Below are 70,269 nucleotides of genomic sequence, written 5' to 3'. Positions count from 1 at the left end.
GTGGTTTGTAACCAAAAATACAACAAACACTTGGAAAATTTGAAATAAGAAATAAGAAATAAGAAGGCACTCTGAAAAGTCTGCCCAGGACTGTCTCCTTGGTCCCCAGGCAAGCAGGGAGGCTGGGTGGACTATGGGATCCTCAAGAGTACATGCAAGTAGGGCCATAATTTTATAATCCATGTTTTGAAACTGGGTCCTTTAAAGCAGTGCCTCTGTTGCTATTTTTTTTCTACCATGTACTAAAATTTAAATACTTCAACACTCTTTAACAAAAAAATTTAATATAAAAATAAATATCAATAATATTAATAGAAATCTTTGAATGTTGCAGTGTAGGTCAGAAGAACAAATTGATTCCAGTTCAGAAATAATCTTTGATTTCTTTCCCTCCTTTCAGAAAAAGAGAAATATTTATGTTTCCACTGAATGTGTTCAGTAAACAGTTAGATGATAACCATGTAAATCCATTGTGTACTTTAAGAAGGGGGGAATTAATTATTTTGTTGCCTTTTCAACCAGAAGCAGCATTTTTCTGCAATATCTGCCTAAGAGAGCAGTGAATTTGAGTCTGAATTGACACATGTACGTCTTGAAAAAGTTATGGTGGTCTTTAAGTTAAATGATTGCAATGCTTTTGTCCTCAGAAGAAATTCCGTGCCATTGGACTACTGCAAATTTTGTAGTGGCTCCAGAGTTTTTGGTGACTATTTCCTGCTGACAATTTCTGTCTGATTTTACCCTAAGAATGGCTCTTAGTGACACATACCTGGTCAGCTGCTCTTTCTGTCTGTGTGTAATGCTGGCGCTTGGAAATTCAGGTGCTGCTTTGGAAACACAGCACTTTCAGCATCTGCTCCTCAGGGACTCAGAAAGAGCACTGACAACAGCTGGCCTTGGAGATTTTGCCTTTTTGCTTCAAAGAAAACTGCTGCAGTAGATGCAGCACAAGGAGAAGGAAGAGTTCAGTCTGCCCCTGAGCTTTGCAGCTTTATTTAATCAGGGTATGCCACGCTCTTCAGTTCCTTCCATTGAGAGGGTTGGATGGGGAGACACAGATTAACATGGCTGCTTATTTTAATGTCTATTTACTTGTAGATTTTCCTACAGAGAGGGTAGGGATAGTAGCCTACAGCAAACTCTGTTCTCATGAAACAGATATTATTCAACCTGAGCAGCAGGGGGGCAAATTCCAGCTATCAGTAGCAAGGGATTTTTATTTTAGTTTTGTCAGGGAGAATGGGAAATTAAAAACACTTTTTCTTCCTTAGATGCTAATGTATCTTTTACTAGTTTTTCTAGGCTGTAGGATAATGAGAAATGCAGAACAATGTTCTTTTATGGAGCCTTATCTCCTTGTAACATTTCAGTTAAATGCAAGTTGATGTTTGGCTTCTCCTTCTTCAACTTTTTGGCTAAATGTTTCCTAAACCTCCAGTGGCTTTCTCAGCACCACACTGCCTGTATATCTGTAAAACCAGCTCATAAAGAGGAGGAGCATCCCAAAAGAGATTGTTTGGCTCATTTTAGTCTGTTTCTGTTTGGAATACGGAAAGTTCAGTTGTGTAATTCACAGTGATTCAAAAATGAATGAGGGAAATATCATTTGCATTTTCCCCATGTGTATGTCCAGTAGAAAGCAGCCTCTGCAAAAAACACAATACTGCTTTTATTCCTCCACAATGTATCAAAACAAAATTGGTTAAAAGGGGAGATGTGAAAAAGTTAATATTGGCAATGTGCTATTGGTACCTAGTTTGGGTTTTACTTTTTGGTAATTTAAAACCTGATCCTTCACATTCCTACTGGAGACCTTTAAGTTCTAGGCATGGATTAAGTGCTTCTGAAAACCAAAATTTTGATGAAATGTTTACAGCCAGTGAATTGGGTTTTGTAATTGTATTTTCAAAACATGAATATAGAAATAAGCCTGCAAACACCAGCAAAATTAAAAACTACTTGGTTTGGCCAATGAAGCACAAGCAACCAAATGTGTTCAAACTTGTAGAGAATTCTTTGTTTTCATTTTCACAAGTTTCACTTGATTTCATGGAGGATCAAAGTGAACTAACAAAAAATAACTGCTCCCACAATAAACAGGAACAAAAGAAGAACAAATCCTTCCTCAACATAAAACACAGCTCCCCCTCCTCTGTCTATTGACTCTGACACACCTCAATATTTTGTTTCAACCAGTGCATAAAACGCCTTCTGAGTATGTTTGTTGTACTTATATAGAGTGTCTGTGTGTGCAATTATATTTATACAAACACATGTTATTAGTTGTACATGTAGGCATGAGAATGTAGATAAATCTAACAATTTAGCATTACTAACAACCTGACTGGGTGTTAGTTTCAGTAGTAGGCAGCTTAATAGCTGAGAGTGTTGAGAGGTAACGTTTTTCACTTTTTTTCCCTGTCATTATTTTGCCCTGATTTACTGGGCAGGTTGCAAGAGTGGTGAAGTAGGTCATGGGGATTTATTGTTTGAAAATAAAAGTTCAATGGGTCAGAGATTGGATTCAGGCATGGATTGAACCCAAAACATCCTGAAAGGTGATGATTCATAATTCTGTCCCTGTCTTGATTCCTTCTGTCTGAAACTCAGGAGACAAGTCTGCCTGACCTCTAGCAGCTTCAGCCTCACACATATTTCTCATAACTGTGTTTGTAATGGACCGAAAACTCCTGTGTGGCAAGGGAAAGTTTCCAAAATCCCAGAATAGACAAAACTGTTACTGCAGTGTATCCCATATTTTTATTTCTTTTCCCTTCTGACCTTGCCCACAGCCATGCCTGGCTCCATGCTGTGTGTACCAGTGTTCTTTTCCAGCCAGGCCACCTCTCATCTCCCTCTGCCCTCACGCCTCACCTAGGTCAGCCTAAGCCCAAGTTTTAGGTCAGATCTAAGCCCCGGCTTATCTCTTGCTCCACTGCAAAAACAAGACAAGAACTGTGTGGGAAATGGACTCGTAAAGAATTCTCAAAACCTGGCAGAAAGCTCACACAGTCTTGTACATCTGTGTGCAAACACTGAGTTAAGGTGTGATGACTTAGGAAGCCGTATTTCATCAATTAAAATGCTTATAAACACTTTTCAGCCTATTAGCTTTTACCACACAATGCCACTATTACTTCTAACACCAATCACCTATATTTTTACCCCAGGTGATCCTACTACAATCCATCTTTCACAGTTCTAATTCTCCAGAGTATCTAGTCTTTTCACACGGGCATATTTTGAAACTTATTAAACATGAAGAAACTGATTTTTAACAAGTACTTCAGGGATTCCAGATGTCACTTGACAAGTTGAGCAAAAGTGCTAGCTCTTCCATCAGTCTGTAACAAGTAATCATCTAACAGTTGCAAGATTACTCAAATGGCTCTAAGATTATTTTTGCAGCAAATTTCAGTCCATGGAATTGTAGAAATAGTCCCCCAGGCATGTGAGAACTTTTGTGGTTGTTATCTATCTAGAGGAATATGTAAAGAAATTACAGCAAATCTATAAGTAGTATTGATTAGAAATATCTCTGTGGGGAAAAAAATAACCGCCACAAAAAAAAAAAAAACCACCTCCAAACCAAAACTATTGCATCTAAAAACCTGGCTGGTTTTGGTTTGGTTTGGTTTTTGGGTTTTTTTCCCCACTGTACTTATTTAAATTATGTCAACTTTACTTAGAAGTAAACCTTTGCTCTGTGCAGCCTGCCTTAACACAGCATCAGGCCCTGTCTTCTCATGAATGGATGATAAACGAAAGAAATTGGTGAGAAAGTGTCAAATAGAATCAAAAATATTTCTCACCTACTCCATTTCACTTAGGGGCATAAACTCTTTGGGATAGATTTCTGTGCTCCTCTGCTTCTCTTTTCTATTTCTGAATGCAGAGATTTCAAAATATTTTTTTTTCTCAGAGGAAAAGACTACTAAAATGCTAAGCTGTGTGACCTAAGTGACAGCCTAAACTGTGTGCCATAAAGTATGAAAATGGTGCCTTCCCTGGCATCTCAGGATGTCAAACAACAAATCCCCAGAGCTCCTCTTTTCACACAAAAACAGCGTAGAAAAGACAAAAAACTCCACCTTTTTGTGTCTTCTGATGGTGTCAACTAACAGAGCTACAAAGCCTCCTGCTAGCTGAGGGCCAAGCCCTCTGTGGGCAGGGTGAGAGCAGGAGCTAAGAACAAATATTTGCAGGCAGGAAAAGCCACCAAGGCCTTAAGAAGGGTTGTCTTTTGTTTAAATGGTGGATTTTTTAAGCTGTCCAAAAGTGAAAAAATACACATTTATTGTAAATGCAGGGCCACCGACAAGGGAAGGAATGATGAGGAGGACTCCTTATCAGAAGGCTAATTTATTACTTTGATACTATTTTATATTAAAGAATACCATACCATACTAAAGAGTACAGAAAGGATACTTACTGAATGCTAAAAAGATAATAATGAAAACTCATGGCTCTTTCCAGAGTCCCGACACAGCTTGGCACTGATGGGCCAAAGAGTCAAAACAACTCACACCAGAATCCAGCCAGGCAATCACCTGTGGTAAACAATCTCCAAACACATTCCACACGTGAGTACAGCACAGGAGAAGCCAATGAGATAAGAATTGTTTTTCTTTTTTTCTGAGGCCTCTCGCTGCCTTTCAGCTCCCCAGGAGAAAATCCTGGGCGAAGGAATCCCGTTCAGAGCATGAGAATGGCACAGGCATTCATTCAGGGCACAAGAATATGGACAGAGATGACACAAGTGCCCTTGGAGGGCTGCAGCTGGCTCCTGGGTTTGGGGACACCTGGGTGTGAAGCTCCAGTATGTCCCAGTCTGAAATAAACACAGAGTTTATCAAAAGTCCCACCATTCCACAATGATCGTTTGCAACCTGAAGCCCAAAGACTGCTTCCTAGTTTTTTTCTGACTATTTTAAAACATCTTGGAGGGATGGAGGGATGTCAGCCATTAAAATTATTTTCATTTTAGCTTGACTGTCAAATGAACATAGGTCCACTCATGACAGAAAGTGTTTAAGGGTAGAAAAATGAGAATGGAAGGATTGCGTGGTTGCTGAACAAGCTGCTTGGTTTTATTTTTTACGACAGAAACTCTAAAAGTGCTTGAAAACCAAATTTTTCCAAAGTTAGAAGTGTTCACATGTGTAAGAATTGTCATTAATGGAGGGGTCCTTTTAGAAAAAGTTATTGTAGTTCTGAAACTACAACCCTCAGAGCTCAAAATTTCATTAGGTGTCTGAAATCTTATTTCAGTTCTAGAACACACTTAAGCTTGAAAATCAAATTTCTCCTATAATCTAGTTCTCTGTCTTTCCACAGCAATTAAAATAATTACACTCTGTCAAGCTACATCTTTTCATCCTGATTAAAGACAGAGCTGTATTGAGCAAACACATCAACTTGTCTGCTGACAGGTGAAAGAAGAATGCAGAGCTTGTCTGAAACCATACTGATAACTTCACATTGAGTAGCACACAGGCTAAGAATTCATCCTGTATGCTTCTTCTAGAAAATAAACACTTTATTAAGAAAATGATTTATTCTGTATATCCTTAAACCCAGATAGTTTTACTTATAAATCAAAGCTAATGATTTGGATCCTGTCTCAAAATTAATTACTGGTGCATTCTCTTAAACCTGGTTGTATTTGCAAGTAAGTACCTAAAATCAAAGGGAATTAAATTAGATGAAAGAACATCTTTGATCATTAAAAGCATATACAGTTATGTTTAAGTTATTAGTGCAGATGATTTGACTGTTTACAACATAATTACTGATTCGACTATAAAAAAAAAGAATTGCAGATTGTTTCACGTCAATTAACAGTAAATAAATTATTCCAGTGTGCATAAATTTTTTACTGTTGAAAACTAGCACATAACTTTTTATGGTGCTCTTAAAACAGGTCTAATGCAGTGCCAATAACACCCAGAAACCCCCCTGCCTGCTGGAGAGGGGGAGGAAGTTATCTTCCACAAGGAGAACAAGAAATGGAATTGCACCAGAACCTGCTCAGAGACTAACAATTGCAAATAATATGAGCAGTGAAACATTGCAAAACTGCACAGTATTACAATGCAGCAACAGAGATAAAAGAGAATGAGAACTATTATACAGTGAAAAAAAACCCCAGAAAATGGTGGCATTTTAAAATTTCTATTAAATTTTAAAATTTTATTTAAATTAAAAACAAAAAAAAAGTAAGAATAATAGTCAAGGAACAAAGGAACACTCACTAGCAATAATTAATTTTTATTATTAAAATATAAGAAATACTATTTTAGAAAGATCAGGAAATATTTAATTGAAGTGTGAAATCAGTGCCATCCAAACAACTCAACTGAGTTTGACCAAGAGCTACCTTTGATTTGCAGGCAATTGGAAAATACATGGGTTTATTTCTCAGTCTCTCTTCAATGACAAGCTGAGACTCACAAGCTGTCATCCCAAACAAGCAACTACTTCTGAAAGAATACTTCCACATATTTTAACCATTTTCATCAGTGACATTAAGTATAAAGGTTGTTCTTTGTTTGCCACATTGATCTTGGAACAGAAAGATCAGGACACTTCCTTAACCTTGATTAAATAATTTTTGCATTCCTGTCATAAATTCAGACCTGGAATTTCAAAATTCAGAACAGCTGTTTAGGAAAAAAAGAAAGAAAAAAAATAAAGCAACACCCTGAATATTGCTCTAAGTGTCAGTGAAAGGGAAGACAAAAATATTAGGATGTAGCAAAAAAGGAACCAGATGTATGTATGATGCCAGTGATGAAGATGGCTGAACTTTTCTTAGGATGACACACAGATTTCTGAGCTACCAGTTTCAAGGACAGGACAGAGGCAGTGAGATTAAAAAAATGATGTTAACAAATACTCAATTCGTGGTGAGTTTGGGGCTATTTTAAGCATAGCAGAAGGGAAATGCTGAGATATATGTAAGAATTGCATATTGTAGAGCATCTATACTTCTATATAAATTTTACTACAACAGAAGAAGAAGAGGGTATTCACAAATATTTAAATACAACAGATTTAAAATGTATGAAGACATTCTTACAAAACTTTTCATTAACCTTTGGAACTTGTTGCCATGTGGTATCGCTGGGTCAAGAGTGCAGCAGGATTTAGAAAGAGAGGACATTTTTATGTACAATCAGAAGTTCCCTCGTTACATTAGAGAGAATAAAGTGCTTTTACAGAGGACACAAAGTGCAATGCTTGGGGCCATGAGGCAGACAGTAACTCAGGGGTGAGGAGGGGTGTTTTCAGCTGGCAGCTTGCTCTGTCCTGGCCCCTGCAGGCTCCTTGGAGCTGCTGCCGTGCTGTGGCTGCAGTCAGGGGCAGGTGAGGCTGCTGCCAGCCCATCGTGGCATCACAGCTCTGCCTGCTTCATCTCTGCTCCTACTGCTGCCCTCGGTTTTGTTCATTTATTCCTTTGCAGCGCTGCTTTGCTAGCTGTTTGTGTTACAGGCAAAGCCAGCCTGGCAATCCTGTGTACGCTTTGCTCAGTAAAGAGAAATGGCTGTGATTTCCTATGCAACACATCTGCTGAATGCTCCTCTTTTTGAGGCAGACAAGCTGCTAATCCAAGGCAGATGTTGCAGCATTTGTTTCACTCTTCGCCAAAGAAGCCAGCAGATCTCCTTTCAGGGAAATGCTTTCAATTCAAGTCACTCTTCTATTAATTCATGGTAACCGATTGTAAGAACTGTGTTAGTAAAATTGATATTTCAGAGCTGCCCTGCAAGGGATATTTTTAACACGCAGCAGCACAGCCCCTGTCTCTCGTCACTCATGTCATGCTGTCACCGTGTGTGCCTTCAGACACAGGCAGGCTGCTGCTAATGAGCTCACCACTCCATGTTCCTCTAACATGGAGTTCACTACTAATGAGAAAAATCCCCAGACTGTACTCACACTCTAAATCAACTTGGCAAGATTGATCAAAATATTCATTAAAACAGTTTGTTCTTCAGCTCAGCCTGAGCCCTGCAGGCATAACTCTCCTGCTTCTGGGAGGGTTGGTGTGTGTGCCTGCGTGCACACATGTGAGTGTGTGAAATTAAAACAAGGGGCTTGCTTTTCCTCCTCACAGTGTTCAAGCAGCACTTTCAGAAGGGAAAAAAAGAAATGAAAAAGAATAGCTGAATTGTCATTACTCTTTCCTTCTTGAAAAGTGCCCAGGAGTCCAGAGAGGCTAACAAAAATATTCTGCACTCCTCTTCTCATGTGCCTGTCATCAGGAGGCCTGAGAATGACCAAAATGAAGAAGCAAATTGTCGTCAAAAGGGCATCAAGCAAAATAAGAAATGGAGATCTGTCAGAGAAAGAGAGACATCACTGGCCACACAACCCTGGGAATTTAATGTATCTTCTGCCTGTCATCTGCATGCTAAATTTCCATGTCCTCCTTCAACAGAATTTCCTCTTGCTTTGTCAGCCTTGAGAAGTATAGGTTAGCTCACACTGTCTCCTTTTTCACATGCATTTCAAGATAAAATACAGCCCAGAGAGCCAGGAATGACAGTAACTGACTAATGCTCAGTGAGCTGGACTCTGCTCAGAAGGCTCTAGACAGAAAACCAGAGCAGCACAAATTGCAGGGAGAGATGAGCAGGGGATAGATTTAAAAATCTCAGCTATGATGTTATCTATCCCCCCAAAGGGACAAGAATAATTCTTGTTGGTACCAGTTTGAAAGCCAGACACCTTGACTAGTCATATATTATATACTTCTGGTTCATTTCAGCAATAGAGACGGTTGCTCTTGGTCATCTGACTTCACTATTCATTGCCTAGACATCAGGAGCTTTTTCCAAAGGACTGAGAGAAAACTTAAACCAGACATGGTTTTAAAATCCATCATGTGGTACTGTTCACAACATTGCAAACCCCTTTAGTTTAAAATGTTAATGAATTCCCAACAGCCCATTTCTTAGATCTATTATGTGCTATAAAATGAGCTCCTCTGTTCCAAGAAGACTGCACTGGGGTTCTGAATCCAGTCACTCAGAAACTCCAGAGCCAGCTGCACAGGCAGTGTCCTGCTGAGCTGGAGCAGCAGCTGCTGGTGGGGCTCCTGCAGTGGGGCATCAGGAGGCACTCTGCCTTGGCTCAGAGCACAGAGCCTCAGCAGCTCAAACTGCAGCAGGCAGAAGGATTCCTCCAAAAACTGCCAGTGGCACACAAAGGCTGTGATCCAGATGTCGTTGTTATGTCATTTCCACAGCTTTGTATTCCAAAGGTGCCAAATTGAAAGTGGCTGCACAACTGACTGGGACATGGACAGCTCTTTCACCATGTGCACTGTGGTATGAGATTTTCTTCCCATTTAAACACTGCTGGCTGTTCAGAAACCTTTGCTGTGGCCTGCCTGCATGCTGAGCACCCCGAGTTCCCAGAGCAGTGTACCAGCAGCCAGCGAGGCTCCAGGCAGCAGGTGCCCATCCAGGCTGGTTGAGTCTGCCTGGAGGAGCAAGAGCTCCTGCAGTGCAAACGCTCACAAATGAAACCACTGCTTCAATGCAATGATGCCAGCCTTCTTCACAAGAGCAGTCCAGGCTCTGCCAATGCAGAAAGCTGTTTCTTTTTCGTTTAACACAGAAAATAATGCTACTACAAAGAAAAAAAAAAAAGAAAAAAAAAAAATAAAAAATAAAAAAACTAAACCTGCAATCATATTGTCCAGACAGGTTCTCTGGAGATCAGGTGCTATTAATAAATGCTCATTTACAAGAATATTATCTGCCATAGAAAGTGAGGACCAGCTCTTATCACTTTCCTTTCACAGTGCAAGATGCTGCTTCTAATGTGCTTCCTGCTTGCCCACTTTTATCTGGCTGGTGAGGTTTATTTCTCTTGACAGAAGCTGTCCCCAGGCATCTATTTCCACAAATGGAGGGAAAAGCAGATACTGGAACTGCTTGACTCTGTTCTGTGGATAGACTCTACTGAAGACCATTGAAATTTTCATTAAAAGAGAAGTTTTAGGGAGCCCAAATACTAACATACTTTTAAAATATTTTTTGTCTATTTATGCAAGACAATAGCTTTTAGGAATGAGTTAGAATTTTGTTTATTCAGTTATTGAAACTATTTCTGCTATAATTTTAAGTCAAAAGTTTAAAAAAATTTAAAAATTCAAAACACGGTGTTGTCTAATAATAGAATATTGTCTACTAATTCAAAACATAGTGTTTCTAAAGGTGTGTGTCTCAAGTAGGTTTTGTGAAGATTTTGTTTTCTGCACTGGATTAAAAACTGAGTAGATAGCAGAGAAAATTAAGCACACAGTTCCTCCTTTCCCTTCTTTGACCTTAATAGGCTGATTCATTCATTTTAAAATAATGCAGGGAAAATATTAATGAAAGTCATCTATTCAGAAGAGTGAGATCTTTGATTTACAAGAGACTTCTGAATCACTCCATATTCCTTGTATATCTTGTTTTAAATTGTCATGTTTCTTTTTCTGTAGCTTTGAAGCATCTCAGACATTTTCATCATCAGCTGGAGATCACTTTGCTTAGCACAGTTTTTTATTCATACATTTTTTCCCTCAGAATCTTAGGCAGTAGGTAGAGAAGGAGGCAGAGAAGTTTGGTTCAGTGGCAGAAAATGCCTTGGCTTACTCTCTTGTGATATTCTCTCTGATTTTGCCCCTCACTTCCCACCAGTGCCAGAGTGTTCAAGGAGAGCTGCCACAGCCCATGGCTGAAGGGAAATGTCTCACCTCCTCCCGAAAGGAAGGAAGGGCGCCCAAGGGCGCTGGGGCGGCATCGCCGGCTTTTGGCTCCGCCTGGCCCGGCCCCGGCCCCGGCCCCGGCTCCTCCCGGGGCCCGCGGAGGACACAGGCGGTGCGGCCGCTCCCGCCGCCTCCGCTGAGGCTTCCCCGGCCCGAGCTCCGCCGCTCGGCAGCGCGGCCCCCGGCCCCGAGCCTCCCGTGTCGCGTTCCAAAGAGCGAACGCCGCGGGATGGCCGGGCCGGGGCGGGTGAGGGGCGCTCGGGGGCCGTTGCTGGCCCCGGGCCGAGCGCTGACAGCCGCGTCCCGCCCGCAGGGAAGGAGCAGGAGGCCCTGCAGGAGCGGTACCGCCTGGGTTCCCTGCTGGGGCGCGGCGGCTTCGGCAGCGTCTGCTCGGGGACACGGCTCTCGGACGGCGCCCCGGTGAGCGGCGGGGCCGGCGGCGGGCGGAGGAGGAGGGGGCGGAGGAGGAGGAGGAGGAGGAGGAGGATGGGGCTGGGCAGGGCAGGCGGCGAGCTCAGCCCGCTGCTCCGCTTGGCTTGCAGGTGGCCATCAAAAGGGTGCCACGGAACCGCATCCCGCACTGGAGCGAGCTGGTGAGTGAGCAGGGACAGCGGGAGAAGCTGGGCCGTGCCGAGCAGGGATGAGCCGAGCCCCGGCTGGGTGGGAGCCGCCAGGACGTCCCGAGGGCGAGCAGGCGTGGGGCCAGCGCAGGGCGCAGAGCATCCCGGGCTGGCTGAGGGGTTGCCCAGCCCTGGCCCGGCATTGGCCCCACTGGCGGCATCGTGCTCCTCCCACAGCCCGACGGCACCAGCGCTCCCCTGGAGGTTGTGCTGCAGGACAAGGTGTCCACTGGCTTCCCCGGTGTCATCCAGCTGCTGGAGTGGCTTGAGCTCCCCAGTGACATTGTGATGGTGCTGGAGCGGCCAGAGCAGTCTCAGGACCTCCTGCATTTCATTCAAGCACGGGGGTTCCTGCACGAGGAGGTGGCGCGGCAGCTGTTCCGCCAGGTGCTGGAGGCCGTGCGGCACTGCACCAGCTGCGGGGTCCTGCACCACGATATCAAACCAGAGAACATCCTGGTTGACCTGGCCACCGGGCAGGCCAAATTGATTGACTTTGGCTGTGGCACCTACCTGCAAGACACAGCCTACACTCACTTTGCAGGTGAGCCTACACAGGGCTGTGCTCCCGCTCCTGGCATCTCATGGCCCAACATGTCACAGCCCAAGCTGGGTGTGGCAGGGGGATTCTCCCTTTTGCTGCCACTCAGGGGACTGAATCTGCAGCTGAGTTGCTTTACAGCAGGGCTGGGTGGGGAGCCATCTTCCAGCCCCGCTGGCAGGCTTTGCCCACCACTCTGCCCAGGACTGGGGCTGGGCTAGGGCAGCCAGCCTGACAAAAACAGCCATTGGTGGGGGTAGCAGAGAGGGAGGCCAGAACCTGTGCCCCAGCCAGTTTGGTGTGCAGGCAAGAGGAAGGTTTTGGACTGTTCCACTGGCCCTGTTTGTCTTGGCTTTATAATATGTTTGGGGCAATGCAGGCAGGGAGAATGAGGGCATGGTTTTTCCCCATCACGCAGTGGGTTTTTCCTTTGCGTGTCATGGTCAGGCCTAGCCAGGGCTTCCACTGCCCTCTTCCAACACCAGTGGCTTCTTTTCCAACCCAGAGTTTGTACACCAGTCCCAGGTGCTGGTGAGAGGACAGTGGTCACCCTGTGTGCCACTGATGCAGCCCCTGCATGCCCAGGGATGCTGGGGCCAGGCTCTGGGAGCAGCAGCATCCCCCTCATGAACTCCATCTGTATTCCACAGGAACACCATCATACAGCCCCCCAGAATGGATCCGCTTTGGCTGGTACCATGGCGAGCCAGCTACCATCTGGTCCCTGGGCATCCTGCTGCACCAGATGGTCTGTGGGAAGATGCCTTTCAGGAGGGGCTGGAACTTCAGCTGGGGCCAGCTCTCGCTGCCACAACGGCTCTCTCCAGGTGGATCCTCTTCTCTGGGCGTGGGTGCAATACCAGTGCTGGGAGACAGCAGCGGGTTCGGGAGCATCCCGCTCTGGCAGCTGCTGAGGAGGTGGCACATGTCCTGCTCTCCCCCAAAACCAAGAATTGATGGGAAAGTTCAGGCCCAGCTCTGAGCACATCCAGCATGGCCTGGGCAGGGAATAGTGGAGCAAAGCAGACAGGAGCCTTCTCCAGCTGACGGGCAGTTTCTGGTTTCTCTCCCCAGAGTGCCAAAATCTGATCGGGTGGTGTTTATCTATGCACTCCTTGGACAGACCCTCATTAGAAGAGGTGTTCTGTCATCCTTGGATGCAGGATATTCATCTGCCCTAGAAGAAGAGAGAGAGCCAGAGGCACACTTTGATCCAGGGCCCTGGTAAGTTACAGCTGCACACATGCCTTGGCAATGAGAAGCAAAGGAACCCAGCCCGTGTCACTGCACCAGGGTCATGGGATGGGAACATGCAGCCCTTGTGCTGGAGCTGAGCTGCTCTGCCCAGCCCTGGTGGCTGTCATCCAAGCAGGTTTTGCTTGTCCTGGTTCCCTGACAGCTGGGGCCCTGGGCAGAGCCCTGACAGCCTGGTCTGATCCTAGGGAAGGAGAAGGAGCTCCCAGAGAAGCTGTACCAGGTGGGGCTGCTGCTGCTGGAGACAGCGAGGATGACATCAAGGATGACAACCTCTTCCTCAACCTGGCCACCAGCAGTTGAAGGTGATGCACTTTGATTGTGGCACCTTCTTCAAAGCCAAACTCCACAGGGAATTTGCAGATGAGTCCACACGTGGGGAAATGCTCCCAGATTTGGGCATTGCCCAGCCTGGCTGGGAAGCAAAGGTTCCCCCTTGGCTGGGGCAGATGCAACTAATTCTTATGTCAGCTTTTTGGCAGGGCTGGTGGAATGGGCTGGGGTGGGTACAAAATGGGAGTGGGCTCCTGGCCCTGCCAACAGCCCCCAGCACCCACCGTGCCCTGGGCTGGGGCTGGGGCTGGGGCAGCCAGCCCGACACAAACAAACCCCTGTGGTGGGAGCAGGGGTGGGACTCCAGAACCTGTGCTGGGGCTGCTTTGCTGTGCAGGCAAGGAAGGCCTTGGGCTGCTCCACTGCCCTTGTTTTGCTTTGGGATCACCGTTATTTTGGGGGGACAATGCAGGGGGAAGGGAGAAAGTGTGGACTTCCCTCACCCATGGGTGTGTTTTTCCCTGGCATGCAGGGGTTGGGCCTTCCTCAAGGCCCTGACAGAGCTAAGAGTTTTGACCTTTCTTCTTCTTTTCCCTTTTTGTCTCTAACCTCTTTTCAATAATTTGTTGTTTGTTTTCCTAGAGGAAGCATTCTGGTTAGTCCAGTCTGGATTGGGAAGTGCTTGGAGCAGCTGTGGCATGGATGGGCCGTGCCCTTGGAGCAGGCTGAGGACATCGTTTGGGACCAGCTTTTCTTCCAGCTGTGGATGGCATGAGGTGGGTGCCTGTCTGCTTGGCAGGGTGGGATCAGAGATTTTGGGAGATGGCAGCGAGCACAGGAGCATCCTGCTATGGGCAGGTGCTGAGGGCTGCATGTGCCATGGCTGGCTGCAGGCTGGGCACATGTCCTGCCCTCCTGCCCTGCTCCCAAAGGCAGCACTGATGGGCAGCTCTGGGCACAGCTCTGGGCACAGCCAGCATGGCCTGGGCACCGTGGGCAGCTGGGACAAGGGGACAGGAGCCTTCAGCTGACGAGCAGTTTCTGCTTTCTCTCCTTGCAGCCAGGCTCTGCAGGTGCTGAGGCTGCTCTGGGCTCTGCCAGGGCTCTGTTGCGCTCAGCCCTGGGCACAGCTGGGCTGGCTCTGCCCTCACGTTGCTCTGACAGCTTTGCATCAGATGAGCCTGTTCTGAGCACAGCACCTGAGCTTTCTGATTTGGCAGGTGAGTGAGACTCTCCTGTAAGCCAAGAGATTGCAGTTGGGGACACACATCCAATTGGCAAGGACCCAAACTCTCCACAGTCCCAGCTGAACGCCTGGATGTCCACAGGATGTTTCATCTGTCCCACTCTTCATTCCTTTTTGACTTTTTCCTCATCCTCTAGAAGTGCCACAAGTGGGCCAAACGTGGCAAGTGGGCCGTGTTCCTGAGGCAGTGCAGTCTGGAGCTGCTGGATGGAGAATTGCCCTGCTGCACTTCCAAACCAGAGCAAAGAGCTGTAAGTGGGACTTTGTGTCTTTAAGAAATCCCTGACAGTTTCAAAGGGAATGTGCAGCTCATTAACAGAGGGAGAAGGAAGGTCATCTTCTAAAGGATTTGGGGTGTGACACAGTTTTTATTCCCAGTCCTCCTTGGAGCTGGAAAGGCACACAGCAAATTTCCTCTTGCTTTGACCACAATTTAAAATAACGATATCGGGAACAAAGCCCAAAATCTTTTAAAAGGCTGCTGAGGTCAGTAAGATGGATCCATGCCATCAGCACATTCACAAAGCAAATAACAGATCTCTTTTTAAATAGATCCTTTACGTCTTAATGCAAAGTTACAGAAGTTTTTTCACTAACACTTGGATTTTATTTTTATCTTTTAGAATTTTACCAATCTTTTTTTTTTCTTTCTCTTTTTTTTCTTTTAAATAGAAAACATGTCCTGTAAAAGAAGTGTCCTTTTCTCCTGGTTCCCATGTGGAGCACCTCCGTTCCTGCTGGCTGAGCTGCTCAGGCAGAGCCCAGCAGCTCCTGGCCCTGCAGGGCTGAGGCTTTTCCCCGTTGCTGGGCACAGACTGATGGAGCAGCACTGCTGAACATTGGGGCACACCCAGAGGGACCAGGAGCAGCTGCCTTTGGCCACCTGAGGCTCCAAGGCCCAAACTCTGAGCAGCCAGGGCTGGAAGAGACTCGCAGGTTCCCTGGTGGCTGTGCTGCCCCACTTGTGTCCAGCCCAGCTTTGCCTGGGGCAGAGGGAGAACAAGGGGCAGCTCCCTCCCAGCCCAGCCCAGGGACCCCTCCAGCCCCAGGGCTTGGGGCACTGTCAGCACCTGCTGCTCCAGCCACCGCTCCTGCTGGCCCTGACAGCAACACCCAAACTGGGGCTGATCCCGAGGGAGCAGCAGCAGGGCCTGGATCTGATCCCTGACTCTGGGGCCGGGCTGGAAAATGGCCCCACAGCAGCAGCAGCAGCAGCACATGGAGCTGACTTTCATCACAGCCCCTGCCCCTCTTCCCTGGCGTGTGCAGCGGTGTCACAGCAGCCTGAGGCACCTGGGAGCCCCCAGTGCCAGCAGGGACTTGAGATGGCAGCCCTGGGCTCCTGGAGGTCATGCAAGGAACGGAGCTGGAGACTCCCTGTCCATGGGGAGCTTCCAGATGGAAAAGGCTGCTGTGTCCAGGCAGCTCCAAGGCCACAGCAAGGAGGGTCTCAACCACTGGATCAGTGCCAGTCCTACAGTCCTGGGCAGCAGCCACTGAGCCTGGGAGAACAGAGGGCACAGCAAGAGGGACAAAGCCAAGCAAGGTCAGAGACTGGAGAGAGCCAGAGCCGGGAGCAGGAACAGCTGCTCCATTGCACTCTTGGAAAAAGCTCTTGGCTGGTTCAAAGCACTGAAAGGCATGAAGGACAGAGAGGAGGCCACACCAAACAATGCTCCTGTTTCCATACCCTCTCCTCTCTGTCCCAGAAAAAATTGCATGGACTGTACTCATCTCTCCGAGTCATCTCGTTCAGCATGAGCAGCTTAGCACCAGGAGCTGAAGGAGCTGCCACCATAGGCCACAGGAGCTGGGCAAGGGGGAACTTTTGGAGCAAAGTAATGCTGCTCAAATAGACCTAGCTGAATGCAGCAGATATAATAATGGAATCACAGCATCCTTTCTGTTGGAAAAGACCTCTGAGCTCATCCAGTCCAGCCGGTCACCCAGCAGTGCCAAGCCCAGCACTAAACCCTGTCCCTGAAGTGCCAAGGCCTGAACAGCAGGCCCTGAGACAAAGGTGACTTCTGGATGAGCCTTCCAACCAAAGGTTATCTCTGTATGTGCTCACTGATGAAATATGCATGGTCATTAGCACTGTGATAGATGTAGCCACTCCTTAGTGACACATGTATTGATCTTTTTATATTTGCAAGCCAGACAAGGCCATGAAATCTGACATCTGGCCTTGTTTGGGGCTGAAGGATCAAAGTCACCTCCCTTGGTTCCTCCTTGAGCCCTGGCCAGGCTTTGGGAGGGATCCAAGAGGAGGATGAAACCAGATGTTCCCGCACTAGAAGTGCTGTCAGTTTGTTCATTCAGCACTGTCAGAGCTGGGCCCTCTCACAGCGAGGTTGGAGCCTCACCTGTGGCTGGAGGCACCTGCAGGAATTCCCAGTGTCCAGGAGTGGCTCTGCAGCCCTTGGCTGGGACAGCTTCCCCTGCTGCTGTGTGGATCTGGGGGATGGTGAAGTCTGAGGGTAAATGATGCTGGATCTTTCTTATTCACTGCTGCAATCTTTGGTGGTGATGATTGGGTGCATTGCTGAGCTGCACCTTTTGTGATCCTTTGCTGCTTTGAGCTGCAGTAAATGACACTGATTCCTTCAGTTGGAGTCTGTGCCTTTGGTGCTGACCCTGCCCACTGGTAAAACAAAACTGGCAGAGTCTGGCCAGATCACAGCAAAATGTCACTTGTTAAATGTAAATGTGAGGAATCAGTGGCATCAGAAATTCCCAGATGGGAAGCCCTTTCCTGGAGTTGGCTGGCTCTGGAGTGGGCTGAGGTCGCAGCACTGTGTGAGCAGTGGGGCAGTTGGTTAAAAGAAGCTGAACCCCTGGATGTCTTAAAAGTTATCAAAAAATTGCATATGGGAAAGGAAAAGAACTTGTGGGTTTGGGCAGACAAAGATGAATTTGTTAACAGTACATTGGAAATAGCACCTTCAGAAGGAACGATTATTGTTGGAATGCTCCCACATGGAGCAACAGAAGAAGGTTTTAATCTTGAGCTCCCATGCATTTGTGCAAGTGAAATATTAATATCATAAATAACTATGTACATACTTATAGTATAATAAGGCCTTAATATATATATTTATATATATATATTTATATGTATGTCTATACCTATCTAGCTATATCTATATTTCTATATCAATATCTATATCTACGTATAAAATAGTAATAATGTGAAATAGTGCTGACAATACTAATTTGGTAGCTTTGGCTGCTCAGGGATGTAACATCAAACACTCTACAGAAAAGGATTGGCCTGGACCCTAATGTCAGAGGTAAACTTTGTGAGATTGTATACAATGAAAAAAGGAGGAGGGGATAAAATTGTCTATTTTACAGGGTTTGCTGATACTGTGATGCAGAATGCTTTGTCTGTTACTGTGAAAAATACTGTGATGAAGACTGCAGGGTTTTTCATGAACCAGACTATCCACAAGCTGCAGGATTTGTTGAACGGGTGAAGGGGTTGTTAAAAGAGCAGTGGAAAAATTAGGAGATGGGAACCTGTCCCCATGGAGAACCCATCTCCCAGATGTGCTCCATGTCCTTAACAATGGCCCACTAGGGAAATGGAAACCCCTGGCTGTGCATAACTGCACCCAATTTGCAACTACAACCATGGGCAGTGAGACTTGGACTGCCTGGGAAATTGTTGTGGGTGTGATGGCCCCTGGCAGGGCCAGCCCAGAGGCTGCAGGGCTGGACCTTCATGCATTGGAATTAATGAGGATAAATCCAAAGCAAACGAAAGCTGTCAGTACTGAGACAGGAATTCAGATTCCTCCAGGACACTTTGGTTTGGTAACTGCTCGGTGGGGGTTGGCCTTGCAAAATGTTCATGTCATGGCAGGAGGAAAGGAGGAATTGATGCTGAATATAAAGGAGAAATTACAGTAATTCTGTTAAATAATTGTCAGTAAGATTGGGTTATTCAACCCCATGACAGGGTAGCACAATTATTGATATTGCAATTTTAAGCACGATTATGAATAATGGAGATGCACCTCCAGTCATTACCATTTGTGGAGATAAAGGGTTTGGATCCAGCAGTCCTAACAATGGAGCCAGAGTGAGGGCCCGGAGACCAAAAGGGCCTCCTGAGGCAGCTGAAGGAGCAGCTCCTAGGAAAGACAGCATTGAATCCTGAAACCTGGGCAGGAACAATGGGAATATGTCCCTGCAGCCAAGTGTTCTGTTTGAGAACAAGTAGATAATACAGGATGCTGTTTTACACATCCTGCCAGACCAAATCTTGTTTGCCCCAGTGGCCCCTTTGGAAAATGCTCTGATCCACAGGGCTCCCTGTGAAGGCTGCTGTGACACTGAGGGACTTGCACACAAATTCCATCCAGGAGCCTGGGTGCCCCTCAGGGACTGGGCCCCAGCCCCCTTCCAGCCAAAGGGGAAAGGGCCCCACCAAGCCTTGTTAGCCACAGACAACATGGTAAAGCTGAACAGCAAAGGACCTTGGAGGCATTCTTCTGGAATTAAAAAGGCTCCAGCTCCATGGACAACAGAATTATTGTTCCTTACTCAAATGAGATTGAGCGAAAAGAACGAAGAACAGTGTCACTAAAGTACTGTTGGTGTCTGTATGTTGTACCTTGATAAGTCAGCCAGAATCTTTGTTTGCCACAAACACCTCCGGTGTTTCACCAAGGGATTAGTCATCAAAATTTAATGATTGGTTCTGAAAATTTCAAGATCAGGGTAGCCGAAGTACTCCATGTCACTAATTTCTGTGTTTGTTCTCAGCTGAAGTTGGGAGGAATGGGGTTCCCTTGGAGGGCCCACCCTGTGGGCTGGCCAGAACTCAGTCCATGGGCTCTGTCTCGTAACTGTCAATGAAGGGACAGTTCAAGAAAACACAGGAATACAATGATCCATTTGACAGGATTCACTAAGATTTCCCTTCAGGAGAAACCGAAGCCTGTTCTAATTACAGAGGCCACAGTGTGAGAGGATTTCTGTGCCTTACCATCACTCCCAATGCCAGTAGAACTTGGGCTGCTGGAGCTTGGTCAGTGTCAGTGTCAGTGTTACCCCACTCCTGGCTGCAGGGCCACCATTTAGGGTCCTTCAGCAACAACCACAAGGAAGACCTGGAGCCCAGAGAACATTTTCCCCCCAAGGAGTGCCTTGGGTTTCAGAAAGCAAAAGATTCTGGTTCATCCTGTGCCCCATGTGTGCTGCCCCGTACCGTGGAGTTGACTGGATGGATTATTAGAAGAAGTAGCAAATGATGCTGTTAAAATGTCCGGTAGCACATCCTATGGGCTCCAACAAACGCAAATGGGGACTCTACAGAACCACATGGCCTTGGATTATCTGCTTGCTGGCCAAGGAGGAGCCTGGGCTGTCATGGGACAGGAATGTTGCACTGCTGTCAGTGATGGGTTTGAAGGCCAACAGTCAGCAATCACCTTGACAGAAAGAGCAGGAGAAGAGTGGCAGAAAGAAGAAAATTATTCTTGGTGGGATTGGCTTCATGGCTGCCAAATTGGAGGCTGCATTTGTGGCAGTGTCTGTCATCATTGCAGTGTGTGCACTTGGTGTGCACGCTAACATTCCATGTTCCAGTTGTTGTGACGCTTTGTGCTGGGAAGTGGAATATTGAGACTTGTCTTAAAAGAGACAGTCTCAAGAAGAGAGAGGCATTTGATAAATAAGAGAGAATAGTAGCAACTCTTTAGGCATGTTTGAAAAGGAATGTGAATAGCTCTGAGTAATGAAATGTAACAGCACTTATTTGAAGCACAAGGGGAGATGCGTTTATGCCTAATATCTAAATCTAAACTGTGTTATTGAAAGAATGGTTATGAAGGTTGTACTTCATTGTAGCTCTCAGGGCCCATCCAAGTAGCAAGGCCTGAACAGGCTGGGATCAAGGCCTGAACAGGCCCTGAGGCAAAGTTCACCTCTAGATGAGCCTTCCAAGCAAATGTTATATTTGTATCCACTCACTAACAAAGCATTATTAACAACATGATCATTGAATGTGTTCCTTGATAAAACATGGATTTCTCTTTCTGTATTCAGAAACCAGACAAACAATCTGGCCAAACAATCTGGCCTTGTCTAGGGGTGAAGGATCAAAGTCAACTCCCTTGATTCCTCCTTGAGCCCTGGCCAGGCTTTGGGAGAAACCAATCAGGAGAATGAAACCAGATGTTCCCACCCTAGCAGTGATGTCAGCTTGTTTGTTTGACGGTACAAAAGCTGTGTCCTCTCACAGCGGGCTTGGAGGCTCCTTGCCTGCAAAGGTGGAGGCACCTGCAGGAATTCCCAGTGTCTGGGAATGGCTCTGCAGTCCTTGTCTGCCCCAGCTGATGTGTGGATCTGGGTGATGGTAAAGTCTGAGGGTAACTGGTGGTGGATCTTTCTTTAATCACTGCAGGCAATCTTTGTTAGTAATGACTGGGTGGATTGCTGAGCTTCTTTTGTAATTCTTTGCTAATGATTATGTGCTTTGCTAAGCTTATCCTTTTGTAATTATTTGCAGCTGTGAATTATATAAATTACAGGATTCCTTAAGTTGGTGTCTGTGTCTTTGGTACTGACCCTGCCCAGTGGTGAAACAGGGCCCCCTCGTGCGTAAGATTTACCTGGCAAGGCAAAAACCCTCACTCCAAAATTCCCCCCTTCCTCCTTGTTCCCTGCACTTCATACACTGAGCATGATGTCCTGTGGTCTGGGGTATCCCCGGGGTCAGTTGGGGTCACCTGTCCTGGCTGTGTCTCCTGCCAAGCTCCCCCACAGCCCCAGCCCCTGCCCAGCGTGGCTGGAGGAGGGGCAGGACAGGCCTTGGCTCTGTTGCAGCTCAGCAAGAACAAAACCATCTCTGCGTGCTCAGCCCTGTGCTCAGCACCCGGCCCAGCAGTGTCTCAGTGCCAGTGTCTGTGCCCTTAGTCCTTGCCAGGGCTTTCCATGGCAGCTGCCAGGACAGGTGACCCAGGTGTCACCCCCAGTGAGGGCTGCCATGGAAACAGTGCCAGCACTGTCTGTGGAAGGGGCTAACAGCGGGCCTGTTAGCTAAAGGAGCAAGAAGAAGCTGAGAAGAAAGAAGAAGCTGATAAGGACCTCTCTCCAAAGCTGTAACCAAAGAAACCAAGAGAATTAAGAGACTGAAAAAAAATAAGAACTTCGCAGCTACATGAAGTATATTTAGAAAGTTAGTTAAGTCACTGTAACTTTTCACCAATAGTGTTATGTTGATTTATTGTATCCAATAATTAGAGTAAAAGAAACATAAACAATTAAAAAGTGTATAAAAAGTCAGCCATGTTCGATAATAAACTGTTGCCATCTGAAACTGCTTGTAGTCCCTGCTTTGTGTCGTGACCGCCTCGACAACAACAACTGCCCCTTTCTGTCTGGCTGACCTGGCCTTTGGCCCTGGCAGTGCCCTTTGCGGCTGGTTCCTGGTGCCTGAGCAGCCAGCGCGGCACAGGGCAGGTGGCCATGGCACAAGCCCCCAGCAAGGGATCCCCTCTGGCTCTGGGCAGTGACACCAGCCCTGAGCAAGAGGCCCAGGGCAGGATTCCATGGCCACCAACCATCACAATGGCTCCGGGCATTGGTTGCCATGGCACCAAACTAAGGAATGGGTCCCCATGGCCCTTGCCATGGCACCTGGTGGCACCAACGAGTGTCACTGCAATTGTCCCTGGAACAGCCCCAGCACTGCTTTGTCCTGACGGTTGCCGTGGCAGCCGAGTGCCGGGGTCGGCTGTTACTCGTTTCTGCCCCAGCACGGGAAAAGGTGGTTCTGGGCAGGCCATGCTTTCGAAGAAGGAGTCTGGACTCTTGCTTCTTCGGTCTTCAGTTGAGTTTATTGTTTCTTATCTATGAAGTTTTTTCTGTCTGTCCAGCCGAGGTCTGATCAGCAAGACAGCCAAGGGCACTCTCTCCCGCCCACGGGGCGGTTGTCTCTTTCATAGTGAAAACTACGTATTAGATATGTACCTTCTATTGCCAATACTTTTCACCCTTGTTGGCAAGTGTACCTTCACCATGAACCAATCCACACGTGCCAACATCATCCTGAACATGGATGCCAAGGAGAAGAAAGAAGGACAGGGCACACCCAAATCCCTCCATCTTAGAACCCCTGATCCCCATGTATAGAATTTCAAACCCCCCTGTACAACATACAAAACCCCCCTGTACAGTGCTCTAAAAATTTTTTCCTTCACCCTGTGATTCCTACTACTGTGCCACTTAAACTTTTGTGGCCTGTAATTCTTCATATCAGGTTGGCAATTTGCTCCATGGATTAAGATCTAATTTCCAGGTGTCTTTGGCTTCCTGCCAGGGTCTCCGAGCCCCTGCCAGGGCTTTGAGACATCCAGGGCATCCAGAGAGATGTCCTGGGTTCCGACACCAAGGACAGCAACAGCTCTGCAGGCAAGTGGCCATGGAACCTGGCTGCAGAAATGGCTCCTTGGGGTGGTTTCCAAGGAAACCTGAACTGATGAGGGTTGCCATGGCACCCAAACCCAGCAGTGGGGTCACTGCAGTGTCCATGGCAACAGTCCCTTGCAATGGCCCAGTGCAGGCTGGGATGATGATCCATCCTCACAGCTGGCCCAGGGCAGGTCTGCAGTGGTCTTGGTGGCAGCTTGGGCTGGCACACACTTGAGGAGGATGTCTGTTTTCAATGGGGAAACTCAGGAGTTTTCGATTGCTTCAAAAATTAAAGAAGGCAATATCCTCTTTGGCTGTGTGCAGCCGGGTCTCCAAGAAAAGCAGGTCCCAGGTGAGTGAGGAGAGAAAAATGAGCTTGGGGAATGTGGAGCAAGGTTGTCCACACTGGGTCAGACCTCAAGGCACAGCTTCTCTGAGCAGGCTAGAGCTCCTTAGGAGAGTGCCTGGATCAGTATCAGTCACTGAATGCTGCAATCACCTCTTGTGTAACAAGAACAGCAATAAGAGACACCCTTTAAAGTAGGAACACATATTTCCTAGCAGATCTTTGAAATATTTCTCCATAACTGTAAAAGGAAACCTAATGAACTGCACTAGAGTGGAGGTAAGTCAAGGCAGAGGCATGGTTTGTCAGGACTCCTTGATCATAATGAGCCCTGTGGAGTATTTGGAGCTGAGCGTTGAATCTCAGGGCCTGAGAGAAGATTGCACAAAGCATTCCAAGAGTCAGTATCAGAGGAAATGCCCAAAGTGTCTCAAAGTATTATGGGTCCCACTAAGATCCATCCCCAGCACAGGCTCCTCATGGACTCCTTGGAGGAGGGAACTGGTTGCCAGGATTGCACAAAAAACTTCTCAGAAACTCAGTGTGGAAGAGAAAATCCAAAGTAGCTTAAACACCTTGAGTATCTCAAAGTATTAATGACCCCAATGAGTGTCAGTACAAAGCTCTCAAGGGACTCCTTAAAGCAGATAATTGGGGCCATGATTGCACAAACCTCTCACAGACTCTGTATCAAAAGGGAAACACCAAGTACCCTAAAACAACTGAAGTACCTTGAAGCATTAATGAGCCCCACTGAGTGTTGTTACTGACAAAGCCTTTCTAGGGACTAATTACAGCAGATAATTGGAGGCCATGATTGCACAAACCTCTCAGAGAGTCTAAGCCAAAAGACAAACCCAAAGTCCTTTGAAAAACCTGCAGTCCTGGGAGCATTCAGGAGCCCCCAGGGCCATTGCTGAGCAAGGCTCCCCAGGGACTCCTTCCAGCAGATCCTTGAGGCCACTGGGATGTGGGCTAGGGGGGGATGCTGAGGGCAGGACAAGGGGCTGACAGTGCCCAGCCTGGCTGGGGCTGTGCCAGGAGGCCCCAGGGCCTCAGGACAAGGTGTCTCCTCCCAGCCCTTGGTGGCACAGACCCTGCTGTGCCCCAGGGCACCAAGACTTGGCTTCTCTTTGTCCCCACCTGGCATCAGTGCCTCCAGTTCTCTGCTCTGCCTGGGGCCTGGGGACACTTTCTCAGTGGTGTCCCTCAGTGGGACCCATTAAAAGTCCAAGAAACTTTGGAGTTGGATTCTGACTTGGAGTTCTGGAGAGGTTTCTTCAGCTGCCTGTCAGGAACTGATGTTCAGGGCATGGGCACAAAGCCCCAGAGGGTCATTAAAGTCCTGGTGCTGTGTCTGTGCTGCTGAGCTGGGCTGGGCTCCTGGCACAGAGGCAGCTCCTGGTAAGCAAGAAGAGCTTCAAAAGCACATTTCTCTTGATGGCACTGCCTGCAGCCAGCCCGGGCAGAGCCCAGAGGCACAGAGAGCTTCAATCAGTCAGGGCTGGGAAGGTGCTGAGAAGTGCCTGGGGCAGAATCACTGCCAGCCCTTGGCACAGGAACCTCTGGCTGCAGGACAATGCAGCTGCAGCTCCTGAGTGATCTCCTAAAGCTGGAACATCCCAATGCCTGCAGACCCTGTGAGTACATCTCTTGAGTATTTCTGCTGCAGGGGAGGTGAAATGTTCATGAAGCTCTGACATGCTGAAGGGTTCTGAGCAGTTGTATAACATTTCCAAGACAAGAAATTTGATAAAAATGAGGAAATTTCCTAATGTTTCTATTCAGTTTCCTACTCTTGGAGAATGTCTGGGATTGGGACCAAAATATTAAGGCTTGATTATGAATTTTGACATGTTCCTGAGACATCTGAACTGTTACTTTTAGTGATGAGTATGTTCACAAGAGATTCCTAATGTGCTTTCAGCCACTCTGCCCATGGACAGCACCAGCATCACCTTTGCTGGACCCATCAGGCTCAGTCTGAGCTGTCCTTTCTCCAAGCTGCAAACAGAACCCGCCTTAGCCAGTGCCATGCAAACAGGCAGGGTTCTGTAGGGGCATGGAGAGTGCACAAAGATTTGGGGTCTGAGAGTGCTGGCAGGGAGAGATCAGGTGCAGGGAAACAGCTGCAGGAGGAAAGTCTCTAGGATGCAGAAACAATATCAGGGAAGGAGAGAAAACAAAATCCAGAAATGCTGTGGCAGGGAGAGTTTAGAGATGTCCACAGGATCCGTTCCAGTGCAGCCCCTCCCTCTGAACAAGCCCCCTCCCTCCTGTCCCCCAGCCAAGCCTCTGCCCTCAGGGCTGGGGCTCCAAGGCGTGAAGCCCCTCCTGTGCAGGCAGAGCTGCAGCAGAGCCATGGGGCACCTCTGCAGCCCCGGGCCCAGTTCCTCTGCAGAGTACAGGGCTGGGAGCAGCTGCCCGGCCCTGGGGGCTCTGGGAGGGGGCACAGCTGGCTCAGGGTGACGCTGTGCCCAGTGCCCGGCTCTGGGCAATGCTGTCAGTGCAGCCAGGGAAGGAGCTGCATCTCCCTTCATCCAGTGCCAGCATAAGGACACTTGGAATTCGCTCTGAGATTTGAGTCCAAGATGGGAGCTTCAATGCAGGATTCAAACCTGTCCTAGAGCATCTCTAAGATTGATGGGGAAGCACAGAAGTTTTCTGACATTGAAAATGCTGTTGGGTTGGTGAAATGAGAAATGTGAGTCCTTGGCTGCAAATGTGGAGCTGGGCTGTGGGGGATTCATCTGCTCTCAGCAATATCTGGTGACCATTAAGGAAAACTTAGGAGTGTGAACAATCCCCATTTGGGAAAAGTGAAAGCCCAGAGAAACTCCAAGCACAATGAAGTGACAGACCATCTTCCTCAGTCTCCACTCATCATCTTCCCTGAGGGAACACACTCTGTCCTACCAGAAGGCAGTAGAAATGCTGAGGGTTTTGATATCCAAGAATATCAGGAGAGACATGGGGGGAGCTTAAAAGAAAACCTCAGAACTCTCAAACAGAGAAGCCTATCCTTGTGTGTTACAGAGGAGGGTGTATGGGAAATGGCTTTGATTTTGGTTACATACATCTCCTCTAACTGTTCACTGTCCTTTGCCCATGAACAGGTTCCCATGTGCAGCCACAGCAAATGTCCAACAGCAGCTCCATCAGCCACTTCCTCCTGCTGGCATTGGCAGAAACACGGCAGCTGCAGCTCCTGCACTTCTGCCCCTTGCTGGGCATCTCCCTGGCTGCCCTCCTGGGCAACGGCCTCATCATCAGCGCCGTAGCCTGTGGCCACCACCTGCACACACCCATGTTCTTCTTCCTGCTCAACCTCTCTATTCTTGACATGGGCTTCATAAGCACCACTGTCCCCAAAGCCATGCACAATACCCTCTGGGTCACCACAACCATCTCCTATGCAGGATGTGCTGCTCAGGTTTTTCTGATTTTTTTCCCTTTGGATCAGAGCTTGCCCTTCTCACCGTCATGTTGTATGACCGCTACGTGTCCATCTGCAAACCCCTGCACTATGGGACCCTCCTGGGCAGCAGAGCTTGTGCCCACATGGCAGCAGCTGCTTGGGCCAGTGGCTTTCTCTACGCTGTCGTGCACACAGCCAATACATTTTCCCTGCCCCTTTGCCATGGCAATGCCCTGGACCAATTCTTCTGTGAAGTGCCACAGATCCTCAAGCTCTCCTGCTCCAAATCCTACCTTAGGGAGCTTGGGCTTCTCATAGTTTGTGCTTTTCTCTTATTTGCTTGTTTTGTGTTCATTATTTTCTCCTATGTGCAGATCTTCAGGGCCGTGCTGAGGATCCCCTCTGAGCAGGGCCGGCACAAAGCCTTTTCCACTTGCCTCCCTCACCTGGCTGTGGTCTCTCTGTTTCTCAGCACTGGCTTTTTTGCCTACCTGAAGCCCCCCTCCATGTCTTCCCCATCCCTGGATCTGGCCCTGTCAGTTCTGTACTCAGTGTTTCCTCCAGTCCTGAACCCCCTCATCTACAGCCTGAGGAACCAGGAGCTTAAGGATGCCCTGAGAAAAAAGGTGACTGGATACTTTTCAGAAGCAAAAAAGTGTTTTCTGCTGCATAGTTTTCGGAATGGAACTCATGACTGGCCCAGTCTGCCTTCTCAGGTCTTTGGTGATGCCTATGGGTTCTTCTTGCCATAATGTTGTGCTCCATTAAATGTTTTTATTCATTCCTTGCTTAATTCCCTATCTGCCTCTTGAATTTGATCCAGAAACTCTGTCAACCAGGATTTGCACCATTGCTTTCTTTGAACAAAATAAATGACCTTGCAGTGCCTTCTTTTTCTGGGATCCCAACTCTGAGACCTGCATGACGTTATGGGGGAGAAAGGGAAGAGTCCCAGGACAGCAGCACTCCCAGGGAGCAGCAGCAATTGGTCCTGTCAGAGCTGCTGAATGGACCTCCCTTTCCAGAGGCCCACACTCTCTTTCCCAGCCCTGCTGTGGGTGCAAGGCCGGAGTGCTCTGGCAGCTTGGTCACTGTCCTGCTGCATGTCCGTGCTGTGCCCTCAGGCAGGGACAGGCCATGGGCACTGCTGGGACACAGCTGGGTTCCAGCACAGCAGCTCCACCAGCAAAGGGCACCTCTTGAGTGCAGGGCAGGATGGCTTTGCTCTCTTCCAAAGTCACTCTCAGGCCACTCAAGAAGCTCCTTGTGTTTCTTGTTCTCCCAGGACTCAGTGGGATGAGATCAGGGTCCTGCTGTGTCCTTCAGGGGACTCAGGTCTGGGTCAGGTTTTGCTTGGGGGTAACCAGTGCCCATCAGATGGGGAATGGTCTGTGCTGAGCCTTCCAGGGGCTCTGCAGCTTGTGCCAGGGCTGATGGCAGGGGAAGGTTTGTCTGGAGGACCTTGGGAGCTGCCAGGAGAACACAGGGGACCTGCAGGGACAGGGTGTGCCAGGGACCAGCAGGGAGTGGAGCTCACTGGGCACAGGCCTGGCAGGCTGGGGTCACCCCGAGATCCAGGACTGAACGTCTGCTGTGAGCCAGGAGAGCTCTGCAGCCCAGGGACACAGCAGGCCCAGGGAAAGGAGTCTGGGCACTGACTCCTCTGACCCTCAGGGAACTCCCCCAGGAGGATTCAGGGCAGCCCCAAGCCCCTCTGGCAGCCCTGGCACAAGGCAGGCACCTCTGAGCCCCCTCCATGCCCTGCAGGAGCCTGTGTGGGAGGGGGTCAGTGCAGGGAGCACCATCAGCTGCCTCTGTGTGCCAGGCTGAGCAGCAGAGCCCAGCAGAGGCAGCCCAGGGCCCCGGGCAGCACAGCCCCCGTGCTCTGCAGAGCAGCAGCCCCAGCTCGGGGCTCTGGGCAGCAGGGCAGGGGCTGCAGCAATGGCTGCTGGGGCCAGCACAGACGTGTTCCCCTGGGAAAGGCTCTGGGGGCAGCTGGCATGGGCCAGGAGCAGAGCAGGAGCCCGTGGGTGTGCAGAGGAGCCCTGGCAAGAGGCTGGCCTGTCCCTGGGCCAGCAGGAGCTGCCTGAGGAGCCCCAGGGCCAACTCTGCTGTTGGACTGGGTAGCAGGGCTGGCCCTGGGGCTCCAGGAGCTGCCCGAGCTGAGCATCTGCTGAGCATTCCAGACCCAGAGTGGCTGTCCCTGACCTCCAGTGCCTGCAGTTCCTGCTGCAGGGCCAGACCTGACTCTGCTGCTCTGCTGGGCTGGGGCAGGGGCAGGGAGAGGAAAATGATGGACCCTTGTCTATATGAGTCCCCACAGTGTCTTGGTTCCATTAAGCCCCACAGGGTCACCATGGTCCCCAGGTCAGACAAGGCCCTGCAGTGTCACAAGAGCCCCTTGGTTCTGTGGAGCCCACAGGCTCAGTTTTGCCAGTGGGCAGGGTCAGTGCCAAAGACATAGACACCAACTGAAGGAATTGTGTAATTTATATAATGTCTATGTGCAAAAAATTACAAAAGGAGAAGCTCAACAGAGCACATCATCATTAGAAAATAATTACAAAACCAGAAGCTCAGCAATGCATCCAACCATCACCACCAAGGATTGCAGTAGTGATTAAGAAACATCCAGCACCAGTCCCCCTCAGGCTTTACCATCCCCCAGATCCACACAGCAGCAGGGGAAGCTGTCACAGCCAAGGGCTGCAGAGCCACTCCTGGACACTGGGAATTCCTGCAGGTGCCTCCAGCCACAGGTGAGGCTCCAATCTCGCTGTGAGAGGGCCCAGCTCTGATAGTGCTGAATGAACAAACTGACAGCACTTCCAGTGCGGGAATATCTGGTTTCATCCTCCTCTTGGATCCCTCCCAAAGCCTGGCCAGGGCCCAAGGAGGAACCAAGGGAGCTGACTTTGACCATTCATCCCCAAACAAGGCCAGATGGGGCCTTGTCTGAGTTTTAAATACAGAAAGGTAAATCCATGTTTCACCAATGAACACATACAGAGATCATATTCCTCACAGTTATTCATTAATGAGTAGATACAAATATAACATTTGGTGGCAAAGTTTATCTAGAGCTGATCTTTGGCTCAGGGCCTGTTGTTCAGGCCTCAGTCAGGGCCTGGTGCTGAGGCCTCAGGACTTCAATTGGTCCTTTAACCTGTAGAGGAACTACAATTCATAACAATTCTTCCAATAACACAGTTTAGATTTAGGTATTAGTCATAAAGGCATTGCCTCTTGTTCTTTATTTAAGTGCTGTTCATTACTCAGAGCTATAATTCACATTCCTTTTAAAACAGTCCTAATTAATTGCTATTCCCTGTTATTTTATCAAATGTCCATTTTTCTTGAGACTGAGACTATTTTTAGACAAGTCTCAGTACGCCATTTCCAGCACAGTGTCACAACAACATGGAATCATAACACACCAAGTCCTCACACTGCAATGATGACAGTGATGCCACAAGTTCATTTCACAGCAGCCTCCAATTTGGCAGCCATAAATCCAATGCCACCAAGAAAAATTTTCTTCTTGCTGCCACTCTTCTACTGCTTTTCCTGTCAAGGTGATTCCTGACTGCTGGCCTTCAAACCCCTCAGATAGCAGTGCAACATTCATGTCCCATGATAGCCCAGGATCCTCCCTGGCCAGCAAGCAGATAATCCCAGACCATGCGGTTCTGTAGAGCCCCATTTGTGTTTGTTGGAGCTCCTGGGATGTGCGATTGGACATTTTAAGAGTATAATTTGCTATTTCTTCTAATAGTCTAATATTTCTTCTAATAATCATTACTGTAATATCCACAGGACAGGGCAGTGGACGTGGGGCACAGTGTGAACTAGAATCTTTGGTTTTCTGAGGTCAAAGGCACTTCTTGGGTGGAAAATGTTCTCTTGGTCCCAATTCTTCCTTGTGATTGTTGCTGAAGGACACTCAAGGGAGGCATCAACATTGCCTGGAAACAGGACACAAACCAATCCTTTAGGAAGCTGTTTATGGGCAGTGTCCACACACCCAGCAGCTCTCATTCCCAGTACCAAAGGTCTGATTTCCTGTTTCCCACTGTGGGCTGCTGATGGATCCAGGGCTCCTCCCTGGACTATCCAAGTGAACCCCATTCCTCCCAACATCAGCTGAGAACATTTCCAGCAATTAGTTACATTGAGTATTTTGGCTATTTTGGTCTTTACATTCTCATCAGAATTTAATGACTAATCCTTGGTGAAACTCTAGAGGTGTTTGTGGCAAACACAGATTCTGGCTGACTCTCAAGATACAACTTGCAGACGTCAGCAGTACTTCAGTGACATGGTTGATCATTCTTTTTCCTCAGTCTCATTTGGATTAGGAACAATAATTCTGTTGTCCATGGAGCTGGCAACCTTTTAATTCCAAAATAATGCCCCCAAGTCCTTTGCTGTTCAGCTTTAGCACAGTGTCTGTGGATAACAAATCTTGGTGGGGCCCTTTCCCCTTTGGCTGGAAGGGGGCCGGGTCCCAGTCCCTGAGGGCACCCAGGCTCCTGGATGGAATTTGTGTGCAAGTCCCTCAGTGTCACAGCAGCCTTCACATGGAACCCGGATCAGAGCATTTTCCAAAGGGGCCACTGGGACAAACAAGGAGATTTGGTCTGACAGGATGTGTAAAAAATCTCCTGCAATGTCTACTTGTTCTCACACAGAACACTTGGCTGCAGGGACACATTCTCATCATTCCTGCCCAGGTTTCAGGATTCAAACAGTGCTGTCTTTCCCAGGAGCTGCTGCTTGAGCTGCCTCTGGAGGCCCTTTAGGCCTCTGGAGCCACACTCTGGCTCCATTATTAGGACTGCTGCATCCAAACCCTTTATTTCCACCAACAACAGTGATTGAAGGTGGATGTCCTTTTTCACAATTGTTTTAAAAAATAACAATATCAATAATTGTGCTGCTCTGCCATGGGATTGAATAATCCAATCTTTTCACTGTTGTTTAATACAATTACTTTAGTTTCTTCTTGATAATTTGCATCAGTTCTTCATCCTATGACATGAACACTTTGCAAGCTCAAGTGAGCATTTATTAAACCAGTGTCCTGGAGGAATCTGAATTCCTGTATTGATAACTCTTATTTGCTTCTGATTTATCCTAATTAATTCCAGTGCATGAAGGTCCAGCCCTGCAGCCTCTGGGCTGGCCCTGCCAGGGGCCATCACACCCACAACAATTTCCCAGGCAGTCCAAGTCTCACTGCCCATGGTTGTAGTTGCAAATTGGGTGCAGCTGTGCACAGCCAGGGGTTTCCATTTCCCCAGTGGGCCATTGTTAAGGGTATGGAGCACATCTGGGAGACGGGTTCTCCATGGGGACAGGTTCCCATCTCCTCATTTTTTCAACTGCTCTTTTAACAACCCCTTCACCTGTTCAACAAATCCTGCAGCTTGTAGATTTTCTGGCACATGAAAAAACCCAGAAGTCTTAATCACTTCATTTCCCACAGTAATAGATAAAGCCTTCCACATGACAGTATCAGCAAATCCTGTAAAAATTGCCAATTTCATCCCTTCTTCCTTTATTTCTTGTATACAATCTCACAAAGTTTACCACTGACACCTGGGTCTTGGCCAGTTCTTTTCTATAGGGCATTTAGTATCACAGTGAGCAGCCAAAGCAGACATATTGCCATTGTCACCCTTATTTCATGTTACCAATGTTTAATCACATAGATATAAATTTGATTATTTTATTATATTATATATATGTTCTGGTTTGAAAGCAAAACCAGTGAGAGACTCCAAGTCAGAAATACAATTTATTATGAAAAAAGGAAAATAAACCCAAATACATGCAATAATGCAAAAGAAAAAAACACTGATAGAAACAGAATACAAACTGACACAATGGTAGTTAGAATGGTGGTGGCAGTCCAGATGAAATGGTCTTGTTGAAGTGGTGATCCTCTAGAAAAGATCTAGTAGCTCTTGGCCTCTGGAAACCAGTGGGTAAGAACAGCTTGTTCTGTCCCAAATCCCAGATTATATCCAGGTGGGGATGCTTAGCTCCTCTCCTACTTGGGCGGAGCATCTCACAATGGGCTGATATGGTTCTGAGTCATGGGGTGGGTCCTTAATTACCCTTTAAACAGAAATGGCTCCTGGAGGGAGTTATCTCTGAGTCATGTGGCAAGGCATTGATGGGCCCATTAACAGGAGATAAGGAACAAACAGTATCCCTCCTGGTTTCAACAGCTCTTGAGGATGGGAATAGAATACATCTTTATATTGTAACCTAGGAGACCACTTTATTCCTCTTAACTCCCTCTAGCCTCTGTTCCAGCTCCTTAAGGCATCACAACAGTCCAGGAGCCGGAACGTAGAGGAGTGAGTGCAGTTTCTGAAAACAAACTGCACAATTCTTCTTCCCCCACCTTCGCTCTCAGAACCAGCCTTAGAGGCGTAGAACTCATTTCTGGGCTAAACAGACAAAAGAGGTACAAGCATCATGAAGTCACCCCAGGACGCGCCCTTGTCAGGGTCAGGGGGTCCCATCCCCGCCTCATCTCTGGGCTGCCGGGGGTCCCCTGGCTCCATTATCACCCCTTCCCCTCTCCCCGCCCCAGGGCTTCCACGTTCCACAGCCCCAGCTCTCATGGGGATCCCAAAAACCAATGGCCTGCCCTGTCGGTACCGGGCCATCCCCACGTGGACCCCCCAGGACCCTCCCGAGGGGCGATCGCAGCTCCTTTCCCCCCAAAAAAGCTCCTCTAGGGAGCCCGGAGATATCCGGGGCTTGAGTCCGGGATCTGCCAGCTCTGAACACTCTCCAAAAAAATCCTCCTGGAGACCCCTTGGTAGAGCTGGGGCGAGCTCGGCCTCCCCCCTCACCTGCGGCTCGGGGCTGGGGGCGATGCTTCCAGGGCAGGGGGTGCTGCAAGCTCAGTGTGCGGGCGCTGCGAGTGGCAAGATTCTCCCGCTCCTGCTCCTGCTCTGGGAACCCACAGAGCTGCTGGACCTTGTCCCCTGGCCCTGCACAGCTCGTTGGGAGGCACAGCAGGAGCAGCACCCTGGCAGCCTCGGGAATGCCCCTCTGGGATCCATGGCACACACTCCCAGGGCCTGGAATTCCAGTTCCCAGCCAGGAAAAGATGTTTCTGCCTTTGAAGGCAAAGATCTTAAGAAGGGACTGAAAGCCAAGTGGAGCAAGATCTTACAGTGACATTTCACTGCCAGCCTTCATAACTTCACCCATGGTTGTTGTAACTTGTGTATTGAGAATTCAATCAGGGCAGGGTCTTTGGTGGAACTGCCCTGGGTCTCGGGAGACACAGAGAGAGAAACAGAGCAGGCAAAGAAAGGCAGGAGAGATAGGAGGACACAAACACAATCAGCTGAGAAGGTGGCACTCAGAAAACAGAACTACAATTGACTGAAAATGAATGGGACAGAAATAAATAATTTTGTGTCTTTATTTCCTATCAAAACAATTTCCTCCCTTTCTCACAAACCTCCTCCCTGTGTCATTAGGCAGGGCTGTCAGAAAGTTCTTCATTCTGATTGGACGTTCCAGGCTGCAACCACAAGGAAACAGGGAATGGGGATTTTCCTGCTCCTGGGGAGTCTGACATCCTCAGCTGAGGAGAGGAGGAGGCACCAGAAGAAAAGGGCAGCTGGGCTTCACCCTTCTGCAGGGAAGGGGGGGGAAAGAATCTCATCCTGTCTGCAGCTGCTCCCACAGGGATGTGAGGGCTGATCCCAGAGCCCCAAGGGCCACATTCAGGGCTGCACTCAGGGAATGCTCGCCTGGTATTCAGGGGCAGCTTGGGAGCACCTGGATCTTGGAGCACCCAGCTGCCCCCCATGTTTGGAGGTGCCTGAGGAGGGCTGGGACGATGCCAGGGATATCCTGCAGTGACATCCCCCCTGTCCTGCTCTGGGTGAGCTCAGTCCCAAACCTGACCCTGATCCTGGTCTCAATCTCACTCCACATTTAGACACACTCACAGTTCTGTATTTAATCTCATCGCAGTCCCAGACTCATCTAGCCCCAGACCCAATCTAGGGCCAGCCCTAAAGCCAATTCTATGTCTAGCCTTAACCCCAATCTCAGCTCTAATCCAAATCTCAGCCCTAACTCCAACCCCAGCCGTGACTCCAGCTCCTTCCTAAATCCTCAGCCCAAACCAAATCCCAGGTCCAGCCCTTCTGGGGGTTTGGGGGTGACTCTGTCCCTCTGAGCCCCGTGATGTTTGGGTGGGGTCACACCAGGGCTGAGAGGGACAGAGACCCCCCCGGCCTCCCCAGGGATGAGAAGGTCGGAGAGCCCCCCCAACCCTGAGCACCCTTAGCGGTGAGAGGGACACAGAGCCCCTGGTCCTCAGCCCTGGACAAGCATTCCCTGAGGCCAGAGGGATGGAGACTCCCTCTAGCATCCCCCAGGGCGAGGGGACAGAGACCCCAGAGCATCCCCTGGGCTGAGAGGGACAGAGACTGGGCCGCCACCCCCTTGGCATGGGGGTGAGAGGGAGGGAGAATCCCAGGCATTCCCTGGGGTGAGAATGATGGAGATTCACTGGGGAATGGCCTGGGGTGACAGGGACAGGGACAACTCCCACAAGCCCCTCCCAAGCATCCCCCAGGGCAAAAGGCACAGAGACCCCTTGAGCACTGGACAAAATAAACTTGGCAGAAATCAAATTTAACTCTGCATTAATCACTTTGATGAATGTTTGATTTTCCCACAAGTCACATGTGATGAAAACGCAAACAAATCCAACACATGAATAAACCGATAATAGAAGCAATTCTGTGGCAATTCCAAGTTCCATCAGTTCCTGCACAGTTCCAGCTCAGCTGCTGGCAGGTTCCCATAAAAAAAAAAAAAAAGTGGAAATTGGGCCCAATACAGATTACTAAATGGGAAGAAGAAGCACTGTGGGGCTGTCACAAAGGTGACTGGGACGAAGAGAATAACGATTCTCACATTTGGCAAAGCCCCTAAGCCTGTGAATTTGGCATTTATTCAGGAATTTAGCTCCTTGCACTGGGCTCATGAGGGGACTTTTAGCAGCCCTGTGTTCCTTACTTTGGGGTGAATGAACCTTGTCAGACTTGCTGGTATCATTTGCTCCCTTTTCTTCCAGTGTTTTTAAGAAACTTTTCAAGGAAGGACAACAAAATATTTTCTTTCCACTGGTCACCCAGCCACCAACAGCCTTTTTCCTCATCGGTTTTCCCATAAGTTGCTCAGAGGAAGCTGCATCCAAGTTTCCAAGAGTTTCTCCAGAGAGAACCACAACCTCCTCAGAGGAGGGAACCATGCTGTTGTCAAAGGCACTTGGGGGCAAAGAACAGTGTCTAAACTGACTGTGCCAAAATAATGTTGCAGTTTGGTTAAGAAAATTGTCAGAGAGACGCTTCTGCCCCAATTAAGGTGCTAAGGAAACCAAATCCAAAGTGGATTTTATTGAACAGGAAACGTGAGGTAGAGAGAGACATGGAAAGAAAGAGAAAAAGAGAGAAGAGGGGGAAGGGCAAGGTAGTGAAGGGGACAGAGACCTACCCTGGCAGGGCAAGTGTGACATTGTCCCCTGTGTGTGTGGCTTTCCTGGGGTGAGGGTTTTACACCTGAGCCAGTTTGGGTAAGGGGGGTGGTGTTCACTCCCCCAGCAGGGATTACCCCACTGTTTCAGGTTACAGTGCAAGATGTAACCAAATGCATGTTTTCAGTCACCATCTTCACAAACTGTTATAAACAGGCGGGGCAGTGTTCTTTATCTCTTCCATGACTCAGCCCTGATAACGCCCTGCAGGGGCTATCTTCTGCTAATGGGCCATTGAGTGTCCCTGCAGGACTGATAAAATGACATCATCCCATTGTGGGATGCTCCACCCAGGGGGAGGAGCCAAGCATTCCTACCTGGATATAAGCTGAGGCTTGCAGCCCCAGGAGCACCTTGGCTACTGGATTCCCAGAGGACAAGAGCTCCATCACCACCACTGGACTTCAGAGGAAGACCAGACTCTTCTACAGGATCACTGCTTCGACAGAATCACGTTCATCACTGCTACAGGACTGCAGCCACCATTTAATGAGACTGCTACCAGCACCCTGACTAACAGGGTGCCAGGTTATATCCTCATTCTGTCAGTTTAAGGCAGCATTTCTGTATCATTGCCTCAATCTTAATTTTCTTGTTAAATTGTAATTCTGGCTTAGGCTCTCCTCCTGGTTTGCCTTTAAACTAGTACAAAACTCAATGCACTCATCTCTTGTTTTCCTCCCAAAACAGAATTTCACATCCCAAAACCTTTGCCAGATGGAGGAGGATGTTGTGAGGAAGACAAAGATGCCCTGGGACATGCAGGCAGGTGAGGAGGAAGTCAGTGCCCCTTTCCCCCTTTTCTTTGCTCCATCTCCTAGACCAGCATGGCCCCTGGCTGCAGGACAACACCACGGGCAATGCTGTCCTGCCACGGATGAACTGGGGGAATTTCCTTCCCCTTCCCTCTGGCACAGAGCCAATTCCCATCCTCTTTCTGTCCTTCCTCCCCCCAACAAGGATCTGGGGATGGAGACCAGCGAGGACAAAGCCCCATGGCACAACCTTGTAGCAGAGGCCATTTTGAGTGGCTCCACAGCACAGGAATACAACGGGGAAGAAAAGCCCCAGAGATCCCACAGGAGGAGGGGCTGCAAACCCAGCCCAGGCTACTCTGAAAAGGAAAGACCCACCCTGAGCCAGGAAGGTGGACAGTGCTTCAGCCAGAACTCAGAGCTGGTGATCCATGAGCAGCTTCATGATGGGGATAAGCCCCACAAGTGCTTGGAGTGTGGGAAGAGCTTCAGGCAGAGCTCCCACCTAATCCGCCACCAGATGATCCACACCGGGGAATGGCCGCACAAATGTGGGGAGTGTGGGAAGGGCTTCAGCTGCAGATCCACCCTGGCGACCCACCAACGCATCCACACCGGGGAGAGGCCCTACGAGTGCCCCACGTGTGGGAAGAGGTTTCAGACCAGCTCCAACCTCCACCTGCATGAGCGGATTCACACAGATGAGAGGCCCTTCCGCTGCCCCGACTGTGGGAAGGGCTTCAAGCAAAACTCCCACCTCGTCAGGCACCGGCGCATCCACACTGGGGAGAGGCCCTACAAGTACCCCACATGTGGGAAGAGCTTCACCCAGAGCTCTGACTTGGCCAGCCAGGAGTCACCGGTAAGGGATGTCCTGCCAGTGCCCCAACTGCAGGAAGAGATTGATGAACTGCTCCAGCTTCTTCCCCCATTGGAGGACCCATTTTGGAAAGAGCCCTGTGACCCATGGTGGGAAGACATCTGTTAATTTTCCTGCCCCTGCCAATGACATGTTGTGGGATTGAAGAACATGAGGGTCTGGCCATGGCCCTGTCATCACATTCACTTCCACCTCAGGTCATTGCCAGGGGCAGGAAAGGGACTCTCTCTCTCTCTCTCTCCCTGAGTGTGGTATTCACATGCCTTCTGAACATGTGAATGTTCAAAGCTGTGACACAAGCAGAGAAGAAGGAAAACATAATTCTTACCTCTCTTGCTGTGCCTGTGTTGTGCTAAAGTAGAATGCAATATGGAGATTGTTTACTGTTTTGTTGTGTTTTTCAGGTTCTTAGTTATGTTAAGTTGTATATTGTAAGTTGGTTTGTTTCACTCGCCCCTGTGGTTGTGTAATGGTTCTACCCAGGTTGTCTCCTACCCCGCAATCGTTGTCAGTCTCCCTGAGTTCATCGCTGGACCCTGTGGAAAGTGGACTCTGGGCTCCTGCAGATCTGCATCTGGACCTGCTGTGGGAGTTACCTCTTGAGACTACCTGTCTGTGAAACTTCCTCCAGTAGGAGCAGACCCGTCTGGTGGGTGTCACTCCTGGAGGCTCGGGGAGGCAGCTCCTGCACCCGAGGAGTCTTCCCCTGACAGGACACATTTGGTCTTTTGTTCACCTAACACCGCATTTTTACTGAGAGGGGGTCTGAGTCAAAACAACGTTGAATTCTGCGCCTGAGACTGTAAGTGGTCTCCTCTCCCTTTCTCTCCTTCTTGTTCCCCTGTCTCTCTACCCCAGATCCTTTCAATTGTTGAAGGGTCGGGGCGTTCTGAGCCCCTTTCGTTTACTTTGAGCCAGGTCTTTTTAACTTAGCACCTTTGCCTCTTTTCTGTGCTGCACAGCCACTGTCTTTTTTGATAGGGGCAAGTGTGGATCTTTCTGCCTTTTCCTTTTCATTTTCCCGAGGGTGGTGGGTGTTGGTTCCCTCTCTTAACATCGTAAGCCATCAGTGTGAGGCTTTCTGAGTTCCAGAAAACAACGTTTATCCAAGTTGCGGGAATCCTTGCAGGTGGCGATGTTCATGTTAAAAAGTGAGAATTAAGAAAGTTAATTGTTTGGTTGTTTTCTCACTTCCTGGAGGTTACCACTGGCCAATTGTATGAGGTCAATTTTTGGGATGTAGTCATTGCAAAGTTGGCAGAATTAGGACAGTCAGGGGACTCCTCCCTTTCTAAGATCTTTCTCTGTGTCCGTCAAGTTAGAGCCATTTTAAATTTAAGGTGGGAACGGAGAAAACAACCATCAGTTAACACTTCAATCCCCAGTTCATGCGGTTCTCTCCGTCCTACCCCTCTTCCCTCTCCCGTGGGCCCAAAAGGTGGAATCTTGAAGGGAGCTTCCACAGTTGTCACAAATCGGGGTCCCCATCTCCCCAGCTCTCTCCAAGGTTCTTGCCCCTGCCGCCCGAGAAGTCCTGGCCAAACTTCTTGGGACCTTCCCCTTCCTGAGCCTTTTCCAGTTTGCAAATCTCCATCCCGAGTTTGCTTTAATCTCCCAGATCCTTATCCCTCACAAAATGGCTTCTGTGAAGCCCAATATGGCGGAAGTCTCGTGGCTTTTCCCGCCAACCCAGTCTCCTCTCTCTATAAACCCTTTCGTATGTTGAACAACCCCTTTCTTATTTAGACTCCTCCCATTCCCCTGCTCCTTCCCTTGTCCCTCTGCCAGTCCCTCCTCCGAAATCCCTGCTCCATGTTACATCCCTGAGGTGGAAACTGGAACATCAGGCATCAGGTCTCCCCGCCTAGTCCCTTAGCTCCTCCCCTCGCCCTCCTCTTTCTGGTTCCCATGCTTTGGCTTGTGGGGGGCAAGAGGTGGGACACCGGAAACTGGAGCCAATGCCCACAATATCAGCGGCTCCAGTCTCATACCATCTGGAGAGGGAGGGCAGGACACGAGCCCAGTGGACCCCAGTTTCTGCACCACGTAATTAAAGAACTTTGCAAGGCCCAAAAAGATTTTGGTAGAGATAGTGAACATTTCTGGGGAATCTTAAGGGCCACTCTCACGGAGTCAGAGGTAACCCCAGCCAATCTCAAACATTTGTTTTCCTCCCTCCTCAATCCCACCAAGTACACCATGTTGGAGGGAGTATGGAAAAAGGCAGCTCGGGAAATCCTCCCGACTCTGTGGAAGAATTCCCAGACTGGTGCAGACTTGAAAGGAGAGCCCATCTCTATTGATCATCTTTGTGGCCTGACAAACTGGGCACAAGGGCAGGTTCAAGCCGAAGTACAACCTCGAGAGGCTTTAAAAGAAGCCGTGTAGTTGGCTGAAAAGGCATTCCTCGCTTTGCAAGTTGAGGCTCCCTTGTTAACATACTCTAAAATTTTTCAGTCTCCATCTGAGCCTTTTACAACCTTTGTATAATGCCTCTGGAAGGCAGTGGAGTTGCAGGTTTGGGGTGAGGAGGCTTGTCAAGAGATTTTATCTGAGATGGCATCAGCTAACACCAATCCCAGGTGTAAGGTGGCCATCCTCAGCCTCCCATTAGAACGCCTCCCCCACCTTGCAACTCATGCTTGAAGTTTCTGCAAAAAAGTTTTCTGTGCTTCCGGAGGAACCTACTCAAAAAGATCATACACCAAGAACTGCTCTCAAAGTTGCTTTTGCCAAACCTCCCATTGATGTTTATCCTACTTTGTCTCCAGGCACGCAAACCATGCCAAGACCTGCTGGCCCGCCACCGCCCGAGGATTGCCTGTGTCATCTCTGTGTTAAGCCATGCCACTGGGCCCTGGCTTGCCCACTGCAGCAACAATTTCTTTAATTTAGATAGAGCCAGTCGCTTTTTGAGGAGGGGTCAAAAAAAAATATTTCTAAGTGCAGCCCCTCCCTTTGTGACAACAAAATTAAGGCAGAACAATTAAGTGTCCTGTGGGGAGGGCAGGGGAGGAGACCCCTTCAGACACATCCCACTTGTTGCTGACATAATTGACATGACTTTACCTGATGTGATTTCCAATGTTTCACCGGACATGACTTTTAAAGATTCAACATCTGCAACACCTATATACTTAAACCAAAAACCCATTCTGACAACATTATCTAAACTTTCTCCCTTCAGACTCCAGTTGACAAAGCCCGTCCGTCTCCGAAACTCTAATTTCCATGCAGTAACGGTTTCGCCCAAGACCCCAGGTACTTGGCACTGGATCCGTTGCAGGTATGTAATCATTGGGGATTCAAATTTGTGCACTCAGCAACGACATACTTAGCCATGCGCTTGAACTGGCAGCATCTTCATTAATTGCTGCAGGGCTCGAGCTGCAAAGTGACAAAATTCAGAGGATGCCACCTTGGAAGTACCTCGACCTCGAAATTTCGAATGGATAATGGGCCGAGGCACAAATCCAAGGAATGTAAAGCTTTCCTGCAACAACGGGGAATAAGACATACCGGCATCCCTTATTCCCTGACAGGTCAAACCATGGTGGAAGAGGTCTCAGCAGAGTCTCAACACTCGAACATCAGCGAGAGACAGTGAACATGGACCCTCCCCAGATGGGGTTGTCCAAAGCGATTTTCAGATTAAACTTCTTAAACTGCAGTTTTGAAAATTTGAATCCACCCATGACTCGGTGTTACCACGCAAACCCTCTACTGGAGCTGAAGGACAGGTCCTGGGTCATGGTAAGAGACCCGGAGACCTGGAAAGTGGAGGGCCCCTTCGATCTTGTCACCTGGGGGAGGGGATATGCTTGCGTATCCACTCCCTCTGGGCCTAAGTGGGTACCCTCCAAATGGGTCAAGCCATTTCTACCAAAAAAACGTTTGGCTTGTCAGGTAGTGCAAGTAGAAGATGTTTGTTGGAGGAGGAAGAAGAGACCTTTTTCAGATGATCTCATCATCCTGGAGTAGAACCACCCCCCTTTTTTTGCATTGTACTCACTGATTCTGCTTATTTTCCAGTAAACCCAAACCTAATGGCCCTCATCTGGCTTTGGATCACCGTCATCCTGGTTTTCATCTGGTCCACCATACCACCTGTTGATATGTGGATCATCCCCCAGCCAAAAGTTCACATCTGGAAAGCGCTCATCAAGGTCCTTGGCCAGGATCTTCTTTGTTTGACCACCGTTTCAGCAGCAGACCCCTTGTCGACCTGCCTTGTGGGGATCCCTTCAAACCTAGATGAGTTTCCTCCCCCTCTCAACAGTTCCCTGAAACTCCTTGCGCATTAGAAAGTTACTTCTCCCCTGGAATTAACCCTAACCTTGTCTGGAGAAATCTCCTCCCCAAATTAAATCATTCAGATTCTGAACCCCTTGAGTTTACCTTGCTTGGCTCCATGCCAGCCTCAGTTTGTGTCCAATTTCTGTTTTCCCCAGACGCCCTTGATAAATCCTACCTCCCAGTCCTTCAACACAATCAAGATTACACTGCTGGAAACTGGTGCAACGCCATTTCCCAAATTTCCATGGCTTCGACTTATGACCACAAATCCCGATCCCTTCCCCGGGGAATTTTCTTAATTTGTGGAGACCCAGCTTGGGCAGGCATCCCCTCTCGCCTGATAGGAGGCCCTTGTTCCTTTGGGAGGCTGACGCTGTTTGCACCCAACAATACCCAAATTTCAAATTGGAAATCTAGAAACATCACACACAATTCAGCCCATTCCTGGAGAAACCTTCAAGAATTAGATTCTAAATGTGACTTGGAAATTGTTGATTGGTCCAAACCTAAAGGTTTTGCAATCACAGTCCTTTTACCTTGGATGGCTGCGACAAAAGCTGCAGGTGAATTAGCTCACCTAGAGTTTTGGGTAGCCAAACAAGCAAACTTAATCTCAGCAGTCCTGAGCGACCTCCTATCAGATGAAGAAATAACAAGGCAGGCAACCCTTCAGAACAGGGCAGCAACTGATTTCCTGATCCTGCTCCATTACCATCAATGTGAAGAGTTTGAGGGGCTCTCCTGTCTGAACTTGACATCTAAGGCCAAGGATGTCAGGAATACAATTGCACAACTGAAGGACATGGTGCATCAGATTAAGAAAGAGTGCAGACTGGCTGGGGGACATTTTCTCCAGATGGGGCCTTTCAGGCTGGGTGGGCTCTGTTTTAATAACCATTCTTTTGTTCTGTTTAGTCATTTTAATTGTCTGTGTTGCTGCCAGCATCATATGGCAGCTAATACTAAAATTTCTTTAAAATACTAAAAGATGACATCTTCCCCAAGCATTAACTGAGTGCAAATTCCAACATCAGACCCGGAGGAAGAAGATCAAGACTCCACCAAAGACCATCTGGCTCCTGAGGAGGGCTGGTGGGCTTCTGCCCCACTAAGCTCAACCTTGGTTTGGGGACATTTACTTGGAATTTAACAATCAAACTGAATTTACTTCATTTTAAGGACTTGTTTTCTCCCCTTGTGATTAATTTTAAACAAAAAAGGGAGAGATGTTGTGTTGTGGTTTTTTGGGTTTTTAGTTATGCTAAGTTGTATATTGTAAGTTGGTTTGTTCCACTCACCCCTTTAGTTATACAATGGTTCTACCCAGGTTGCCTCCTCCCCCGCAATCCTTGTCAGTCTCTCTGTCTCCTCCCCTGTTGCCCCAGTTACAAATGCATCTTTTGTTTTGACTGAGCCTGGTGCCCTGTCCATCACTTGGCGACACATCCTCTCCATCTAGAAGCTTCTCTTCTGGGCATCAAGTGATTGGTTTAGGGGGTGGGGCCACTTCCCTAGTTACTCTCCATTGGTCCCACAGCAGTGTCCTTCTTTCCTTTTCCACTCCTTCCTGCTCCTCTCTTGGTTGGAGGGCTGACTCCACCCCTGTTGCCACCCCCCTTTATAAGTTGCTGTAAGCCTTTTCCTACTGTCTTCAGCTTATAGACCTCCTAGACTTTTCATCTCCCTGCTCCTCCCAATAGACCCTGTTTCACCAGAAGTCGAAGCCCGCTTTCTTCACTCCCCTCGGCATTGGCCCAGACTCCTTCAAGGCATTAGTGCGTAAGGCTTTCTCCTTGCAAGCGGAAGCGAGGAGAGTGCCCCGCCTCACTGTGGCTCGTGTGCCAAAGAGCTAGCCTGGGGCAGCCCTCAAGGTGGGCTTTTGGACTCATGTGGCCACATGTCACAATGATCCCTTTGGTTCCACAAGTTCCTACAGTGTAACAATGCCCTTTGGCTCCACAACGCACCGCATTGTCGCAGTGGTCTCCACAGGAAGGAAACAACTGTGCCCCAGTGGTGCAGTGGCAGATGAGAGGCAGTCACCAGAGGCCAAGGCTAGCCAGACTTGACTGTATTGGCAGATTTGGTCTGGGAGTAAGCATGGGATATAGGGAATTTTAGAGGCAGAATTCCAATTTTGGCCATGGCCACCTAGACAAGAAAAACAGTTCTTTTCCATAGGAATGAAAGCACAGAGCCCTAGTGCTTCACAGTCAGATGGGAAGTGGCCCTTGACATGCCAAATTCAGTGGGACCTGTCAGACAGCCCCCAGGAGGCTAAACCAGGTAGACTTGTTCTATGTTCCCTTGATTTCATGAGTCTCCACAATGTCACAATGTTCTCATGGATTCCATGAGGTCTTGCAATGTCACAATGGCTTTGTGGTTTAATGAGCCCCAGCAGAGTCACAGTGGTCACTTGGCTCCATGTGGCCCTGCTGTGTCACAATGGCTCCTTGTTTCTATGGGCCCCATAGTTTGATCATTGACCCTTGCTTCCACAGGGCCCCTGAGCTGCACAACGGTCTCCTTGATTCTATCAAGTTCCCCAGTCCCACCATAGTTTCCTTGGATCTCCATTGTTACAACTCACTCATGGTACCATGAGGTTCTGTACTGTCACCATGGTGTCCTTGGACCCACACTGTCACAACTGACCCTTGGTTCCATGAGGTTCCGTAGTGTCACCGTGGTCACTGTCAGAGGCTGGATGAGATCAATGTCCCGAGACACCTTGGGATGCTCGGAATGCGCGTGTGGGGCCAGGGCCAGGTCAGGCCTTGGTTTGTGGTGGGACAGAGCCCCACCCCACCCTGGCAGAGCTGTCAATCACACAGCAGGGGCTGTGCTAACCCAGCTCTGATTGGCTGAGCTGCCAATCAATCACACACTAGCAGCTGATGCCTTCCCTGACTCTGATTGGGCAAGCCACTGGCAGTCCCACCCTAGGGGCGGGCCAATGAAGGTCCAGGGGATTAAAGGCTGGAGCACGAGGCCAGCCCATGGTCTGGATCCTGCCTTCTGCTGAGGTTCTTCTGTTAGTAACAATGGAAACAGAACTGTTGATACTTACATGCATATCTATCGATTGTCTTTCTGTCTTTCTGTTGTTCTCTATTTCTTCTCTTTGTAATCCTACTTACGTGGAACGTTTTTGGATAACTGAGATAGTGGGTTCAATCCTTGTGTGGGCCATTCACTTCAGAGCTGGACTTGATGATCCTTGTGGGTCCTGTCCTACCAAGAATATTCTTTGCATCTGCCCGTGTTGAGAATATCTGGTTGTTGTTTCTCCTGTGCACCAAACTCAAGGAAAGGAGCCTTTGGTTCCCCCCAGCATTTCAGTGTTCTGGGGTGTTACAAGACCTGCAGGCTCACAATGGCCTCTTGTTTCCAAGAAGCCCCTAAGTGTCACACTGGCCCCTTGGTTCCATGGGCCCCAACAGTGCCACAATTATCACCTTGGTTCCACAACTTCCCACAGTGTCGCACTGGCCCCTTGGTTCCTTGAGGATCTGGAGTGTCACACACGTTTATGGCATTTGTCCTTGCTGCCCCACACATCCCCCTGCCCCACAAACAGCCCCGAGCCACCCGTGAGGGACAGGCCCTGCTGGCCCAGGCTGGGCTCAGGGCTTGGCCTTTCTGCTTCCTGCAGCCAGCCCAGGCCTTGCTCAGCATTGCAGTTCCCTGCCCAGAGCCTTGGGCTCCCTGCACTCCTGGCCTCAAGGATCTGCTCTCAGCAGTCCCTGGGGAGCCTTTGGCACTCCCTGCCCTCACTGGGGCCCAGCCATGCTCCAGGGGACTTGGAGTTTTGCTTCTGACTTCTTGAGCAGCTTCTTCATCCTTCTCTCAGTGCCTGAGGGTCCTAGATTCAGCCACAAATCCACTGTGGGGATCATTAACATACAGAAAGTCCTCGAGGGTTCTTTCTCTTCCTTCAATTGTCTTCCAATTGTCCAGGGCTTGTGCAGCTGATTGGAGTCAGTTTGAAGTTCTGTTAAAGAGGAAGATTTCAAAGTGCACCTCATGACTTTTCTTGTTTACTCAATGCAGTATTTTTTATGTTCCAGTTCAGAGAAGAGCTCATAGAAGCATTCCCCAGGTGATCTTGATGCTGAATGTCTCCTTAGGAGGTCTTGGCACAGAGAAGAACGAGCCCCCTTTGGGCTGACCCTGTTTGGACAAGCTGCTCCTCACCCCCAGCCTCACCATGTCTGACATGGCCCACCTGGCACTGACATCCCTGTGCCCTGCAGCAGAACCTTGTCCCCTGAGCTCTGCAGCTCCATGTCCCAGCCCATTGCACCATGTTCCATCTGCTCTCCTCAGGGCTCTGCCTACACAGAGGTCCAGGAGAAGTTTTCCTGTTGGGAAGGAAAGAATGGAAAAGCCTGAAGAGGTTTCCTAAACAACAAAACCCACTCAGGAACCACCTGCTCAGTCCAGGCTGCCTGGAATGGTGTCACCTTTCTACAAGGGACAGTGTAAGCAGAAATGATCTCTGGAAGCAGAATTCTCTGAGTCTTGCAGCTGAATTCACTGTCCCTGTCCTTTCCTTGGATCTCTGTTGCAGATGGAAGCTGCTGGTGCCATCATCACCTTTAACCTCTCTTTTGAATGCAAACAGATGTTCCCAGGTGTGCTAAGCAGGATTTGCTCAATGTTTCTACAAAACTTTTGTGTTCTTCTTGGAATGAAGGGGCCATTTTGTAGGGGGTATATGAAAGCAAGGAGTCAATTGTGACACTGGGGTCTCATGGAACCAAGGGGCCATGGTGACACAGCAGGGCCACGTGGATCCAGTGGTCCATTGTGACACTGTGGATCCATGGAGACACCCCCAGAACCTCATGGAACCAAGGAGTCCATGGTGACCCAGCGGGGCTGCATGGAGCCAATGGTCCCTGGTGACACTGCCCATCCAAGGAGGCCACTGTGACACTGCAGGAGCTCATGGAGCGAGGTAGGCCAGTGTGACACTGAAGAACTTCATGGCACCAAATATCGATGGTGACACAGCAGGGCATCATGGGAACCAAGGAGGCGCTGCTGGCAGTACAGAAACTCATGGAACCAGGGGCCATTGAGGCACTGCAGAACCAACAGAGCTGCTGGACCTTGTCCCCTGGCCCTGCACAGCTCGTTGGGAGGCACAGCAGGAGCAGCACCCTGGCAGCCTCGGGAATGCCCCTCTGGGATCCATGGCACACACTCCCAGGGCCTGGAATTCCAGTTCCCAGCCAGGAAAAGATGTTCCTGCCCTCAAAGGCAAAACTCTTAAGAAGGTGCCAAAAGCCAAGTGGAGCAAGATCTTACAGTGACATTTCACTGCCAGCCTTCATAACTTCACCCATGGTTGTTGTAGCTTGTGTATGAGGAATTAAATCAGGGCAGGGTCTTTGTGGGAGCTGCCCTGGGTCAAGGGGGACACTGAGAGAGAAACAGAGCAGGCAAAGAGAGGCAGGAGAGAAAGGAGGCCACAAACACAATCAACTGAGAATGTGGCACTCTGAAAACAGAAATGGAACTGACGGAAAATGAATGGGACAGAAATCAATAATTCTGGAAGTTTTATTTACTATCAAAATACATCCCACACAATCCCCAAGCCATACCCTCAAATCTGGATGTCCCAATCTCATTCCAACCCCTCTCACCCTGGAGGCTGTGGAACTGAGTAAGTTTTACAGGGGACTGAGTATTTTTGAGGAGGGAACAAGGCAATTTGAGGTGGGATTGAGCCCTTTTGGGGTACAATTGTGTTTTTGGTATTTTTAGTGGTATTCAGTCATTTTGAGGTGACAGATCAATCCATCTTGACTTTTGGATTGCAAAGATATGGAGAACACTTTCTGAAATCCCTCATGAATGCAGAAATCCCCCAGAATATGTCTCCAAACCATAAATTGCACCTGAAACACCTGTTGAATGATGGGACTTTAGACATTTTGATTATTTACTTTCTTTTTAGTCTTATTTCAGATGTTTTTAGGCAACAAAGACAAATCAGAAGAAAATTAGGGCCAAACCAAAAGGATAACCATCCAGGTGTCTTCCCAACATGGATCTCAGGGAATGTAGGTCACCAGGGCTCTGTGCAACATGGGTTCTCCTGTGAGGGATGGAGTTGGAGCAGTGCAGGGAGCTCTTCCTAGAGTCAGAACACATGCAGAACTTCCCTTACCGGTGGCTGCATTGGTGTCTGGTCATAGAGCCTCTCCCCAGTGTGGATGTGCTGGTGGGTGACGAGGGTGGAGCTGTGCTTGAAGCCCTTCCTGCAGTCGGGGCAGCGTAAGGGCCTCTCATCAGTGTGAATCCACTGGTGCTGGAGGAGATGGGATCTGGTGTGAAACCTCTTCCCACTCTCAGGACACTCGTAGGGCCTCTCCCCAGTGTGGATCATTTGGTGGATGATCAGCTGGGGCCTCTGGCTGAAGGTCATCCTACAATCCTCACATTTGTATGGCTGTTCCCCAGTGTGGATCCTCCAGTGGCAGATCAAGTGGGACCTGCAGCTGAAGCTCTTCCCACATTCCCCACACTCGTAAGGCCATTCCTCAGTGTGGGGGTCCCAGTTGTTGGTTTCTCTGTGTCTGGATTGAAAGCACTTGAGACAGTAGTTCATGTTCAGACTCAAGTGTTTATTATTTCTTATCTGTAAAACAGTCTCACTACTGTGAGTTCAGCAGCTTTTCATTAGAAGGCAAAAAATAGCCAACAATCTCTTGTTACAAGGTCTTTTAAGATGAAACTATTCAATTAAGAACTGACACCTAGATTATGTTCCCTTTTAACCCAATAACTGCTCCCAAAGGGCCTGCAACGCAGTCTTTTCTGCCCAATTACAAAATGCCACCCAAACCCATGAAGAAGAAGGAAGAAGAAGCATGAAGAAGAAACCCAGGACAACACCCTGTGCCCTCCATCTTGCTTCCACCCACAACATACTAAAAATCCCAAAACCTAAATTTCTCAGCAAGTGATGCACCTACACTACTCTCTATAATCTATTTCACACTTTTGTAGACTCTAATCTATCTTGAATTCTAGAAAACTTTCTCCATGAATCAGGGTCAAAGTCAGTGCTCCCCTGGGGATCAGGACATGGCAGAGCAGAGAGAGAAATATTCCTGGTGCCCTGGGCTTCCACAGGGCAGCTAATGAGCATGGGAGGGACTCACCTTATTTTAACAGCCTAATGAGGGCCAATGTTTACAGCACATGTCTTAACCCCCTACGATTTAAAATATATTATGGCTATGTTGTTGTCACCTACAGAATATACCGTGTGGGAAGGGAGATGGAAGTGTTTACTAAATCAATTTGTAGCAGACTATGCTTATAATGAGGCAAGGGTGGAATTGACAATCAACCATCTAGCTGGAAAATAACACCACAGCCTGCCAGATGATCAAGCAGCAGGTATCCCCAGAGAAGTATTGGATGATACAAAAGAGATGGCTTTGAAAGCTTTAATCCAGGTACCGGATGGTAGCACCCCCAGTTTGGACTATGTAAACATAAGTCAAGAACCTGGAGACCCTCACATGAAATTTATTGATCACCTTAAACAGGCACTAGAGAAACAAGTCTGGGATGAAAAGACTCAAAATTAATTACTAAACTCATTAGGGGTAGCCAATGCCAACCCGGAATGTAAGAAAGGGCTGCATGCCCTTCCACTAGAGCCAGAACCCACAATCTTGCCGATGATTGAGGCTGTAATTGCCTCAGGACAACAGAACATGTAGCGGCCGTATAAGCCCAGGCCATTGGGCAAGGAGTTACAGAGGCCCTAGTGGCCATGCAATTCCCCCTTTAAGGGACCCCAGCAACATCTACAGGGCCCAAAATATGCTTCCAGTACGGTCAACAAAGACATTTTAGAAAAGATTGTCACCAGGGGAGGGGGGTATCCACTCCCTAATGGAAATCAACATCAAATTAAGCGGAATTTCTAAAAAGGTAACTACACCAAGCAGCCATCAAAAAAATACCACCTGAGTGCAAGGTGGCCTCACGCTATGACACAAATGTTGAAGGTGATGATGCCTACAATCACCGAGGGTCAAATAACACAAACATCCCTGACAGATCCCCTACACCCCGACGATGCTCCGCGTTTTGCTTTTTCGGTTCCTACCATCAACCGAGAAGCCCCTAGGAGGCGCTACCACTGGAAAATTTTACCCCAGGGCGTGAAGAACAGTCCAGTAATATGCCAGTGGTATGTCTCTTCCTTGCTTTCACCAGTCAGGGCAAAGGCAACCAACGCTACAATTTTCCATTACATGGATGACATTCTCGTCTGTGCTCCAACTGATGACGAACTTGCTCACAGTCTTGACCTAACAATCAGTGCATTGGTTGCTGCAGGGTTCGAGTTGCAGCAGGACAAAATTCAAAGAATGCCACCCTGGAAGTATCTAGGTCTTACAATTAGCAAAACAACTATTACACCACAAAAAATTAAAATTCGGAATTCCATTCGAACGCTTTCTGATGCCCAGCAGCTGTGCGGGTCTCTGAATTGGGTAAGGCCTTGGCTAGGCATTCCCACCGAAGACCTGGCCCCCCTTTTCAATTTATTGAAAGGGGGAGAGGAGCTTAGTTCTCCTAGGTCGCTCACCCAAGAGGCACGAGCTGCGTTGGAAAAGATCCAAAAGTCCATCTCAGAGAGGCAAGCCCATCGTTACCAGCCGGGTCTGCCCTTCAAATTCATTATTCTTGGGAAATTGCCACACCTCCATGGAATGATCTTCCAGTGGGAGGACATCAAGAACACCAAAAAAGATCAAGGGGCTAGGGACGCTCTCTTGATTATAGAGTGGGTGTTCCTTAGTCACCAAAGGTCCAAAAGAATGACGAGGCCACAGGAGCTGGTGGCGGAGCTGATCCATAAGGCTCGCCTTCGGATCAGGGAGTTGGCAGGTGTGGATTTCACATGTATTCACATACCACTCAAATTAGATTCGGCCCACTTTACAAAAGCTATGTTGGAACACCTTCTCCAAGAGAATGAGGCCCTGCAGTTCGCTCTGGACAGCTACACCGGTCAAATTTCTATTCATCGGCCGGCTCACAAAATTTTTAATTCGGAAGTCCAGTTTAAATTATCTCTTCAGCAGATTCAGAGTAGGACTCCTCTGAAGGCTCTGACCGTTTTCACTGACGCATCCGGCGCCTCCCACAAGTCAGTCATGACTTGGCGGGATCCGCAGACTCAGCAGTGGGAAGCTGACATCAAGGAGGTGGAAGGATCACCTCAAGTAGCTGAGTTAGATGCTGTTGTCAGGGCTTTCGAGAAGTTCCCTGGACCATTCAATCTGGTCACCGATTCCGCTTATGTAGCGGGCGTAGTTGCCCGTTCAGAACAAGCGATTCTGCAGGAAGTGTCCAACGTAGCCCTCTATCAATTGCTCACCAAACTAGTAAATTTAGTTTCTCACCGAGAGCAACCATTTTATGTGATGCATGTGCGGTCCCACACTAACCTGCCAGGGTTCATCGCCGAGGGGAACAGGAGAGCGGATGCCCTCGCTGCTCCTGTGCAGGTGGCCCCGCTCCCAGACGTGTTCCGCCAGGCTAAGATCAGCCACCAGCTCTATCATCAGAATGCGCCGGGTCTGGTCAGGCAGTTCCAACTTAGCCGTGACCAGGCCAAGGCCATTGTGGCCACATGCCCCCACTGTCAATCCTTCCAGCTTCCAGCAGGGGCTAACCCCCGAGGATTGGCGAGTTGCGAAGTGTGGCAATCCGATGTTACACACGTCCCTGAGTTTGGCAGACTGAAATTCGTTCACGTATCAGTAGATACCTTTTCCGGCGCAGTTTTTGCCTCCGCCCACGCAGGGGAGAAGGCAAATGACACCAAGAAACACCTTCTTTTAGCCTTCTCCACGCTGGGCATTCCAAAAACATTAAAAACTGACAACGGCCCAGCATATAAGTCCAGGGAACTGCGCAACTTCCTGCAGCAATGGGGAATAGAACATAAGACCGGCATCCCCTATTCCCCAACAGGTCAAGCTGTAGTGGAGCGGACCCATCAGAGCCTCAAAAGGGTCCTTCAACAACAACGTGAGGCAATGAAGATGGAGTCCCCCCAGGTCCGCCTTGCCAGGGCCCTTTTCACAATCAATTTCTTAAACTGCTCTTTTGAGAATCTAAATCCACCAATTGTTCGGCACTTTGGGCAACACCAACAACTGCAGCCGAAAGAGAAGCCTCCAGTTCTCGTAAAGGACCCCGAGACCTGGAGGACGGAGGGACCTTTTGACCTTGTCACCTGGGGGAGGGGATACGCCTGCGTTTCCACTCCCTCAGGTCCAAAATGGGTCCCTTCAAAATGGGTCAAGCCATACACCGCCTCCAGTAAAGTTTCAACTAAGAAAGTGGCACAGGTCGAAGAGGCCTGCTGGAGGAGAAAAAAGAGGCCTTCTGAAGGAGGTTTAGACCTCCCGGAGCAGAACCATTCCTGATGTTTTACCTTTATGACCTTTTGTCTTGTTCTTTTCAGAAAGCCCGAGAAAGCCCATCCCCATGACCCACATCGAGCTGATCATTCTCTGGAACCTTTTGGCCATCGCGAGCTCATGGATTGTTCCTCAACCTAAGCAAAATGTTTGGAAGATGCTCGCTGGCGCCCTCGGCAGAGATCATTTGTGCCTCACCGCCACTTCGGCAGCAGACCCCTTGTCGACCTGCCTTGTGGGGATCCCACTTCCTCCAAAGGAGTTTCCCGAGCCCCTTTACTCCCTCCTTAAACCCCTTTCCCAAAATAAAGTTTTCCGTCCCTCTAGTCCCAATCCCAATTTAATCTGGAGGAGGCTAATGTCCAAATTGAACATATCTAAATCTGACCCCACCGAATTTAAATTGCTCGGCTCCGCATCAGCAAATTTGTGTGTTCAATTTCTCCCTTTCCATGACCACGACGAAAATTCTTTTACACCGATCATAGAACCAAATCAAAACTACGCGGCAGGAAATTGGTGTTCTGTTACCTCCCATATTACCATCGCCCTCTCCTTTGAAGATAAACCCAGATCCCTTCCCAACGGTATATTTTTCATTTGCGGAGACCGAGCATGGGCAGGCATCCCCCCTCGCCTTCTAGGAGGCCCGTGTACATTTGGACGGCTGACGCTGTTTGCTCCCAACAATTCCCAAATTAAAGATTGGAAACAGAAAATTGTCGCACACAATTCGGCCCGTGTAGCAAGAGATCTTAAAGATTTAAATGAACAGTGCGACTCCAATATTGTTCATTGGTCAAAGCCAGAAGGTGTCGCATGGACAGTGTTTCTCCCATGGGTGTCTATTGCGAAGTCTCTAGGTGAATTAGCCCACCTAGAGTGTTGGGTAGCCAAACAAGCCAATTTTACCTCAGCCGCTCTAAGTAACCTCCTAGCAGACGAGGAAATAACAAGGCAGGCGACTCTCCAAAACCGGGCAGCAATAGATTTTCTATTGCTGCTCCATGATCACCGGTGTGAAGAGTTCGAAGGGCTCTGCTGCCTCAATTTATCATCCAAAGCCGGGGACGCCAGAAGATCTATTGACCAAATGAGGGGAATGATCAGCGACATTAAGGAGAAAACATCAGACTGGCTGGGAGACATCTTTACGGGATGGGGTCTCTCGGGTTGGGTAGTCTCTATTTTGAAAACTGTTGTTTTAGTCCTTTTCATTTTACTGGTCATTTCAATTGCAATTTCTGTCGTTTGGAGAATTCTTAGAGGGCTTATCGTTAAGTCGATGTCTGCTGTGGAAGTGAATCGAGTGGTAGTCGAAGAACAGGTTATGGACGGAAGTCAAGAAGAAGAAGGCACCAAAGAAGACGAGCAATTAAAAGACAACCCCTGGTCAGATGAATCCTCAGAAGATGGTTTTTAAGTTACCCCACTCCTCCTTTTTTTTTAAACAAAGAAGGGGGAGATGTTGGGGTGCATTAGTTTTAAGTTGGTTTATTCCTGTACCCCCCATTCCTGTTTATGGTTCTGCCCGGGCTTTCTCTCTCTCCCTCTTCTGAATTGTCCCGTCAGCTACACTTTATCTTTCCTAAATTCCTCCCTAACTGCCTGTCTGTTATTCAGGGTCCTTGCCCACTCATCCAGAACATTCTGGCCTGGACATTGAATGATTGGTTTAGAGGTCAGGGTTCAACCCCTAATTTATTTACACTGGACATCTGAGCTGTTTGTTATGCGTTATTCCCTCCTCTCAAAATTTTAGATTGGTCGCTGTGTTCTAGTTATAAGACCTTGCCGAGCAAGCTTTTTTGTCCGCGCCCGATGCACCATCAATAAACACCTCCTTTTTCCCTGTCGGCGTGGTCCAAAGCCTTTTCTCCTGCGGGACGCAGCCCAGCTTCTCTCCTCACGGCTCTGGGGGTTTCTCGCCCTTCTGAAGGCATTCCGCCTTAAATACCTCACTGCTGCCGGCGGTGCTGGCCTGTGCAGCCGGGCGAGTCAGAGACCAAGAGGTCAGCAGTAGCCGCTGCAAGATCCCATAGCACTGAAGTCCAGCACCTCATCTCCCAGTTGCCAAACACCTTATCACCAGGCACAAAATAGGAGTTGGTGAGTGCAAAGTCTGCTTTGCTTGTAATAGTTTTAACTGACTATTTTGTCCATGCAATATCCACAGGACAGATGGGGCCCGAAGATTGGTGAACTATTAATCTTTGGAAACTGCTGATCAAGGACTGATGGATTTTTCACACTGTCATCTGTACTCTCAGTCGCCTCACAAAAAGAAATTACAGTGTTGGACCTGTCTCCTGACCCACCTTGTTTTACACCCCAATGACTAACAATTGCCCAAGCCATATTACTCCTTGAACAGGATGCTGGTGACGCTTCACTAGTGATGTGGACCCAGGTGATAAGTCATGATCAACCAAAAATCGCCTGCACTCTGGAACTTACCAATGAACATATTATTTTGATAGGGCTTGTGGACATGGGAGCAGATGCGACAAGTATCTCACGTTCCAAGTGGCCTCCTAACTGGGTGCTCAGAGCTAATGCGGGATTGTCCAGGATCAGAGGTGACAGTGATAGTCTCCAAAGTGCAGAACTCTTCAACATCAAAGGACCTGAAGACCAAACTGCTACAACAAGACCATTCGTGGTAAAGGACCTTCGTGTGTCCCAGCTAAGAACATCAAGCCCTACCTGCAGCCACAGAGCGTGGATTCACCAAAGGAACCCCCAAGTCCACCCCAGGACAAAAACCACCAGACAGCGACTCTAGTACCTGGACTAGACAATTCTTTTGAAGATGACATATAAGAAGCTTCTACTCACCTTCCTCAGCCTGTTTGCAACCATGCTCCTCACGAGTGGATGGGTAGCTCCACAACCAAAGCACAACATATGGATACCTCCAGCAAAAGCCATGAAACAAGACACCCTGTGCCTGTTGTCAGCTCTGACGACCCCTTCTGCACCTTCCTAGTGGGGTTGCCTACAGATGTCTGGCCACTAACTGACAATTCCACCCCCAGTGTGAGAGATGACAATCCTAAAGGCAAATGCAAGTGCAACCTGTCGATGCTTGGGACTAATGGAAGCTTCTGCATGCAGCACTTGAACTCCAGGAGGTAAAAATTCTCAACTCTGTAAAAATGGACTTTTGTGTAAGGTTTTATTACCGTCTGAAATGGGAAGAAGGTGAAAGACCCAAAATTACAAGAGAAAAAGAAACTATCAGGAGAGACATCTCCCCATATCATCCCACTTACAAAAAACAGAACCAATGGTGTAATTGCACCTCTTCCATAATTTCTTGGTCCGGTAGCTACCCACTTCAGTTGCCACAGGATGTGTTTCTTATTTGCAGGGATGTAGCGTGGCCTGGTATCCCTTCACACATCAAAGGCAGACCTTGTAGCTTGGGGAGGCTTACCTTGCTGGCACTCAACATCTCACTTGATTAAAAGAAAAAAGTCATGAGGTGTAGTTTGAAATCTTCCTCCTTAATATAACTCCAAACTGACTCCAGTCAGCTGCACAAGCCCTGAAGACTTGAAGAGCACTGAAGGAAGAGAAAGAGCCCCAAGGGCTTTCTGTATTTTAATGATTCCCATGGTGGATTTGGGGCTGAGTCCATGACCCTCAGGCACTGAGAGAAAGATGAAGAAGCTGCTCAAGAAGTCAGAAGCAAAACTCCAAGTCCCCTGGAGCATGGCTGGGCCCCAGTGAGGGCAGGGAGTGCCAAAGGCTCCCCAGGGACTGCTGAGAGCAGATCCTTGAGGCCAGGAGTGCAGGGAGCCCAAGGCTCTGGGCAGGGAACTGCAATGCTGAGCAAGGCCTGGGCTGGCTGCAGGAAGCAGAAAGGCCAAGCCCTGAGCCCAGCCTGGGCCAGCAGGGCCTGTCCCTCACGGGTGGCTCGGGGCTGTTTGTGGGGCAGGGGGATGTGTGGGGCAGCAAGGACAAATGCCATAAACGTGTGTGACACTCCAGATCCTCAAGGAACCAAGGGGCCAGTGCGACACTTAGGGGCCTCATGGAAACAGGAGGCCGTTGTGAGCCTGCAGGGCTGGAACCCCCCAGAACACTGAAATGCTGGGGGAAATCAAAGGGTTCCTTTCCTTGAGTTTGGTGCACAGGAGAAACAGCAACCAGATATACTCAACATGGCCAGATGCAAAGAATATTCTTGGCAGGAAGGACCTCCAAGGATCATCAAGTCCAGCTCTTCAGTGAATGGCCCACACAGGGATTGAACCCACAACCTCGGTGATACCAGCACCATGCTCTAACCAACTGAGCTAAGAGGTGAAAATGACAGAAATTTTTACTGGCAAAATATAGACAATCAAGGAACTTTGGCAAAGGGTTTAACATAACATCCGCTTCAACATAAAACTCTTCTCATAGCATTAACTTCATTTGCTTAGCCCACTTGACCTAAAAACCTTTAACTCTTAAGATGCTAAACTACCCCAAAATTTTCCAGATAAGTAGGATTTGAAGAAAAATATATAGAGAACAACAGAAAGGCAGAAGATCTATAGAAAGACACACACATAGGAACCAACCACTCAGGTTCCAGCACCACTGACAGAGGAAGTCCAGGAGAAGGCAGGATCCAGATCATGGGCTGGCCTCGTGCTCTCGCTTTTGAGACCTTTGGCCTTCATGGTCTCGCTCCTGGGGTGGGCTGCCAGTTGCTTGTCCAATCAGAGTCAGGGTAGCACCAGCTGCTAGTGTGTGATTGATTGATTGACAGCTGAGCCAATCAGAGCTGGGTTAGCACAGCCCCTTCTGTGTGATTGACAGCTCTGCCAGGCCAGGGCTGGGGGCACCAGAGACCAAGGCTGTGCCCCACCACAGACCAAGGCTGACCCGGCCCTGGCCCCACACGGGCTTTCCGAGCATCCCAAAGTGTCTGGGTACATCAATCTCATCCTGCCTCTGACAGCAACCACGGTAACATTACGGAACTTCATGGAAAGAAAGAAACAATTGTGACACTGTAGTGCCTCATGGAATCAAGGAGACCGTTGTGAAACGCGGGACCCCCAAGGAACCAAGGGTCCATGGTGACTTTGTGGAGCCCATAATGTCACGGAGGAGCAATTGTGACACAGCGAGGGGGAATGGAGCCGAGGGGCCATGGTGACACATCAGGGCTTTGTGGGAGCATGAGGCCATTGTGACATTGCAAATCCTCATAGAAGCATAGGGCCATTGTGACACTGCAGAAGCAAGGGGAACATTGTGACACTCAAGGGCCTCATGGAACCAAGGAGACCATTGGGACACTGTGGGGTCCCACAAAACCAAGGGAACATGGAACAGGTCTGGCTGGCTGGGCCTCCTGGGGACAACCTGACAGGTCCAGCTGACCTTGGCATGTTGAGGGCTGCTTCTCATCTGCCCCTGAAGCACTGGGGCTCTGGGCTTTCCTTCCTGTGAGAGAGAAGTGTCCTTCTCCTCCAGGGCCCCATGGCCAAAACTGGGGTTCCTTCTCCAAATTTCCTTATATGCAAAGATTGTTTCTAGATGAAATCTGCCAGGACAGACAGATCTGGCTGCCTTGGCCACCTGGGGGCCACCTCTCATCTGACTTTCAAACACTGGGACCATGTGCTTTTCTTTCTTATGAGGCAAAACCATTCATCTCGACCAGCCATCAAATTGGCAAAAATTGGGCATCTGCCTCCAGCATTCCCTATATCCAAGGATAGCTCCCAGACAAAAGCTGTTGAGAGTTATAAGTCTGGCTGGCCTTGGCTTCCTGAGGGCTGGCACTCATGTGCCTCTGAAACAGTGGGGAGATGTTGAGGTGTGATGTCATGGCTTGCCTCAGTTCTCTGGGTTTCTCCCTGAAACTTCTTTTCCCAAGTGGGCTGTCAATCACCCTTCCTTTCCCCACCCTTGACCCCTGCTGGGCACTGTCTACCCAACCAGAAATTCCAAGGAGAGCGTCGAGCAATTGGCAGGTTCAAAAGATGCTCTCCACCCACTGGGGGGCCATTGGCCCACCCAGGTGTCCCTCTCACCTGAGACCTCCTCCCCCTGTACCTGGTTGGTGGTCCCTGTGTTACCACGCCCTCCCCAGTCCCCAGGTAAAAGGACAAGCAGACCACGAGTTAGGGGTTGTGTTGGAGAGTTCTGGTGGGAGAGTTCAGTGGATTGTTGCAAGAGTCAGAGGCCGTGCCACCAAAATAAAACTCTGGATTAAAAACTCTCCATCAGGACCCACTCCTTTCTTCACCTCACCTCAAAGGTTTCTCTGGCTCAGGAAGGCCTGAGGAGTGACCCCCTCAACAGCAAGCTCCAGCCTGCAAGCTCTGGAGCTTGGGGCATGTCCGGACTTGTCTCCACGTGTCCAGCTGCGACCGCAGGTAACTGAATAGCGTCTCTGGGGAGAAAACTCCACAGGTGCCACTATTTGGTCAGCAGCCGAGGCCAGAGAGACCAAGGCAGTCCCGTCAGTAACACTGGTCAAACTCCAATAGTGGGGCTCTGTGCTTTCCTTCCTAATGTAAAGGGCTCTTCTTCCTGTCCAGGTGCCCACAACCAAAATTGAAATTCCACCTCCAAAATGCCCTATGTCCAAGGATAGCTCCTAGATGAAAGGTGCCAGGAGAGACAGGTCTGGCTGGTTTGACCTAAGAGTGGCCACCTCTCATCTTCTTCCAGAGCATTTGGACTTCATACTTTTCTATTTTGTAGGAGCACATCATCCATCTTGACCAGGTGCCTATGGCCAAAACTGGGATTCCACTTTCAAAACTCTGTAGATCCAAGGATTGCTCCCCAGTGAAAGCAGCCAGGACATATAGGTCTGGCTGCCCTTGGCCTCTTGGGGGCTGCTTCTCACCTGCTTTCCAAACACTGGGGTTGGTGCTTTCCTTCCTATGGAAAAGAACCGTCCTTCTTCTCAAGGCATCTGTGGTCAAAGTTGAGATTCCTCCTCCCAAATTCCATATATCCAAGGATTCCTCCATTACAAAAGCTGCCAGGAAAAACAAGTGAGACTGGCTTGGCCTCCCAGGAGCCACCTCTCTCCTCTTCTGCCTTTGAAACCCTTGGGCTCTGTGCTTTCCTTCCTATGGTAAAGAACCATCCTTCTTCCTCCAGGTGTCCATGTCTGAAATTGGGATTCCACCTCTAAAATTCTGTATATCCGAGGGTTGATCCCAGGCAAAATCTGCCAGCACCATCAAGTCTGGCTGGCCTTGGCCTCTGGTGACTGCCCCTCCAACACTGGGGCTGGATTCTTTCTTTCCCATGGAGATCACTGGGACACTGTGGGGACTTCATGGAACCAAAGGGGATCATTGTGGCACCACTGGAGCCCATGGAACCAAGGGGCCGTGGTGACGCAGCAGGGCTTCATGGAACCCAGAGACCATTATGGCTCTGTGGGGCCTGATGGAACCATGGAGACAGTTAGGGCCCTTCAGGGCCTCGTGTCACCAAGGGGGCATTATGGCACCTCAGGGCCTCATGGAAGCAAGGGACCATTAGGACACTGTGGGGCCCCATGGAATGAAGGGAAGATGGAACAGGCCTGGCTGGCTTGGTCTTCCAGGGGCCATCTGACATGTCTGGCTTATGTTGGGATGTCAAGTGCTGCCTCACATCAGATCCTGGATCACTGGAACTTTGTGTTTTCCTTGCCATGGAAAAGAACTCTCCCTCTTTTTGATGTCCATTGCCAAAATTGGCATTCTCCCTAAAAAATTTCCAGTATGCAACAATATCTTGCAGAATACACCTGACAGCTCTGGCTGGCCTTGGCCTCAGGTGGTCACCTCTCATCTGCCTGGGAAAACACTGGGTCTCTGTTCCTTCCTTCCTATGGAAAAGAACTGCTTTCATGTCCAGGGGCCGTCGCCAAAATTGGAATTTGGCCTCCCAGATTCCATATATCCAAGGATTGCTCCCTGAAAAAAGTTACCAAGACAGGCAGGTCAGGCTGGCCCTGTCCTCTGGTGATTCTTTTAGAGTATGAGCTGAATGTTTTCATTTCAAAACACCTCGGAGAGCACCCAGAGATGTCCTAAGGAGGGGTTTTGAGGCCTTGGGCACATGACCACTACATATGAACAAAGGAGTTCTATGCTCTTGTGCTGTTGTGGTGGTTTTCCATCACGGAAGTGATGTTCTAACAGAAGCTGCTAGCAGTTTCCTCTGTGTCTGACAAAAAACCAATCAGTAATTAGCTCGGAAAATTGACAGTCTGTTAATCCACTAAGGAAACTACATGCCTCTGTGAAGACACATGTTGAAGATCAGAAAGCCTGGGAGGGTCTCTTTCCCTTCTGGCCGGCAAAGAGGTAACAAGGCTGGCCCAGCCCCCGTCTCAGCCGGGCCGGGCCGGACGGCTCCTGACGTGGGTCCAGGCCCCTTCCCAGGGAGCCCCCCAGGCCCCATCGGCTGCCGGGCAGGGCAGGGGAGGCCGCGGGGCCGAGGCCGGGCCGGGCCATGGCTGCGGTTGCCAACACCTGGGCGCTACCGAGCCCTGCCCCGCCGCCAGCCCGGGCCCGGCCAGGATCCGCCAGGCCCCAGGAGCAGCTCCGGGCCGGGCCGGCTCGGCCAAGACTCTGTCACCCTTGGGGCTCACCCGCAACCCCTGGGCAGGGGGAGGAGAAGCCATGGGCCCCGGCCGTGCTGCTGCTGTGTTCTGGCCTGGCTGCTGAGATCCTGGCCCTGCCCCAGCGCAGCCCATCCTGACACAGCCCCAGCGCAGCCGCTGCAGAAACCTCCATCGTAAAACAGCTCCGGCTGCAAGAACCCAGCCCGGCTGGGGTCACGGAACCATCTGCAGGCCCTGGGAGAGATATTAACTCTTTCAGTGCTTCCATCCTCCATCAAGTGAGAGAAATGGACAAAGTGCAGGTACGCAGAGGAGCAACATGAAGACACTGAGGTCAGTGAAGAGGGAAGTCAGGTCCCAGATGGGAGGCATGAGGAAATGCCATGATCTTGGGGCTGAAATTCTCTTGTGCCGCGCTGCTGTCTAAATCCTCTACTCCCCCGAGCAGGGGAGGAGACTGCACAGCTGAGCTGAGGCACAGCAGCTGACAGCGGGGGGGCACTTCCCAGATGCGCCAGGGGCGTCCGGGCAGCGCCTCAGCAGGAGGCAGCAGTAAGCAGCAAACAGGCGAAGAGAGTGAAGGAAAGACTCCTCTCAGGGGCAAAGTCCAAATGTTTACTGTCTCCAGGGAAGCCAGCCAAGAGAAGACCAGGAGCAAGGGGATACAATACTATATAAAGGGGGTGGAACAATAGGATGAGGAAGATACAATAACCAATGAGGGAGAACTTAGGAGGGAGCAAAATCATAACAGACACGCTGGCTAGAGAATAGGGAAGGTAGTAGGGAGGGACTCTTGTTCCTGATCCAATCACCCACTGCCAAGGGGAGAACTTTCTGGAAAAAGGGGAGGGGCCAGTGGGTGATGGACAGGAACTCAGGGAGCGGTTAACAGAAGGTATCCAGGGAAACAGGGGAGGAGATAACAAACTGACAACTCTCACATATGGGGAGGGGTTACCAGGGGAGGAAGGGGAATCCCAGGACCGAACCATTTAACAGGTAGGGGGAACAGAACAAATCAGCTCTAATGGAACTGAACAACACACCACAACACTCTTGTAAAGCTATGGAGAAGGATGTAATTGGTACATCAGACTGTCTTTTCCCTATAATACATTGAAAAGTATGGCGAGATGACTTGTTCAGCAAAGGCCTCCATGCTAAAGTAAGCAGATGTTGAAGTAGCTGTGATCCCATTAGAAGTTTGAACAGAGAAAGAGAGCAGAGTGATGAGATCCTGTGCCCCCAGAAAGAGAAGATCTCTGTTCTCAGAGATGAAGATGATTTCAGAAATAGATGAAGAGAACCTTCGCTCTTAAACAGGTCATCTTTAAACTAATACTCCGTAAATTGAAATGGCCCATAAACACAACTGTGTGAAAAGCTATGAATAACTGGGAGGGACTTTACCATTACAGATTTTCCGGGCAGCTGCTATTCATGGAAATTGAGAGCCACGAGATAACACTTTTCTTATGGAGAAGTAGCCATAACATGAAAGAGAGACTCCTCTCCCTAAGTGAACTGAAGAGAGACTATTCTAGAGGTGGTAAACTGACTCAAAATTTTAGGTTTTGCCTCTTTACATTGTCAGTAAAAAAGAAAAGGTTGTATGGAGAAGAGAAGTATTCTGAACATTTTGTTATGATTCTTAATATTCTTTCTTTTAGTTACTATTAATAAACTTTTCTTAATACCCTTTTAAAGTTTTGAGCCTACTTTGCCTTTCTCCTAAACCTATCTCACAGCAGAAAATCAGTAAGAATATTGCAGTGAGTGCACTGGATGCACTGAACCCACCAAAGTAATTGGTGCATGGGCCAAGAAATTTCAAATTGGTGAACCAAAACCACTACAGAAACCTTCTTGATGAAATGCATTAGAGCAGGGGGAAGTCAAGGCAGAGGCATGGTTTGTCAGGACTGCTTGATCATAATGAGCCCTGTGGAGTATTTGGAGCTGAGCGTTGAATCTCAGGGCCTGAGAGAAGATTGCACAAAGCATTCCAAGAGTCAGTATCAGAGGAAACGCCCAAAGTGTCTCAAAGTATTATGGGTCCCACTAAGATCCATCCCCAACACAGGCTCCTCATGGACTCCTTGGAGGAGAGAACTGGTTGCCAGGATTGCACAAAAAACTTCTCAGAGACTCAGTGTGGAAGAGAAAATCCAAAGTAGCTTAAACACCTTGAGTATCTCAAAGTATTAATGAGCCCCACTGAGTGTCAGTACAGAGCTCTCAAGGGACTCCTTAAAGCAGATAATTGGGGCCATGATTGCACAAACCTCTCACAGACTCTGTATCAAAAGGGAAACACCAAGTACCCTAAAACAACTGAAGTACCTTGAAGCATTAATGAGCCCCACTGAGTGTTGTTACTGACAAAGCCTCTCTAGGGACTAATTACAGTAGATAATTGGAGGCCATGGTTGCACAAACCTCTCAGAGAGTCTAAGCCAAAAGACGAACCCAAAGTCCTTTGAAAAACCTGCAGTCCCTGGGAGCATTGATGCGGCCCTCAGGGCCATTGCTGAGCAAGGCTCCCCAGGGACTCCTTCCAGCAGATCCTTGAGGCCACTGGGATGTGGGCTAGGGGGGGATGCTGAGGGCAGGACAAGGGGCTGACAGTGCCCAGCCTGGCTGGGGCTGTGCCAGGAGGCCCCAGGGCCTCAGGACAAGGGGTCTCCTCCCAGCCCTTGGTGGCACAGACCCTGCTGTGCCCCAGGCCACCAAGACTTGGCTTCTCTTTGTCCCCACCTGGCATCAGTGCCTCCAGTTCTCTGCTCTGCCTGGGGCCTGGGGACACTTTCTCAGTGGTGTCCCTCAGTGGGACCCATCAAAAGTCCAAGAAACTTTGGAGTTGGATTCTGACTTGGAGTTCTGGAGAGGTTTCTTCATCTGCCTCTGAGGGACTGATGTTGATGTCCTGAGCACAAAGCCCCAGAGGGTCATTAAAGTCCTTGTGCTGTGTCCGTGCTGCTGAGCTGGGCTGGGCTCTTGGCACAGGAACCTCTGGCTGCAGGACAATGCAGCTGCAGCTCCTGAGTGATCTCCTAAAGCTGGAACATCCCAATGCCTGAAGACCCTGTGAGTACATCTCTGAGTATTTCTGCTGCAGGGGAGGTGAAATGTTCATGAAGCTCTGACATGCTGAAGGGTTCTGAGCAGTTGTATAACATTTCCAAGACAAGGATTTTGATAAAAATGAGGAAATTTCCTAATGTTTCTATTCAGTTTCCTACTCTTGGAGAATGTCTGGGATTGGGACCAAAATATTAAAGCTTGATTATGAATTTTGACATGTTCCTGAGACATCTGAACTGTTACTTTTAGTGATGAGTACGTTCACAAGAGATTCCTAATGTGCTTTCAGCCACTCTGCCCATGGACAGCACCAGCATCATCTTTGCTGGACCCATCAGGTTCAGTCTGAGCTGTCCTTTCTCCAAGCTGCAAAGAGAACCTGCCTTAGCCAGTGCCCTGAAAACAGGCAGGGTTCTGTAGGGGCATGGAGAGTGAACAAAGATTTGGGGTCTGAGAGTGCTGGCAGGGAGAGATCAGGTGCAGGGAAACAGCTGCAGGAGGAAAGTCTCTAGGATGCAGAAACAATATCAGGGAAGGAGAGAAAACAAAATCCAGAAATGCTGTGGCAGGGAGAGTTTAGAGATGTCCACAGGATCCGTTCCAGTGCAGCCCCTCCCTCTGAACAAGCCCTCTCCCTCCTATCCCCCAGCCACGCCTCTGCCCTCAAGGCCGGGGCTCCAAGGCGTGAAGCCCCTCCTGTGCAGGCAGAGCTGCAGCAGAGCTGTGGGGCACCTCTGCAGCCCTGGGCCCAGTTCCTCTGCAGAGCACAGGGCTGGGAACAGCTGCCTGGCCCTGGGGGCTCTGGGAGGGGGCACAGCTGGCTCAGGGTGACGCTGTGCCCAGTGCCCGGCTCTGGGCAATGCTGTCAGTGCAGCCAGGGAAGGAGCTGCATCTCCCTTCATCCAATGCCAGCATAAGGACACTTGGAATTCGCTCTGAGATTTGAGTCCAAGATGGGAGCTTCAATGCAGGATTCAAACCTGTCCTAGAGCATCTCTAAGATTGATGGGGAAGCACAGAAGTTTTCTGACATTGAAAATGCTGTTGGGTTGGTGAAATGAGAAATGTGAATCCTTGGCTGCAAATGTGGAGCTGGGCTGTGGTGGATTCTTCTGCTCTCAGCAATATCTGGTGACCATTAAGGAAAACTTAGGAGTGTGAACAATCCCCATTTGGGAAAAGTGAAAGCCCAGAGAAACTCCAAGCACAATGAAGTGACAGACCATCTTCCTCAGTCTCCACTCATCATCTTCCCTGAGGGAACACACTCTGTCCTACCAGAAGGCAGTAGAAATGCTGAGGGTTTTGATATCCAAGAATATCAGGAGAGACATGGGGGGAGCTTAAAAGAAAACCTCAGAACTCTCAAACAGAGAAGCCTATCCTTGTGTGTTACAGAGGAGGGTGTATGGGAAATGGCTTTGATTTTGGTTACATACATCTCCTCTAACTGTTCACTGTCCTTTACCCATGAACAGGTTCCCATGTGCAGCCACAGCAAATGTCCAACAGCAGCTCCATCAGCCACTTCCTCCTGCTGGCATTGGCAGAAACACGGCAGCTGCAGCTCCTGCACTTCTGCCCCTTGCTGGGCATCTCCCTGGCTGCCCTCCTGGGCAACGGCCTCATCATCAGCGCCGTAGCCTGTGGCCACCACCTGCACACACCCATGTTCTTCTTCCTCCTCAACCTCTCTATTCTTGACATGGGCTTCATAAGCACCACTGTCCCCAAAGCCATGCACAATACCCTCTGGGTCACCACAACCATCTCCTATGCAGGATGTGCTGCTCAGGTTTTTCTGATTTTTTTCCCTTTGGATCAGAGCTTGCCCTTCTCACCGTCATGTTGTATGACCGCTACGTGTCCATCTGCAAACCCCTGCACTATGGGACCCTCCTGGGCAGCAGAGCTTGTGCCCACATGGCAGCAGCTGCTTGGGCCAGTGGCTTTCTCTACGCTGTCGTGCACACAGCCAATACATTTTCCCTGCCCCTTTGCCATGGCAATGCCCTGGACCAATTCTTCTGTGAAGTGCCACAGATCCTCAAGCTCTCCTGCTCCAAATCCTACCTTAGGGAGCTTGGGCTTCTCATAGTTTGTGCTTTTCTCTTATTTGCTTGTTTTGTGTTCATTGTTTTCTCCTATGTGCAGATCTTCAGGGCCGTGCTGAGGATCCCCTCTGAGCAGGGCCGGCACAAAGCCTTTTCCACCTGCCTCCCTCACCTGGCTGTGGTCTCTCTGTTTCTCAGCACCGGCTTTTTTGCCTAGCTGAAGCCCCTCTCCATCTCCTCCCCATCCCTGGATCTGGCCCTGTCAGTTCTGTACTCAGTGTTTCCTCCAGTCCTGAACCCCCTCATCTACAGCCTGAGGAACCAGGAGCTTAAGGATGCCCTGAGAAAAAAGGTGACTGGATACTTTTCAGAAGCAAAAAAGTGTTTGTTTTCTGCTGCATAGTTTTCGGAATGGAACTCATGACTGGCCCAGTCTGCCTTCTCAGGTCTTTGGTGATGTCTATGGGTTCTTCTTGCCATAATGTTGTGTTCCATGAAATGTTTTTATTCATTCCTTGCTTAATTTCCTATCTGCCTCTTGAATTTGAAGCTCTGTCAACCAGGATTTGCACCATTGCTTTCTTTGAACAAAATAAATGACCTTGCAGTGCCTTCTTTTTCTGGGATCCCAACTCTGAGACCTGCATGACGTTATGGGGGAGAAAGGGAAGAGTCCCAGGACAGCAGCACTCCCAGGGAGCATCAGCAATTGGTCCTGTCAGAGCTGCTGAATGGACCTCCCTTTCCAGAGGCCCACACTCTCTTTCCCAGCCCTGCTGTGGGTGCAAGGCCGGAGTGCTCTGGCAGCTTGGTCACTGTCCTGCTGCATGTCCGTGCTGTGCCCTCAGGCAGGGACAGGCCATGGGCACTGCTGGGACACAGCTGGGCTCCAGCACAGCAGCTCCACCAGCAAAGGGCACCTCTTGAGCGCAGGGCAGGATGGCTTTGCTCTCTTCCAAAGTCACTCTCAGGCCACTCAAGAAGCTCCTTGTGTTCCTTGTTCTCCCAGGACTCAGTGGGATGAGATCAGGGTCCTGCTGTGTCCTTCAGGGGACTCAGGTCTGGATCAGGTTTTGCTTGGGGGTAACCAGTGCCCATCAGATGGGGAATGGTCTGTGCTGAGCCTTCCAGGGGCTCTGCAGCTTGTGCCAGGGCTGATGGCAGGGGAAGGTTTGTCTGGAGGACCTTGGGAGCTGCCAGGAGAACACAGGGGACCTGCAGGGACAGGGTGTGCCAGGGACCAGCAGGGAGTGGAGCTCACTGGGCACAGGCCTGGCAGGCTGGGGTCACCCCGAGATCCAGGACTGAACGTCTGCTGTGAGCCAGGAGAGCTCTGCAGCCCAGGGACACAGCAGGCCCAGGGAAAGGAGTCTGGGCACTGACTCCTCTGACCCTCAGGGAACTCCCCCAGGAGGATCCAGGGCAGCCCCAAGCCCCTCTGGCAGCCCTGGCACAAGGCAGGCACCTCTGAGCCCCCTCCATGGCCCCGCAGAGCCTGTGTGGGAGGGGGTCAGTGCAGGGAGCACCATCAGCTGCCTCTGTGTGCCAGGCTGAGCAGCAGAGCCCAGCAGAGGCAGCCCAGGGCCCCGGGCAGCACAGCCCCCGTGCTCTGCAGAGCAGCAGCCCCAGCTCGGGGCTCTGGGCAGCAGGGCAGGGGCTGCAGCAATGGCTGCTGGGGCCAGCACAGACGTGTTCCCCTGGGAAAGGCTCTGGGGGCAGCTGGCATGGGCCAGGAGCAGAGCAGGAGCCCGTGGGTGTGCAGAGGAGCCCTGGCAAGAGGCTGCCCTGTCCCTGGGCCAGCAGGAGCTGCCTGAGGAGCCCCGGGGCCAACTCTGCTGCTGGGCTGGGCAGCAGGGCTGGCCCTGGGGCTGCAGGAGCTGCCCGAGCTGAGCATCTGCTGAGCATTCCAGACCCAGAGTGGCTGTCCCTGACCTCCAGTGCCTGCAGTTCCTGCTGCAGGGCCAGACCTGACTCTGCTGCTCTGCTGGGCTGGGGCAGGGGCAGGGAGAGGAAAATGATGAACCCTTGTCTATATGAGTCCCCACAGTGTCACAATGGTCCCTTGGTTCCATTAAGCCCCTCAGGGTCACCATGGTCCCCAGGTCAGACAAGGCCCTGCAGTGTCACAAGAGCCCCTTGGTTCTGTGGAGCCCACAGGCTCAGTTTTGCCAGTGGGCAGGGTCAGTGCCAAAGACATAGACACCAACTGAAGGAATTGTGTAATTTATATAATGTCTATGTGCAAAAAATTACAAAAGGAGAAGCTCAACAGAGCACATCATCATTAGAAAATAATTAGAAAACCAGAAGCTCAGCAATGCATCCAACCATCACCACCAAAGATCAAAGATTGCAGTAGTGATTAAGAAACATCCAACACCAGTTCCCCTCACGCTTTACCATCCCCCAGATCCACACAGCAGCAGGGGAAGCTGTCCCAGCCAAGGGCTGCAGAGCCACTCCTGGACACTGGGAATTCCTGCAGGTGCCTCCAGCACAGGTGAGGCTCCAATCTCGCTGTGAGAGGGCCCAGCTCTGATAGTGCTGGATGAACAAACTGACAGCACTTCCAGTGCGGGAACATCTGGTTTCATCCTCCTCTTGGGTTCCTCCCAAAGCCTGGCCAGGGCTCAAGGAGGAACCAAGGGAGGTTTGACTTTGATCCTTCAGGCCCAAACAAGGCTAGATGTCAGATTTCATGGCCTTGTCTGGCTTGCAAATACAAAAAGATCAATACATGTGTCACTAATGAGTAGCTACATCTATCACAGTGCTAATGACCATGCATATTTCATCAGTGAGCAGATACAAAGATAACCTTTGGTTGAAAGGTTCATCCAGAGGCCACCTTTGGCTCAGGGCCTGCTGTTCAGGCCTCACTCAGGGCTGTTGTCCAGGCCTTGGCACTTCAGGGACGTGGTTGAGTGCTCTGCTTGGCACTGCTGGGTGAACAGCTGGACTGGATGAGCTCAGAGGTCTTTTCCAACAGAAAGGATGCTGTGATTCCATTATTATATCTGCTAAATTCAGCTAGGTCCATGTTAGCAGCACTCAGTTGCTCAGAAAGTCTCCTCTTGCTCAGCTCCTGTGGCCTGAGGCTTCGGCTCCTTCAGCTCCTGGTGCTAAGCTGCTCATGCTGAACAAGACGACTCGGAGAGAAGAACACAGTCCATCCAATTCCTTCTGGGACACAGAGAGGGGAGGGTATGGAAACAGGAGCATTGTTTGGTGTGGCCTCCTCTCTGCCCTTCATGCATTTCAGCCCTTGGAACCAGCCAAGAGCTTTCTCCAAGAGTGCAATGGAGCAGCTGCTCCTGCTCCCAGCTCTGGCTCTTCCCAGTCTCTGACCTTGCCTGGTTTTGTCCCTCTTGCTATGCCCTCTGTTCCCCCAGGGCTCGGTGGCTGCTGCCCAGGACTGTGGGACTGGCACAGATCCAGTGGTTGAGACCCTCCTTGCTGTGGCCTTGGAGCTGCCTGGGCACAGCAGCCTTTTCCATCTGGAAGCTCCCCATGGACAGGGAGTCCCCAGCTCTGTTCCTTGCACAACCTCCAGGAGCCCAGGGCTGTCATCTCAAGTCCCTGCTGGCACTGGGGGCTCCCAGGTGCCTCAGGCTGCTGTGACACTGCTGCACACGGGAGGAAAGAGTGGCAGGGGCTGT

General features: G+C 49.4%; 2 protein-coding genes and 2 long non-coding RNA genes across 4 annotated transcripts; 3 read left to right on the top strand and 1 right to left on the bottom strand.

Annotated features, from left to right (window-relative positions):
• Positions 1–10,744: 10,744 nt before the first annotated feature.
• On the top strand, positions 10,745–15,627 carry LOC135292864 (serine/threonine-protein kinase pim-1-like). Its single transcript, XM_064406923.1, has 9 exons — positions 10,745–11,185; positions 11,308–11,358; positions 11,563–11,929; positions 12,577–12,753; positions 13,001–13,150; positions 13,369–13,485; positions 14,096–14,229; positions 14,837–14,950; positions 15,372–15,627. Exons 1-5 carry the CDS (start codon positions 10,745–10,747, stop codon positions 13,105–13,107), a joined length of 1,143 nt encoding a protein of 380 aa, XP_064262993.1. The 3' UTR covers positions 13,108–13,150; positions 13,369–13,485; positions 14,096–14,229; positions 14,837–14,950; positions 15,372–15,627.
• An 11,178-nt stretch (positions 15,628–26,805) lies between these two features.
• On the top strand, positions 26,806–27,639 carry LOC135292863 (olfactory receptor 14J1-like). The gene has a single exon (XM_064406922.1). The coding sequence runs from the start codon at positions 26,890–26,892 to the stop codon at positions 27,637–27,639; it is 750 nt and encodes a 249-aa protein (XP_064262992.1). The 5' UTR covers positions 26,806–26,889.
• A 1,631-nt stretch (positions 27,640–29,270) lies between these two features.
• LOC135292901 (uncharacterized) lies at positions 29,271–37,835 on the top strand. The gene is made up of 3 exons (XR_010355060.1): positions 29,271–29,646; positions 37,164–37,242; positions 37,434–37,835. It is a non-coding gene; the product is annotated as an uncharacterized LOC135292901 (long non-coding RNA).
• An 18,208-nt stretch (positions 37,836–56,043) lies between these two features.
• LOC135292892 (uncharacterized) lies at positions 56,044–60,349 on the bottom strand. Its single transcript, XR_010355055.1, has 2 exons — positions 59,748–60,349; positions 56,044–56,450 (listed from the first exon to the last, which is right to left on the bottom strand). It is a non-coding gene; the product is annotated as an uncharacterized LOC135292892 (long non-coding RNA).
• Between the last annotated feature and the right edge of the window lie 9,920 nt (positions 60,350–70,269).

The sequence above is a fragment of the Passer domesticus genome, unplaced genomic scaffold, assembly GCF_036417665.1.
Source record: "Passer domesticus isolate bPasDom1 unplaced genomic scaffold, bPasDom1.hap1 HAP1_SCAFFOLD_55, whole genome shotgun sequence".
In the NCBI taxonomy this organism is placed as follows: Eukaryota; Metazoa; Chordata; class Aves; order Passeriformes; family Passeridae; genus Passer; species Passer domesticus.
This window is presented reverse-complemented; position numbering and strand designations above follow the sequence as displayed.

Bases quoted from the DNA above. Each gene is read 5' to 3' on its own strand.
- LOC135292864 (XM_064406923.1), top strand. From the start codon at position 10,745: ATGTCTCACCTCCTCCCGAAAGGAAGGAAGGGCGCCCAAGGGCGCTGG. The intron at 11,186-11,307 runs GTGAGCGGCGGG...CTTGGCTTGCAG, and splicing joins GGCTCTCGGACGGCGCCCCG to GTGGCCATCAAAAGGGTGCC. The intron at 12,754-13,000 runs GTGGATCCTCTT...TTCTCTCCCCAG, and splicing joins GCCACAACGGCTCTCTCCAG to AGTGCCAAAATCTGATCGGG.
- LOC135292863 (XM_064406922.1), top strand. From the start codon at position 26,890: ATGTGCTGCTCAGGTTTTTCTGATTTTTTTCCCTTTGGATCAGAGCTT.